General features: G+C 43.3%; 5 protein-coding genes across 12 annotated transcripts; 3 read left to right on the top strand and 2 right to left on the bottom strand.

Moving 5' to 3' along the window:
• Positions 1 to 20769: 20769 nt before the first annotated feature.
• On the bottom strand, positions 20770 to 42185 carry acp7 (acid phosphatase 7, tartrate resistant (putative)). 3 transcript variants are annotated; one of them, XM_048974248.1, is made up of 14 exons: positions 42055 to 42185; positions 37364 to 37497; positions 36518 to 36718; positions 35292 to 35474; positions 34967 to 34992; positions 32737 to 32834; positions 26271 to 26333; positions 24464 to 24578; positions 24047 to 24160; positions 22919 to 22955; positions 22415 to 22482; positions 22151 to 22222; positions 21851 to 21988; positions 20770 to 21578 (listed from the first exon to the last, which is right to left on the bottom strand). In XM_048974248.1, exons 2-14 carry the CDS (start codon positions 37467 to 37469, stop codon positions 21513 to 21515), a joined length of 1287 nt encoding a protein of 428 aa, XP_048830205.1. In that variant the 5' UTR covers positions 37470 to 37497; positions 42055 to 42185; the 3' UTR covers positions 20770 to 21512. The 3 variants fall into 3 exon arrangements, with proteins under 3 accessions (XP_048830205.1, XP_048830204.1, XP_048830206.1); XM_048974247.1 differs by lacking the exon at positions 42055 to 42185 and adding an exon at positions 41353 to 41507; XM_048974249.1 differs by lacking the exon at positions 42055 to 42185 and adding an exon at positions 38829 to 38984.
• katnbl1 (katanin p80 subunit B-like 1) lies at positions 40797 to 44967 on the top strand. Of its 3 annotated transcripts, none has more exons than XM_048974251.1 (10): positions 40797 to 41037; positions 42277 to 42403; positions 42730 to 42767; positions 42978 to 43245; positions 43469 to 43584; positions 43666 to 43716; positions 43797 to 43886; positions 43968 to 44072; positions 44187 to 44280; positions 44396 to 44967. In XM_048974251.1, exons 2-10 carry the CDS (start codon positions 42290 to 42292, stop codon positions 44426 to 44428), a joined length of 909 nt encoding a protein of 302 aa, XP_048830208.1. In that variant the 5' UTR covers positions 40797 to 41037; positions 42277 to 42289; the 3' UTR covers positions 44429 to 44967. The 3 variants fall into 3 exon arrangements, with proteins under 3 accessions (XP_048830208.1, XP_048830209.1, XP_048830207.1); XM_048974252.1 differs by lacking the exon at positions 40797 to 41037 and adding an exon at positions 41572 to 41645; XM_048974250.1 differs by lacking the exon at positions 40797 to 41037 and adding an exon at positions 41655 to 41819.
• A 289-nt stretch (positions 44968 to 45256) lies between these two features.
• On the top strand, positions 45257 to 47561 carry LOC125707258 (ER membrane protein complex subunit 7-like). Its single transcript, XM_048974257.1, has 5 exons — positions 45257 to 45629; positions 45833 to 45952; positions 46203 to 46341; positions 46517 to 46597; positions 46781 to 47561. The coding sequence occupies exons 1-5, from the start codon at positions 45406 to 45408 to the stop codon at positions 46925 to 46927; spliced, it is 711 nt and encodes a 236-aa protein (XP_048830214.1). The 5' UTR covers positions 45257 to 45405; the 3' UTR covers positions 46928 to 47561.
• A 137-nt stretch (positions 47562 to 47698) lies between these two features.
• zgc:194887 (uncharacterized protein LOC571819 homolog) lies at positions 47699 to 51414 on the top strand. Of its 4 annotated transcripts, none has more exons than XM_048974254.1 (3): positions 47699 to 48488; positions 48842 to 49002; positions 49994 to 51414. In XM_048974254.1, the coding sequence occupies exons 2-3, from the start codon at positions 48846 to 48848 to the stop codon at positions 50686 to 50688; spliced, it is 852 nt and encodes a 283-aa protein (XP_048830211.1). In that variant the 5' UTR covers positions 47699 to 48488; positions 48842 to 48845; the 3' UTR covers positions 50689 to 51414. The 4 variants fall into 4 exon arrangements, with proteins under 4 accessions (XP_048830211.1, XP_048830212.1, XP_048830213.1 ...); XM_048974255.1 differs by having other exon boundaries at positions 48770 to 49002; XM_048974256.1 differs by having other exon boundaries at positions 48482 to 48509.
• A 601-nt stretch (positions 51415 to 52015) lies between these two features.
• LOC125707253 (muscarinic acetylcholine receptor M5-like) lies at positions 52016 to 65529 on the bottom strand. The gene is made up of 3 exons (XM_048974246.1): positions 65320 to 65529; positions 52855 to 54479; positions 52016 to 52282 (listed from the first exon to the last, which is right to left on the bottom strand). Coding segments are annotated over exons 2-3 (1542 nt in total). The 5' UTR covers positions 54396 to 54479; positions 65320 to 65529; the 3' UTR covers positions 52016 to 52281.
• Between the last annotated feature and the right edge of the window lie 4763 nt (positions 65530 to 70292).

Genomic DNA, 70292 nt, shown 5'->3' with positions numbered 1-70292 from the left:
AACCATGTGTGATGTCAGCCTTATGTGAAGCCCAACTTAATCCCCATTGCTGGACATTTCAGCTCCAGAAGCTATAAATCCAGACCAAGATTTTGTTCCTACCATACAGTTGAGTATAAAGAGTCACAGAGTACTCAGCTGGCGGGTAGAAACAAAATCTTGGTCTGGATTTATAGCTTCTGGACCTGAAATGCCCAGCACTGTTTAACCGTTTGTCTGTCTTGAGTAACCCGTTTTCTAAATTCAATCATGATGGTATTCACATTGTTTCACTTCTGAACCAAACTTAATAAATGATCACTGCTGACAGCGTTGTGTCTCCGCAGCCAGTTACTCAGTCTGCGCTCCAAGCTCTTCCAGAAAAAGAGCACTGACATCAGCGCGTTAAACTCACTGGGCTGTGTTTTACACGAGAAGCCTTCCAGAACGATCTACTCAAATGCAGAACTTATTTTCTTGAATATTAGTGAACTTGTGAATATGAACGTTTAGATTTATTTTCTGATCTTCTGAACTCCAGATTTAATTCCTCATAAATTTTTCAGTGCACATATTAAAACCTTTGTACACTTTTAAAAAATGAATATTTTGAGGGTTAAGCAAGCAGTTGTACTCTTTGTATGTGTGACCTTATCTTCGCAGACAAAAAACATTTGTAATGCTGTAGGTCTTTTACAATTTATGAATAAGAAACAACAATGAATCTGAAGCCAAGCAGTTTTTCACATAAACTAGAAAATGTGCTTTAAAAACAATTCCTCTGTTACGTTTATCTGAGGATGATAAGGTGAACAGGAAGGAGGACCAGTATTCGACACTGAAACTATTTAATCTGCCCTTTTATTGGATGGGATGCTTTAACCGTCTACTGCCTGAAAAAATGGCTGCAGACTGGGAAGTCTTTAATCAGTACCAGAAGTTGGGCTTCATTTTGCCAAGTCATGTTTTTCTTTTCTCTTTCTCTTTGTGTTTACATAACTCAGCTGCACAGCCAACACAGGCTCTGTTGTCGTTGGCAAAGGATATTTTATTTATTCCTTGCAGAATTAGTATTGGGGGGGAGGGGGGATTTGTGGATTGTTGTTGGCCATTGTGTTCGCAGCTGTATGCATGCTGAACCTGTCCACTGGCATTTCTCCTTTAATTTTCAGGATAAAAGGATGAAAGTTGATATGTTCTTGATGCACATTCCTAACAGTACAGGGACAACACCGGAGGTCAAGGGTCACTGGGTAAACCAGTTCAGGTCATAAGGTGGCAGCCTGTCAGAATTGACACCACTCAGTCTATCTGATACGTGTAGATGTCTGTGTGCCTCTAGTGGGGTCAAAGCCAATACTTCCAATTTGCTTGTAAAGAAAAAAAACATTTATCAGATAAGATTAAAGTTTTAAAAACTTCAAAAAAGATGAAAGGTTAAACTTATGTATTATCCACAATGTTCATGGGAAAAAATATTTCATGATGATGTGTTCTGGAATTTGACAGTTTTGAAATTCTTTTAATCAAGTACAGATTCCAGACTCTGTTAATATGGACATTTGATGAAGAGGTATTCTTGCATTTTCAGAGAGATGCCAATGGTATCATTCGGCGTTTGTTGTTGCTGTGAGCAGTTTGGGCCCCTCTTCCGCTCGTGATCTTTTTATTAGTAAACGGCACGTTTAAAACAAAAGATTTCAAAACCATATTAATTCAGGAGAATTTCGTGTGAGCTGAAGTGCACTTAAATCCATCGTGGATGACCTCATATGTTGTGGGTTTCTTAAACTGGTTTATAAAATTGCATATGTGATACTACAGGGACAATTTGGTTACAGAAGCAAAAGGTGATTGTTCAGCCATTAAGGCCTACAATTTAGACAAGCAGGATCTTCTTCCAGATTGGTGAAACACCTCCCAGTGCTGCATTTTAAACAGGACTGATTAGAAATAATGAATTGGAGGTTTTTGGAGTCTCACCTGTTGCCTGCTATCCAACCGATATTAATTCAGTTCACTGAGGCTCCTTGCCTGATGTCTGGAAGTCTCTGTTCATTCCTGTTTTAGTTCTACAACGTTTTTTGCGGGGGAAGAAAATCTGAAAACACAGAGTTACTCAAACTCCCATGCAGTGAAATAAATGTACAACAGTCTCTGCCACCAATCTGTCCAGCCAACACTTTCTGATTTGTTTTGGCACCTGAGACTAAGAAACAAATCTCTTCAGGACCACACAGTATTACTGTATACACTGACATGTCCATTAAAAAAGATTCATGAAACGCGGCTAATTAAATATTACCAAAGCCATGAAAATATTTTATTACTTTATTACATTATTAACGATCATTTTATTCCCTTTTTAGTTAATAAATTCATAATAGGTACCATTTTACTGTTCTTAATGTATGAGTAGTGATTTGCTAGTGCTTGTGCTGAAACCACTCTGAAGATAGCAGATTACAGATCTTGCTCCTGAGAACAAATATACAGTGTAATTGTGACCTTTCTCTCAGGTTTTTTCCTCAAATACAATCAGCCATTTGACATCAAAGTGAGAACATAAATTTCTGAGATATCAATCAGCGGTTCTTTTTTTCTTCCTTGTTCTGCAAACGGTTCCTTTTCCCAATTTCCTTCTTTTTGCATTAATCCATGCACTAAATGACTTAGGTGGCGCTTATCTGCCCCATATGGAGTTCCTAGGCTCCTGGGAATATCTAAAGGATCTCGGACTCTTTCTGGAATTACTGTACAGAATGCCTTTGATAGCTCACCATCCAGTAGCATGCGAAGCGACTTTATCCAGGATCATGACTTGTACTCGTGAGTTTCAAATAAGAAGCACAGGAACGCATAGTTTCAGATATGGAATGCCGCAATGTTTACTCGGCTTCTGTTCTTGTTAAACTCCGTTTAAACTCTTTCTGGCTTGGCTTTCTCATCTGCGTTTCAACACCAGCAAAGGTGAAAAACTGGGAATACATTAATAGCCGATTTTGCTGATTGCCATGCAATTTCTTCTGTATCCTAAGGAAAGTGAGTTGCATCGAATTGCTCGAAAAACGCTTTCTGACAAAAAAACATCTCTAACTTATCCCTAAGAAAAATGTATTTTCTGTTCTCTATCCTTTTACCTGCTATGCTGGAAATTTAATGTCTGTCATAGTCTAAAAATATGTCCTTATCCACACAGTAAATAGAATTTAAGAAGAATTTTCAAAACACTCATTTTGTTTCTTGAAACAAAATGTATCATTTATAACACCACATCTAATGCAAGGAACAAAATGAAACAATCACATTTTGGTGTACTTGGACATGAACATAACCTTGAAGAAGGTCACAGTATCTCATGTGGCAGCCTTCTGTCTTGTTTTAAAATAACAACATTTATAATTATTCTTACTGTGCAGACTTCCTATTTAAAGAATAGATATAGAGTCAGAGGCTCCCAAGGTTGTAGATTCAACAATCACATACATTAACATTCCCTGTCAGTTATGTGTTAGCAACAAAGATAATAACACAACATCCCAAAACACTGTTTTAACAGTATCTGTTGCTTGGGCCATTAATCACCGATACCACATGTTGCTAACAGTGTAGCGTCATTATAACCAAGGCCAACCTGTTGGAATGTCTTAGTTGCCCATAGTTTGGCTCCCTGCCATTTGATTAAGCCTAAGGGAGATGCTTGCTCTTTGGGCGATGACACAATCCAGTCATATGCTCAGTGTCACTTTCTGATAGTTCTGCCAAAGGAAGTCGAGCTCCAAGCCAGACTGTGCACAGCACTAATCACACATGGCTTTGGAGAGGATGCCGTTTACGAGCGTAACTTGTCATAAATGTCCCCATGGGGACTGAGAGTTCGGGTTTACTTCTGCAATGAATTTCTAATATTAAAAGTAACCATGAATTGCAGCAGAACACTTTAGAATTTTTGAATGGATGGATGGATATAAAATTTGTGTCAGTGTCATGGTGTAATCGATAAGGTATTAAAACTATGTAACATTTTCTTGAAAAAAATAATAACAATGAAATATGAGGAATGTAAAACCAAGCGAAATGTACAAGGAATTACTGGGTATCATATGGTGACCTACGCTGCCTTCCCAGCTTAGCCAGTTTATTGGACTGGCAACACAGGAGCCAGGTTTGTCTCCATCAGATACGGTTCCTCCTGGGCAGAGAACATTCCAGAGGGGCTGCATCGTCTCTGATCCTGACGCTGGCTCTTTCTAGAAGGAAGGGTGGAAAAAGTCTGTGGAATGTCAGAACTGCCGATAAGATTTACCAAGAGAGCTGCTATTCTGACATTCAGGCCTTCCACTGGGAGTCAAAGTCTCATCTGGCCAGTCTAAGGGTTATCTGTCCATCCGGAGCATAGTTTTGGGATACTGTAACCAGTGAGCATGTCAGGCTACAATTTGAGGCTCGGATAGCCCGTGTTTTGCCAGACACTCGATTAATTCCTGGACTAATACTTTTAACGTGAATGAAAATACTTCAGAGAAATAAGCAGAAGTACAGGGGTTTTTGGGTTTATTGAGTTTTCGCCAATGAGCAGCTCCAAATACATCAGACAGATATTAAGCCATCTGTCTTCACAGTTATAGAAACCAGCAATGCGAAGTTTATTTAAAAATCACTGCTTAACAAATTAGTGCAATTTTATAAATGCAACAAGTTGTCAAATGGTTATATGTGCGCTTAAAGACAGAGAATACCAGAGCTCTACTGGGTCAAAGATGGAATTATGATTGTTGACGTGGGGTGGTGTCGTACTGGCTGATGGCAGCGGGTACGAAGGATCCACTGCTGCTTCTTAGCACATCACAGTGGAGATCGCTGGTGGGTGATGGTGCTGGAAAGTAGCAGGCCGTGGATCAGATAGGCAGAATCGTTCCTGATGCCATGTAGTTTCTATGGCAACATTGATGATGGTGATGGTGACAGTAGTGGTGATATGGAGGGGGTGGAGCCGCGGCTCGCATGGCTGCCTTATATCTCTGAAGACCAGGGTTTGAGTCTCTACCCCCCCAATGCTCTCACCCTTATTGTCATGGAGCTTTTTTCGGTTTCTCCCCCCAGTCAATAGTGAGTTGGTGTTCTGATACTGCCTGTGTGTGTCCTGTGGCGAGTTGGTACCCCATCCTGGGCTGTTCCCTGTCTTGTTACCCTAGGGGTAGTTTCCGGACCCCCGTGACCCTGGTGAGAATATAAAATATATGAATAATGAAATAAAAAGCACTGCTTCTCTATGGCGACAGGGGATATTGCGTGTTTGCTTTAATCCTGTCGTTGATTTAATCTCCTGGAAGCATTTTCATTTCACAAGCACAGGGCATTTCATGGGTGTTTTATATGCTCCTTCTCCACCATTCTCCTCTCATTAGGCTCCAGCCAGTACCATGATTTACATGTTATAATATATGTTGTAAAGACTTAGAGAGCTTAATGTTTCCATTAACTCTCGTAGATCCGTAATACAGCAGCATCTAAAAACTGGCAACGAGCAACATAGGGGGCAAATTACTGCAGTCCAGTGAATATGGTTGACAGACATTACTATGGTAATATTAATGACCTAGGCCTGACTTTTCTTGACCACTGCAGTAGTACAGCTGATAAAGGTTATACTGTGTAAATGCTAACAGCCAGTGGTTTTAGTACGGATTGCTATAGGCAGTGATCCTGCTACTGTGCATTTGAATCTCCTTTGAAAATAGTCTGATTGCTTATAAAGTTTTTGCTGTGTGAGCCACAAAGTATATTGCTTTCACTTACGCTTAGATATAATTAAGCACTTTATCAGTCTTATGTCAGTTTGCACTTCGTCATACCAAACGTTGCATTAGTATGGAAAGCTTCTTTATTGCATCGTTGTATCCTGACCACAGAAGATATGACATAATGTCTGAAATTTGTACCTTTACAGCCCCCATCAAGAGCCTAAAACGTGGGACGTGCTGTTCTTCATTATTCAACTCGATTCGATTTGTTTTTATATAGCATCATTCCCATTGTGTTTGACAAAGGAGGAAAAGAATCATGGTAAAACAAAATATAGAGTGAACGACGTGTCAGACACATTATAACGATCTCAATATGGAAACAGCCAAAAGACAATGAAGGACAGGAAACCTCTGAGATGCATATAAGGCAACAAAACCTCTGGGAGTATGTGGCCTTCTACTGTTTAACTACCCTGGAATGCCAACTTTATAGAAGTCGGAAAGAAGTGTGTGAGCATTTTGTGAACAAAATTAACGAGTAGGGTGGTTATGTTTATGTCAGAGCTGCTCCCTATAGATTAAACTCAGATTCCCAGGGCTATGGTATGTGGTGGCAGCAACGTTATGGGAAATTTTAATGGACTACTTTAAAACCCAAACACAAAAAAGAATGGAAGTTTCTGTGACAATAAGGCACACCAGTGTAGGTAAACAGCTAACACATCTAACACTCGGTACACTTCCAGTGGTCATTCCTCCTCCGTCTGCATTCTGGTACATCGCAGACCCTTAACGTAATGAAATTTTGCATGTGTTTTTTTAGCCTACAAATTAACCTTATTGGATTTCATATCCTGTGCCAAATAGTTTTGTTCGATCCTTGAACGGCTGTCTCTGTGGAGCGAGTGCTGGCGGGCCCACTCTGACGGACGTCAGCAGCCTGCTTTTCTCATCCGTGCTGCCTCGGCCGGCTCCCGCATAAAGGGATCTTTGTGATATGGGTCTGCGAAAGGCATGGAGCGGGCTGCTGGCACGAGCAGGGCCCGTCCTCTGCTGGCCTGTTTCTGAAGCCCCAGTTGTGTAAACAGTCCTATCAATATCCCCATAGCAGGAAGGGAGGTGCAGAACCGGCAGCTCTCAGAACAGCCTGAAAGGACAAGTTGTCTTTGCCCAAAATGGCCTGGTTGCATCTGTGTGTGTGTGTGTGTGTGTGTGTGTGGATTACATTTACATTACATTGTAGGGACCAAGGTCGTCATGTCGAGATTAGAGTTTTCCCTATAGAAATGAATGGAGAGTGCCAACAAAGATAAACCTGTGTGTGTGTGTGTGGGTGTGTGTGTGTGTGCGAGCTGGTATCCCTTACCTTATGGGGACACAATGTCCCCACAATGTCATGAATACCCGTTTTTCACTACAAATGCTTGAATTTTTTAAAAACTCTTGTATTTTGCTTGGTTACTTATGGTTATTGTTAGGGTTGGGTAGGGGTTAGCGTTGTCATAGTTAGCATTATCATTTTTCCCATAGAAATGAATGGGCGGTCCCCATAAAGATATGTTTTCCCGATATGTGTGCGTGCATGTGTGTGTGTGCACGAAAAAGACACACAGATAGTCAAAAGTACAGGGCAAGGGCTTGAGTTTTGTTTCCACTCTGGTTTATATTAAACCCTAATATAATTTTGAAGTTAAAGCCATTTAACTGGCCACTGTGATCGCCTCCCACTGGATGGAAATATTTACCTACATTAGAGCCCTGTACTGCCCTAAATGGGCCCACTGACATCTTTTAAATAATCGCTGGCAGCATTCGCAGCCGGTCAAAGATTTTTCTTTAATCTCCCTGCAGTGCGCAGGGCTGCTGTGCATATCGCCCTTCTGAAGTGTGTCGTGTATGTTAGGGGGTTGCAGAGTGGCCCAGGAGGTGTACGGAATGTCATTAGCCCGTGAGGATCTAGCAAGGCTTCCTTCCCGAACCCAGGTCTGACGCACAGCAGAACCTTTGTTCTTTTCCCTCTCCATAATAACCTTTGCCCCTCAATCCTCCGCCACACACAGAAGCAGATGGCCACGGACGCTCCCGTCTGAGACGTTATAGCCCGAAGTCATGCATCTGTCGCATTGCCTGCACCTTCTCACATTCCAGCGCATGCAGTATGCTGCCATGTCCAGGAGAACACAGCATTGTCATGAGACAAGAGATTCCACATACAGCACAATGGACCTGACATGCAATAACTCTTTTAATGCTCGGCAGCCACTCTAATAACCAATTTTATATCTCCCCTCTGCTCCCTTGCACGCCCCGGTGGCTATGGAAATATCACTCGTTAATGGTTCCTTTAACAGCATAATTGTAGGGGGTTAAATAGTGTGTTTCTGTTGTAAAATAAACATTTGGTTGTGGAAAATGAGGAAGAAGTTAGCTTATATTTTTCCACAGGTGACTCACAGTGTACACAATGTTCATCTTCCGAAAGAATAACAGTTCCTATGTAATATCTCATTCACAAAGGCTTCCATTAACATTTTTCAGGCTTTTCACCTTCTGTCATATACAAAGTGCCTATGTGCTGGTGTCAGGCTGAGTCTTCATCACCGGCTCATTGAGCACGCATGGAAAATCAGCCGTGACACATGCAGTCTTCAGAGGATTTAAGGTGACAGTCTAATGTGCTGGATTAATTATCTCGCGGAGGCACAGGGGCCTGATTCTCAGTACTTTTATGCTTAATATGCTCTGAAAGACATGGATCTGCATGAGTTCAGTTGTGCTGAGAATCTTCCTGAGCCAGTTGCCGAGGATTAGATGGCATGTTTCGAAGGCACGCACCATCTCGTCGAGGCTTGCTCTTCTGCGTATGACATCCAGCCAATTCCAACGTGGTACAAATTGTCTGGCCTCTTTAGCCCCTTACTACCTAATGTCCTGGGGTTGTTTTTGTGAAGGTGACAGGTCAGGATTCCCTCACAGGATTCCTCGAAAACGCTCATCGTTATTCCTCACGAAGTGTTTTCCAAGACAGGAGCCTCCACTGGCCTCCCCATTTCGACACAGAAGCTCCTTTGCGCCACTGTAATGCCCCAATAACTGGGATGATAAGGGGGAACTTTCCCCTACAATAGAAGTGAAGAAACTTCTGTCACTGCGCAGTGCGGGCATGTCTTTGTGATTGGTCATCTGAAAAGGGCATCTGGCTTTACCTATTAACAGCGGCACTGTCTAGGCAGTGATGTCTGAGTCTTCTTTGGCTTCACTTCCAGTTTCAGGAGCATCTAATGGGAATGTAACAGCGATAGACTGTGGTGAGCAGGGGAGACGGGCTGGCTCAGGGAACTGGGGGTTTGAAGGCGCCCGAAACAAGCCAGTCATTGTCCACGATCGCTATATCCCACATTCTGTGTAGGCAGAAGCCAGCTGTGGAGATGCAGGGAGCTGCCAGCTATATTGTTAGTCCCACCAATTACCGTGTTTGTGACTGCCAGGTGCTGAATTCTTACCCAATATTGAATGACATGTTCTTGAGTTGGTACTAGGATTTATGGCTGTTGTAGCATTATTTTTCAGTTATATATTTACGTATTATTTTTCAGTGGAGGTCATCCAGGTGACTTACTGAATGCTGTTTGTGTCAGAGAACACGTAAAGTTATATGGGCTCAATAGCAATAAATGAAACTAAATGCTGGGATTTCCCATGATGCACCAGCGAGCCCTTACTGTTTTGTGACACGCGTTCCAAAGGTATGCCGAGCGTCGGGATCTTTTTTCAGCACTACTGCGCTGTTTGTTTTCAGACCTGTCTTCCTTCTTCCTTGAGTGATCTTTCAATGGCAGTCAGTCTGGCCGGCTTGGCTACAGCTGAGTTTCAGCTCAGCCATCCTTACCATTCCTGAGACAAAAGCAGAAATAAGACTCGGAAAGTTAAACACCACGGTGTGAGGAATTAAAACGCTTCTTTGAAGCGAGCTTAAAATAGCTCTCGACATGGAAACGCCTGAAACGGGTCGCGGTTATTAAAAATACGGGTCAGTATATTTGGGCTAGCTTAATTGCACTCTTTTATTATGCAGCTCTTCTTCTCATCATATTACTTTCAAGTGGCCCACAAAATAAAAATTCCAGGGCATAATTTTCACATAATCATCTCAATAAAGAGTTGTGTGCAAATAGTAAGAAATTTATACACAAGGCTGATTCTTAATGACACATGTGCGCATTAGGGGAATAATTCTGACCCTGTTATATATTAATGGTGCATCTCCTTGGCGGCCTACTGGGTTTATAAGATGTTTATTTGCTATTTCAAAATCTCACTGCTGTCATGATGAAGGTATGCATCTCCTACGGCGTCGCATGCCGGTTTCTCAGGACATTTGACTTACGGAAGCATTGCCAAGCTACCCTTTCATTGCCGTTGCAGTCAACCCTTTTCTTTAAGGCTGCATTCAGAGCCGTTCCTGCATTTAGGTTTGATAAAGAGCCACCAGCTTCGGGCATTAGGATCTCCCAGGATGTGCCGACCGCACATGGTGGCACAAGGCGTCTCCTCTTAGTGGTAAACGGCCCAAAAGGTGCCAGCCTTCTGCTTCCGCTCCTTGGGCCTGCCTGCTGCTGGGTTGCTGGGCTTTATCCGGAATCCCAGCGGCACAGGCCTCACGTATCCTCAGCTTCCTGCGAGACATTCCTGAAAAAGTGGCTCTGCCACGTTTCACCTTTTTTTCCTCCTTCGTCTTTCTGCAAGTTCCATGGACCTCTCTGACAGCAAGCTTGCTACTGCTCTTCTGGCAGGTGTTCCCTCTATGGGCTTGTGGTGTCGGGGGCTGGGGGGCACGGGGGCAACGGCCCACAGGCAGCCTTTTTTTAATTGCCCACACTGCCTGAGGTCGCATGCCAAAAGCAGCCGACTGAGAGAAGCTCTTGTTGCAGCGGCCCTGTCTAATATGTGGTCCCGCGCCCTCGCAGCCTGGCATGGAGCTGCACTTCCTGCAGATAACTGCGGTCCTGTCTCCAAAGCCATGCCTTACATTGGGTCTCTGTTCATGTTACCTGGGGTGTGGGCAGGTCTAGGTCTTCGACAGCTGGCTGTAATGCCAGAAAACTCACCCGAAGGAGTCTCACTATTAGAGACTGGTATTGGTGGCAAATGTAGGAGGGGCAGACAAGGGAAAAATGGCAAATTCAGCTTAGGAACTTGAATTGCCTAAAAGGATGTGTAACTACCCATGTTAGCGGTGATTCTTTGTCTGACTTCTGCCTGACAGAGGGCAGTACTGCACAATTAGAATTCTTATTTTAGTGCAATTAGTCTGACTTTAGTTCTTTTTTTACATAATCTTGATGCTTTGCCTGCAAGTCACTTAGGAGTAACTCTCTGCCTAAAAAATAAAAGATGGTAATAAAAGAAAAATTTTCACTTAGGAGTTGGGTTCCAGAATGAGTCTGTAAAAATCACGGCTGCCCAGTGGCCCCCTCCCTCCATACCTGCCACGAGCCCAGTTTAATGCCTGCCATACCAGACCCATTCTACCTGTCCCACTGCCTGCCTCTGTCTGGCATTGTTAACAGCTCTCGATTGGCCAAGTTGGGTGTGATGTGCCACAGCCCTATCTCCTTCCCATCTGCAGACCCTCTTCATGCACTCATCTCCCCATCCTTGGTCTCGGAGTTTTGAGGGCAAGCCAGCGACTGTGGTTGAGGGCACTATTGCCTGGGAATGCGTTAAATAGACTTGCAATGCTCCAGACAGCAGACCATAATGATGTGTTTCACCATGGGCTAGGAGGCGCCTCCGATGCCAGCCCACTTTAATAGCCACCGATGAATGTCAAGTGGCTGGCTGAACTGGCAACTTCCCTGTGCCAAGCACATGGTTTGGTGCAGCAGAAATAAGCGGCACTTTCAGTGTGATCGGCGCCAACCGCGTACTCCTTTTTCCACCAAAACGTGTTTATCGACTCTTAGAAAAACCGACTGACTCGTTGATCATAGCAAATTCAGATGTGAAACCACTGTGAGCTTTCCTCAGGAACAGATATAACTTTGCCTCTCCCTCATCAGCATGCCTACGGAACGGTGAACGTAAACGTCAAGGAAAAGACCCCAAAAATAACATCCAGGTACAGCTGAAATATCAGATGCTGTGTGAAGTCGTTTACAGATCAGCGGATGGGGCGGGGTGTTGATGAGAGGGTCGAGGGTTTCATGTTCACCCCTAAATCCCTCTGATGTAGGTCTGGTATGTTTTTTTTTCTGAGCCATGAGACACAACATGTACATGGGTTGAGGTCTTCTACACCTACGTTTTCTTGAAGAAAAAGAAACATACATTCATACAGGACTTGGCGCCAGAGTTGGTCGCTAAAGAATGCAGTATGAGGTTGTTGTCTGCAGAGCAGTGAACACAGAGGGGCATTGTGGGGAGGCCACGGCCCACCCTCAAATACAGATGTTTGCCGGTGCTGGGCTGGTTCTCACTTGGTGCCTTTTGAGAACCAGCCTGCATTTCCACTAGTTTCAACAAGGAACGGAAGAGGAATGTTACGTAGGCAGACGTGAAAGTAAAGGTTAATCTGTATTTCATTTTTTGGATTTATTTTGCTGAACCAAAAAAAAAATTGTTTTCAGAGTATGACTCGTTGCAACCTGTCTCTATTGCCTGTATCCACTTTTGTCTCCTTAAAGACTTCCCATCTGTGTGTGTAAATGAATTTATTCTTTATTCTCATTCACAGTTTTTCCACTATCCTTTGAAGTATCACTCAATAAAATAGTCTAAAAACTAAACTTTGCAGTCCACCTCATGTCTTCGTCACTCACACGCCACAATATTTAATTTATTCAACCTCAGGGGACGGAGCAGGAACAAGTGGAGCAGGAACCTCAGGGGACAGAACAGGAGTCACAGGAGTAGGAGTGGGCCCCGCTGGGGGCGGAGCCGGTGGGTCAGGAACCGTGGGGACCAAAGCAGGTACTGCCAACATAGGAACCATGAGGGGTGGAGTATCAACCACCTGTGCAGGAACCGCAGGGGGTGGAGCTTCGACCGCCAGTGCAGGAACCGTGGGGATGGAGCATCGACTGTCGGTGCAGGAACCGCGGGGGGCGGAGCCGGTGGGTCAGGAACCGTGGGGACCAAAGCAGGTACTGCCAACACAGGAACCGCAGGGGGTGGAGCTTTGACCTCCGGTGCAGGAACTGTGGGGATGGAGCATCGACCATCGGTGCAGGAACCGCGGGGGGCGGAGCCGGTATTTGCGCCTTAATAGGGGTCACCGTCTTCTTTGGGAACCCGGGGATCCTCAGGATTGTGTCCTCCATCTCTCTGGCCCCAAATAAGGTCAGACGTGGTCCCAGAAAGCCGCATACTGCCAGTGCTGGCAACGCAGCCACGGACAAGCCCTCCAGGGTAACGGCGGAAACACAAGTGAGAACCACCTACAAATACCACGTTCAACATCAATCAAACACTCACAATACTGGCACCTACAATGACCAACAGACAAATAGGACAGGGCAGGCACATATATAATAAGCGCTGGGAGCAGGAATAGGTGCAGGCCATTGACAATTAACTAAGCACTAGGAATACACTGGCTGTGTTTGAATTCAAGGACGGCATCCTTCAAAGGCTGCATTCGAAAACTGAATACGTCACAGTGGTGCAGCAAGGCTGTTCCATTTCAAAGACTCCTTCAAATGCGGTTTAGAGATGCGTCCTTCTTTTGCTGTGTCGAGAAGGATCCACCAGATGCATCCTTTGCAGCCCAACATATCCCAAGATTCATTGCGCAGAAGTAAAGTAGGTGTATCCCAGCTAGGTGATAAGAGCGCCACTTAAGGGTGACTCAAGGGTTAGGGCGGTTGATTGGAGGACACAATTACACAGATGGCATCAGTGAGAGTTTCACTTCAAAGATAAGGACAGAAGGCCCAGACCTGGTATGCATGGAGAATTATGGACTATTTAAGCTCTGTCTATAAAGCGGAATCCGTCTTTCCGCCGTCCCTGGTCCTTCATGGCCCCCGCTGCACAGAAAATAGAATCCCACCTTGTGTTTTATAGCTTGACACATAGTATCCGTTTCACTTTTCCTGAAACGTAAAGTAAACAGACATATATGGCTGATTGAAACCAAAAGGGCAGATTCACTTTGGGATTACCTCCTTACCACATAATGCGAGAGGATGTTAGGCTTACAGTGGGGTGCAGACACGCTATCCCTGCAGCCTCCTTTATTGCTCAACCAGTGGAATTATTTTTCTCAGTTGAATGACTATAGTTGTTTCTGGCTCCCTTCTGGAGCCAGATCCACTGCGTCTCGGACCAAAACCCAGACACGGTACACGCGTTGTTATTTTAAATCCTCAGTCAGGGCTGCACATCTTCTGGCAAAACTATGTGAGACACAAAATATGTACTTTGAACTTTTATTTTGTTTTGACCCCGACAGCAAGTGCTGAGCAATAGTGCGTTGTATTCATTAAAAGTCCTAAGCTACGTTTGTTTACGTTTTTTTTTTCCAGCTGGATACCAATGTGTTTCACATTTCCCCCACACATGTTGTGAAAATCGCACAGCACACAGGCTACTGTGGCCCTGTTACAGATGAGCACGCAGTCGCGCTCCTTCCACATTTACAACAGCACTTTCCTCCAGGGGGCGTGCATGCTGCTGCCTCTTCCTCCATGCAGCATTCTTGGTCCATTTAAGCTGGTGGGATCGTTCAACCTACCGCGGGACTCGCCGTGGAGCACAGCGCATAGTTGCAAAAGCTCTTTGTAGCAGAATGAAGAAAATGTCTCTGGAGATCAGTGCCATTGTGATTGAGACTTGCGGGGGGGGGGCCCAGAGGGGTGGAGGTACTGACTTTTGAATTAATGACATTTCTACACAGAACATCTGATAGTCCTTGTACAATAACAAGATGCCTGCATGGACTTTGCCACATAGAGATTTTATTAAATGGTTCACGTTTTCCTGTGAAGATTCAAGATCCCCCCCCCCCCCTAGATAATCCATTCCCTTGATCTGGTCTGGGGACAGTTACAAAACAGTGCACACTTATCATGGAGGCTTTGTTGGCCTGGGAGATTACTCAGGATTCCTTAAGCTTTGGCTTCACAGTTTGGATTAACTGTGCAGACTCAGAAGTAGACAGCTTCACATAGTGATTGCTCAAAGGCCCTGACATTGCCATCTTGGCCAGGCCCTTTTCTCACGCCAGTTCACCATACGATGGTCGCGCTGAACCTCCCTTAGGCATAGTCTCCCACTCCGACATCCACGGTGTCTGTACAGTGGGACTCGGCACAGCCGACTGCATCTCCTGTCTGCTTCCAGTCGCTATGCTCAACAATGAGAACCACATTGACTTAGTCATTACATGGCAAGGCATAAGAAGTATATTTAAATCTTCCTGACAGAGATGAATTACGCCAAATGTTGCTTGGTAACACGTGCTGTTGCCCTGCTGACGGCACAGTGTTCAAATTAGTTTAAATATTTCAGTGTTTTCTGTGTTTTGAGGACTGAGGGGGACAGGGTAGAGGAGGAAAGCAATAAAGGCCGCTAGCCTTGTACAAAGATATAGATAGATATAGATAGATAGATACAGAAACATGTCTTCAGCTGCAAAGCCAGGTCATGTGACACCCATCATAAGCTTGAGACATACTGAGGTATTGATTTTGCATAATGCAATAATTTCCCACAACTGATAGCCCATGCAGTAGAAAGCGAAGATCTACTTTGTGCATAGAGGCAACTGATGAAGTCGCCTAATTAAATAAGCCAGCAGGCCCATTGTGGAGCTGGGGTTAAAAAGCCACTTTATACTTGGTACCAAGCTACCTCTTCAACAGCAGCACATTTAGATAGATACATACATCGTTGCCTACTTCACTCTTCATATAAGGGATAATGTGCCACTACAGGAGCAATATTTTAGATGCATTTAAGTTTTTCGTGGGGGCATGAGTTTTGTTTTGATTCAAAACTACCTTCTCGAAGGGAACCCAACTGAAAGCTACGCTTGGTGCAGGCAGGCACGATAACTCACAACTCACCTGATAGTGCCATACTCCTCTGCGCCTCCTCATGCCTGGGGGGGGGAGGGGGGGCATTTTTATGGCTTCCAAAGCATCCATGGGACAAGAAAATTCCAGGGAAATACTTTCCCGGACATCTGAGCAGGACATCTGAGAAGGCAGGAATGGGAATTCTGGGCCCTCCATGTGAGGCCAGGCAAGCAGAGCAAAAACAGTCCGTCTTCCTAAATAACATTCTTCCTTGAACTAGCCGAAGCCATTTCACAGCTTTGTAGTGACTAAATAAACATGCATGTGACCCAGCATATTTAAGAGAGTAATGGGCATGAGAGGGTAGGGCTGCGAAAGGGAAGCGGTTTCTGAAAAGCTCACTTCTTTGCCCCAGGAGCCTGGCGTTTTAAAGAAAACTTTGTTGAGATTCAAAATTCGCTTTGACTTCACAGACCCCTGAACAGCGTGGCCTGGAGGAACCCGAGAGGGATCCGGGCCACGGGAAGCCACATGCTCAATTTGCTCAGGTGTAATCACGCATGTTTGTTCAGGTGAAGAGACAAGCCGATGGTTGTACAACATGAATACTCACCTCTTTAATTCCTCATTCTAGCAGACCTGGTTACTTCTGTCTATTGCTATATTACTAAATATTTCACTGGGCACATTGGTTTATGTAGCATTTCAAAGCAGTCAGTTTTTAGTGTTTTTTTTAACAGCAATTAATATTAATGTGCTTAACAAGTCTGCACATGATTGTCCAGTAGCTTTATAGATTAAATATTTTTCAAATCATTTGGAACAGAACAAACCTTATTTGCACATTCACTGTCTGTGAATGGATGGGCTTCAATTACAGCAAAAATCTATTACTGACATTTACTTATGTCGCTATATAGTATAACAGGTATAATTGTAATCATCACTGAATTTCATTCCCCTCAGCAGGTCTCTACCCACAGAAGCTCCGCCTACTTTGCTGTACACCAGGGGTAGGGAACCTGATCCATGGAGAGCCGGTGTGGGCCAAAAACCCACAACCACACCGGCTCTCCATGGATCAAGTTCCCTACCCCTGCTGTACACCAATGGCCTTTTTTCCATTGTCCATTGTGGTCAATAACTGTTTTCATATTGGACTCACATTAAGTCAACAAATGGGGACCGCGAAAAGCCGATATTTGTCTTGGAGGAGACACTGAAGAGATGCCATTTGCCCAAGATGACAGCCCATCCACAGGCTCAGGCCATCGATATGGCCACATTCCGTCGGTGGGCACATGTTGTTCATAATTGTACCAGGCAACCATAGTTCACGTTCTTCACTGTGAATTTGAGGTTGTCTCGGACCTTCTCATCATCCAAGGAAACTCCTTAAGAAAAAAAAAATTCATGACGCAAAAAAACATCATTCGTATGCAAGAAAATGTCACCCGAACACAGAGCAGCAGTATTCGCTAGATGTAAAGTGGACCTGCTTTTCAAACTTGGAGGAATACGTGCAATAAACTGAACTAATCCCACACTGGTATAGCTGAAAAGAGCATTTGTTTAACAGGGTTTGTCAGATATTATTTTTAATAAAAACCCTTCCTCTCTGACAGACTCTGGGAATGTTTAATATTTAAATCAGGAAAAATGTTCAAAAACTGGAATTAATGAGCCAAGCATTCTGGGAAGCATTCGGCAAAACCAGTGTTGTTATACCGCAGGCAGACACGTAGTCACGAAGTAAAATAACAGGTCCTAAGCCCCCTTGAAATTTGCTTCTGCTCCCCTGTTCACCAAAATCTACCAGGACGGGCCACTTGGCAGTGTTGCTGGATTCCTCCTAACAAATTTATTTCTGGCTATGGGCCTGACGCTCGGGATCTCTGATCTGCAGTGATCAGGTCAAAAGGTATGTGAGGAGATTAGCCTGAGAGACAGCAAATGCTCTGTTTATCACAGCTGGCAAGTGAGATCCTTAAAGAGTCACCCTGTTTGTTTTACAGCTGTTTGTGTCAGGTCTGCATGCATTTTCTCCCTCTGAACAAGCACCCTTGAATAATGATCATCTGAGTCACGGTGAGAGGCAAGCCGGAGGTTGAGAACAAACAGGAGAGGATTTGTGATTTCAGCACAACTGCAGCAGTGATGGATACTGTTGCACAACTGCAGAGGTTATAACAAGCATAGTACTGTAGCAGATTTTCAGGCAGGCACCCACTCCTAATGAATGTTCATGTCATTCTCCCCTTGGTGGCGCTGTTGCAATTTAATGATGCAGGTGCTATGGGGGAGGCTGTATTATTTAAAGCAAATGCTTTAACTTTTAGGCTACAAGACGTATAGAAGCACAAGCCACGATAGAAACTTTTAAAAGACATTTTAGAAGATATAAAACAAACCAGTTGTTTGGGGGTACTATGGGGGTGCAGTGGTCATTGTGGGAGGAGTTAGAGCACCCCCCCCCCCGCCCCCGCTCCTCACTGGTGCCACCACTGCCATTCTCTTCATTAGCTGTTATCATCACTTTTTCCCACCTCTATCTTACGTTAAGACATCTGCAATTCTTTATCACTCCGGTTCACCTTGAAATAAACATTACACAGTATCCTTGGATCTTGTTCAGGGTCCAGCTTTGTATACTATGCTGCCTAGGACAGGCTCCACCCCCTCTCCACAATCATGACCAGAAGAAGTGGTTGGAAGGTGGATGGATGGATGGATGGATGGATGGATGGATGGATATTATCCTTCAGTGGAATAATTTCATTGTATATTTGTGCTAAACATATAATCACAGTTAACAAAATAACTCTTAGCCCCCCCCCCACACACAACCAGTACCCCATAAATCAGCAATACGAGGCAACTGTCCCACTGAACTCCTCACCATTAAAATGTGGCGTGAATGTTAGGGTCAGAGAGCAACTATTTACTGGTTACTGAGACATTGTGGCTTGATATACTCTTACTATCACAACAAGAGCATTGGGTCAGAAGTCAACGAGAAGCAGACGCACTACAGGAGGGTCGTCAGCACACCTCAGGTTTGAGACACGTGTATCAGAGCGGTCTGCCCAGGAACCTTAAGCTCTCAGAGCCCCGCCTCTTTAGTGACCTCATCATGCTGCTGCGTCTAGGACGCTCATGAGCAAGCCATTCCGAGCATGGGGGGTCTGGGGAATCTTTATTGCTTTCCCATTTCTGAATTCCCATCTGGCAATGACTTTTCCATTCCCAGCACCATTCATTTTGGCCCACTTTGGAATGTCGCAGAGAATATTAAAACAGCAGGTCAGTGATTGACAGATCATTCAATTTGGTAGAAAGTATCACTTTTGCTTTTCTAGCAACACTTGGTGCATCAAAATCCACATGCACTGCAGACCTGTCATTCCCCAGCGACCCGGCATTGTCTTTGAGCTATGAAGAAGTGCCGAGTTCCATTCATGTTTCTGACAGGATTCATCAATGGACGATGCAGAAGTAGCCCTAAAATCCCAACAATAAGCCACCTTATGGAATAATGCTCAGTCTCTATGCTCCGTCATTTGTCACTACCAGCAGAAGAAGTTATAAATAAGGCCTAGCATGTGGCAGCCCAGCTGGCTTAATTGATGCATCGCTGATGGCCACCGGTCCATAGAAATGTGTACCAGAGACATATGGTTAATGAGTCTTTTCAAAATGAGTCAAAGCATTTTTCTGCGTGCATGCTGCAACCACAGATATCCCTTTATAAACTATTCTTTGTATGCATATATTTGTGCTTTTACATGAAAACCAAACGGCTGTTTTTGGATATCTCTGCGAATCACCCTGTTTGAATTGGACACATCACAACAACTGGATCTGACACCCTTCTGGACTGCGCAGAAGAAGCTGGGTTTTCGACCCAAGGGACTGTAACTTGGCCTGGTATTGGACAGTATCTCACGCAATGCGGAGATGGAAAGACCACAGGGAACCATTGCTCGTCCAGGAAGTTTATTGTAGTTGACGACAGTAATGGCTGTTTTCCATCGAAAGCCGTCTTTGTTTGTCAGCCCAAGTCCAAACAATACCTTTTATATTGAGTCTCATGGTTCAGTCCCATGTAAGGATATCTGGAAGGAGGATCCTGTCCTAAAAAGATAGAATGCAGGGGACCTCAATATATTATAACCCCGTCCTGGAGGACCTCCACTGAACTTTGGAAACATTTCTTTGGGACTGAGACAAGGTCAAGGATTCAGACATACAGAAGAAAATGAGCTGTTCTTATCTGTTCTTAATAAACCCTGGAAACTTGTCTCAGGGTTAAGCCTCAAATGGGGCCTTTTTAACTAATTGCTGGGGAGACAAGAGATGGCACACTGACAGCCATCAGTCACTGTCAAGCAAACCTTCGCTACTTGTCTCATGGTCCATTTAACCCCATGGAAACACATGGAGATTTTTTTCCCATTTGTGTTCAGATATAGCGACAGGGTGTTTCCCAAAGAAATGACTGAGCAGGGAGTAGCAGAGCAGCATAGGCTGTTGGAGCATTCGTCAGTCTGTATGTACTGAAAGGGAGCCCTCGATGGAGTCAGCCGTGTATAAATCGCTGTCTGCCTTGCTGAATTCATACTGGCACAGAGGCTTGACCCTTTCGGCATGTCCCTCAAATACGGTCATAAGTCTCCACTAGATATTGGAGTTAACTGTTACTGGACCACCTGTGAATTGTTAGGTCGGCATACAAATATATAGCTTTATTATAAGCTAAATGCAAGATAAATGTTTCCTTTGTAGTACAAGCCTGTCCCTGAAGCATTTTGTGTTACAGTCAAATTCACAAGGTGCAGTGACTGACTGAGGTGGTACCGGGAACTGAGTGAAGGACCTATTTAAACAGAGCCAGAGCGGTAACTATATTTCTATGCTATGCTTCCAAGTGGAACAATTATCCAGGATCACATTTGCCGTTCCAAAACCAAAACTCAGTATGCAAACCATGCGTACATTTCATCCAGAAACGAGCAGACGGGAACCTGGAATGATCATCTTTATTTAGAAAAATCCGCAAGATCCAGAAGACAGCGATTACAATAAGACGATTATCAAAAGCAAATTTACAAAAGCAAATTTACACAGCTGTACGTGACTTTCCTACTGCCACTTTACAGATAAAATCACACTGAATAAAACGGCATCCACTGCAGAAAAATATTGCGGATATCAGTAAAAAATGAGCCCAAACCTAAAATGACTGATTAAATACATCTTCTGCCAGCTTTAGTCTTTTTAAAACCTGATAGATGATTAGCGGCATTTAAACCTTGTTTGTGAAATATTTAAGAACTTCCTGGTTTAGGTGAAAATCCCTTGTGCTTTTGATAAATGTTTCTTAGCATTTATCCATAATGCATAAATCACCTTATGTGGGCTTATGCAATCCCTGTGGTTTTAGACAGATTCATTCCAACTCCAGAACAACAGATTAAATAAAAGATTCAGCCATATAAATCTGATTTGACAACACTTGAAAGCCAGTATCACCCTTTTGTTCAGTTCAAAACACATGTATTTTATAATTGGCTTTCATCCATTATAAAAAAATTCACAGCCGTTTTATAACTGTCATATCCCTGTAATCATATAACTGCCTATCATGTCCGTAAAAGGTTTAGAATGTACTTGGAAGTTAATTGAACCTTGAAATACTTTACTCCAGAAAAGAATTTGATTGGTTGAATGCTGTTGGTCCCCGCCCACGTGTTGACTGGTGTTGTCAGACCCAGGCTGCCGTCGCATGCCGATCCTTCACCAGCCACATGGTGTCAATCACCTTACCATTCTGCGGGGTAAACAACCAGGAGTATCTCTGAGTCTGCTTGACCTCAGCATAACCGCAACACTGACATCACCCACTGTCTGCATCTTCTTCACAATCTCACTTGATGGGTGAAGTTGCAGCCAAAGGATGAATCAATTTCTGGAGCTCCGCAGTGACAAGAAAACAGATGTGCTGGCTGCGTTCGGTGTTCTATTCGCTCACTTTTTTTTCCCGTCACAGTCTCGTCTGGAAAAACCCTAAGCTCTGGAGCAAGGGGCAGCATCTCCACCTACCTGGTCATCGGAGACCTGCTCCAGGTATAGATGGGTGGAGTTCAACACCTGCATGCGGGTGTAGCCATAGTCGGTGCTCCGTAAAGCGCTCCAGTCCCTGGGCTTGGGGATGAAGCCGTCATGTTTCTCTCTGCATCCCTGGAAGATCAAAGGGGTCTGACTGCTTCTGTCAAACCTCTATCGTTTGTCAGAGCCTTTCATTAGCTTCACTTTTTTAAAAAAAAAAGGGTCTTTCATTTCTTTTGTGATGTTTGGTTGTGGGTCAGAAGTGCTGATTCTTTTCAGCACTGCGTTACTTACAGCTGAGCCAGTGATGATGTGAACCGGGGCTTGGGGGTTCACATATGGCTTCTCTACACTCCCATTGTAGACCTGGGGAAAGTATTTTGTTTATAATTTTATTTTGTTCTAGATTAGATTAAAAGCAATTTTTATAAATGAATTATGTATTTATCGACTTTACTGTCAAATTCAACCTCAAACATAACTATGACCATAACAAGCATGACTGTACTGCACATCTTCCCGTCAGTTTATTGCATTTCCCTTTGTGAATTCCCTTACCTTGTACTTATAGACTGGCCAAAGCCTTTCGTAGGTGTGCTCATGTGCCCAAAGTTCCAGGTCCACTCCTGTAAAAGCACCAGCGCCAAACCATTTAAGTATTAACCTGCCATAGTATGGAATAACCTTCACTTCAAATTCACCATCTGCTGGCTTCCATCTCTCTGTGCTGCCCTGATTTCCTCTTCCCATTAATCTGTGGGAACTCGCTAGACTCATGAAGCTAGATGGCAAGTGACTGATCCTGGCTGCCCATGACCTTTGACCTTTTGTAGTCCAAGAGTCAAGAGTTTTCATGGCATATCTCTCGAAACAATCAGCCAAGCCAGGAAAGTCACACAAAGGCAAAAGCAGCCATCAAAAAAAATATTCCGTACCACTGCAAATTGAGGTCTGGACTTTCTCAACCCTTCTTTCTAATAGGCCAGAGGATGTCAGTTAAAAACTTTTTGAAACACTGACAAATAGCTTTTGTGATGCCATGTTGCCACAAGAGCATCTTACCGTAGAGGTAGAATAGATCTTCAAGGCTCTGTCTGACCTGGAACAGAACAGAGTGTGCAGTGGATAACTATCATCAGAAAACACATCTGGAACCGCCCTCTTTGGGCCAGTCTAAGCCGTCAGTCCAGGCATGTACCGAGAACTGCGTGTTAAAGCACCAAATGGAAACTATTTTGTGCAATCTGCACTGATCTGCTTGTTGCAAAAAAGCACACACTTCAGGCCATGTAGAAGAGCAAACTCAGTTCACAGTCAGAAGACACAATTCTAGTAGAATACGTAAGAGAGCTAGTTAGCAAAGAAAGTTCACAAGAAGAGCAACAAGATGCTGTATTCAGTTCAGAGAAAGACCAAACAGGAGGTTAAGGGCATAGGATCAGGGTCAATGTGCCGATTCCTTTCCAGACCGTAAAACTGCTTATAGTGGTTCAGAGAACTGAGGCTTCAGATGAGCATAAGGTCCGCATGGAGGTCAGCATAGAGGATTTACACACCTGGGGGTCAGGGAGACAGGCATGCAACAGGCCCCACACAGAACCCTGGGCACCAAGCTGCCAAATGCCCCAATGCTGAACTCAGCGCCCCCACGGTGAGCCCCCGAGCTTCTTATGGAAAATAAAAATCACCGGAAAAGGTGCATTTCTCACCCGATTATTCAACGGACTTTCACAGACCACCCCGTACCTGTGACTTCGCAACAATGTGATTTTCATGAAATATCTAAATGACGATGGCCTTTCTGTCAATCCCCCAAAAAGCTAAACTATTACAAACCCATTGAATGATGTATTCGTTGCTAGAGTTTTAAAAGAGAGATTGTAAAAGAATGTAAATAAAGCTATAAAGCTTCCAGGTCATGTTTCGCGCCTCGGTCTTCATTCTTTGCACCTCTGTTCTATTTGTTTAGGCTGCTGCGACTGCCCCCCCCCCACCCACCCCCCACTTTACAAGTCTGGAGCTACATAATATATGTACTAGAAATTTATGCCCTGTAACATGAGCAGAACACAGAGTAATAGCCAGGGTTTGTCTTCACAGTCTCTGACAATATAGCAGATATTAATTTATTAATCAACGACTGCATTTGGTCCCACAGTAGCTATTTACAAAGGCGTAGGGATAACATACAACGCTCTCAAACATGGTGCAGTCATCCTTGTCCGCATTGGAGCAGTACATAGGCCTGTGTCCCATGGTGATAATCCAAGGCCGCGTCTGCCTCTTTGACGGGTTACTGGCCTCCTGGGGGGGTTGTGAAAAATAATGCATTTCATGTACACGGCACAGTACGGGGGACTGACCATCAGTGCACAAGCTGCCAGGGCTTTGGAGAAAATATTTTCCAATATGGCCACTATAATCAACAACAACTAAATCTCATTACTGGCAGAATGATAGAAAAGTATGCAGAAGGTCTGGATAAATGTTTATGTGTCACATTTCCCAAAGAAATAACTGTATACAAGCACCATAAGGCGAAAGCTATTTTGCTGAGAAATGAGGCTTAGATCCAGTAAAAAATCTAAATATAAATGAAATATGTACCTCCAAGTCTTTTTTAAGCCATTCATACTGCTTGGAAATTAAATCCTTGCCAAACTCCGGGAAGAAGTAGACTTCCGTCGAAAATGAGATTATATGAGCAGGCCCGATGTTCCAACTGCATGAAATGTAAACAATACAACTATATATAAGTATCAGCCAATTATGCATCATCAGAAGACTTATAGACACGCCCATAATAGTTACACATAACTGCATGTGTACGCTGTGTCTATAACAGGGATGTGCATCTCCATCACTGAGGCCAATGCGACACACATCTCCATGCACTGACAACGATCTGAGACATAAACGACACATATGAAACCACTACACATGCGATACGGTATGATTCACTCCTACTGCGATGTATCTCCAGATACTGACAGGCCTCTAATTTACACTAGACGGGCAGAGAGACTTGCAGATAATTGGCCACTGACAGCAGTGGAGGCCCGGCGATGAGAGTGTGTGCTTGAGAGGGAGGCGGGACTCAATCGAAATATAACATTTTTGGTCAAAAATTATTGGTCAACTTTCTAAATAATAAAGGCATAGGGCCTCTACTAATAATTATGTATTAAATCGAATTTTACAGACGCAAAGATGCATCCCGAGTAAATCTATAATGATCCATTCTTATAGCAAAGCGCATTGTAGGACACCACTCAAGGCATGAAAGTCATCTGCAAAGAGCATATGCAATGTGTCTTGGGGAGATAGCAAGACAGCACACCTCAACTGGCCTGGGAGCTGACATGATACAGAGAGCCGAGACGGTATCGCGGGCCGTAAATTCAGGCTTCAATAAAGAAGATGGTTTATGGCCAGAATCCGGAACTTCACTTCCATTGTGAACATATCCGACGAGGGGTACAGATAAGCCCACGGGGAGCTGTAAAAATAGCCCCACAGCTGGCGGGCAAACCGGTCACTGACGTGGGGTGGCATTAATACACGTTTCTACAAATTATTCCATTAGAGAACTTGCCAGGTGAAGCAGTGAGAGAGTGATGGTGGCAAGGGAGTGCTGGCGATAAGCTTGCTTTGGGTCGCAGAGGACAGAATGTATTAGATAGACGTTATTTGTTTAGAGAATAGGCACTCGGCGTGCCCCAAAAGTCACCAAAGTGAGAGCAGAATGGCATCCCGTGCCAGAGTCCACAGCACGCCACCCTCTTTGCCCAAGCCAGGTCTGACAGATGTATGTCCAGCACTTAGAGTGCCTGTGATGGATGAGACCCGGGTCTCAGGGGATCCGGGGCCTGCGAGAGCCGCTTCTGTGCTTGTGGTCAGCCTTGCATAGCTGGACTCTCTTCTGGGGTATCGCCTTTCGGCTCTGAAGAATGGCCCAAGTATTCCATGCCCTCGGGCTCTGGGATCGCTGCTGCCTGTGCCGCTGGTTCCCGCAGAACCAACCATATGTCCTAAGAAATGCTGGCAGTGGAATAGCGGTTGACTGTTCTCTCTCTGTGCTTTCATTTCCTATTTTTTACCCCTTTGCTCCTTATTTTAACTGTGATATGACAGGTTTGCTTGCAGGGGTGTGCCGTACAGTGAACTAAAGTCTAGAAAGCTTTTACAGTTTTTCCATTATTGTAGTGAGTGCATTTTAGCTGCATGTAACCATGGAGACTGAAATTCAGTTCTGTTTTGAAAGCCCTTATAGGGCAAAACTGCAAAGACATCTAGGGAATATTTTTATTTCCTTTTAAAATCTTTTTATGTCACTGTAGAGAGTGTGTGTCCTTCTAGTCACCTTGCAACTCATGCTGTGAATTCTCTGAGTGTCTTTAACGGTTAGACATACCTGTACCAGAGACCCTCCGTGTCCCCTGGCATGCTAAAACGGTTCTTGTAGTTGGAGAAGTTGCTGGAAATAAAGAAAACAGGGCAAGAGTTGTCAGGTAGATGTATAGGTTGTTGATCTCACATTCCTCAAATTTCTTAGGTGATTAGCTGCAGAAACCATTGACTTCTGCCTTTTTGTTGCTGTTCCCCGGTGCAGCCAGTAAGTATCTTGTTGCATAATCCCTTGATCGAAAAGAAACGCAGTGGGGTCAGGTTTCCCCGGCATGCCAAACACAGCTGAGTCCAGTTAACAATCTTGACAGGGTTCAGTCAAAGGCATCTCTGCCCTGTGCTCGTCTCCCAGCTGTGGATTGAGCTCTACCTGGCCTTCAGACCAGCTGAATGTATGTCCCTCCATGCAGAGGATTTTACCCACATGGTCACGCCTGTCAAATCAAATTTTATAGCAGTGATGCGTCTGTGCATCTCAGCAGTGACATGACACACGCAAACATGGTCATGTTGCTGGACGCAGTGTAGACAGGGAGATGCAGCATAGAGGCCCAGCAAATGTCTGCAGACTACAACTGCTCCTTGTAAGAACAGATGAACTCTGAACACATTCATTGACATTGGCCCAGACAGGCCGTGAGGTTTCTTGATCACAGCAGGTGTTGCTTTTCCATTAGTTTTCATTGAGTTTCTCACTGTCCTGGTCCAAGAATCACAGAATGTGAAAATGCCCGCTACCTGGTGGCTCTTGATGCAAGGGGCCTTTTCTTCTTAACCTTTCACAGTGTGGCAATATTTTCACTGGCAGAATCTGTGCCACTATATCAAATGTGCAAAGGGAAAATCTTCCTGGGGGAAGCAGTTGGTAACAGAGAGGACTTTCCTTAATGGCTGGCAAGGCCGTAATTTCACCATAAAAAGCTGGGCCAAAATTCCAGTGAAGAAGACGGTGCTGTGGGGAGCTGCTGGGTGTTCTTATGTAAGAGCGACAGCTCACTATGGGAGGCCAGACTGAATTCGGGGAGTAGGGGCAGAGTGACGCGGTTAATGTCAAGTTAGGGGAACCGGAGGAGGTTAGGGTCAGGGATTAAATGGACAGGGAAGGATCAGGATGAATGTTTTAGTATTGTGGATGCTTAGGGAAGGATCAGATTTAGGGGTACTGTCATTGTAAGGCTAAGACTGTTCTGCCTACAGTCTTCCTTGCCAACTCCAGGCACAAACAAAAAACTTCATACAAAGTAACTGAAGTCACATAATTCTGCTTAAACCCAGAAGGTGTTTTTGCAGTTTGCACCACATAAATACCGAATAATGTCACATGACGAGCAATAACTGAACAAGAAATACATGCAGCAGCAAATACATCCTAATCATATGGGTGAAAAGGACTGTAGACTCTTCAGGCTTCTTTAGTGGCACAGTAAAGCCACAGGTTAACATTGCCACCTAGTGACATAGTGTAGGCTTTACTTAGAGGCTTTAGTTAGAAAACAGTGATCCTGGCACACGACGTACAAACTCTGGACATTAGGAAATGTCTGTTTTCTGTGAACATCTTAGATTCCCATAAAATAATCATAAAATGGCCATTGGCCCTATCACGGCACTGCATTCTATTACTCTATTACATATGCATATTTAAAATTAGGATTTAAAATAACTTCAAGCTACAATTAAAAATAATGATTGTTTGAAATTTGCAACATCACTAATATAATGAATCTGGCTTGCAAACTGATACTGTTTGTGTATGAGAATACTAAACGTGACCTTTCTCCTCAGAATGCAGAGAACGTTCCCTTTAGGGCCGTGTTTCTCAGCCGAGTCCTCGGGGACCCAAGACAGGCTGTGTTTCTGCTCCCTCCCAGCTCCCTGTCCGGGGATCCCTGAGGACCAGTTAGAGAAACGCTGCTGTAAAGGCCCCTTACAGGAGATCTGCCGCTGTCCTGCATAACCTTAAAATGCAGTGGGAAAATATGATGCGTCTTTCTGTTTAGTGGTTATTATTTCTGGTTTTCTTCAAACGGCAATCTGGGAGTCACTTTCCACACAGAGTTCTTGGACACGCCTGACCTTCCATGGAAATTCAAGGAGATAAAAGGGTGTAAGAAAAGTATTTCTAAAAAGTGATTGCAGGCAGGCTCATTATCCTTTCAGTGGAACCTGCTTTATAAAATGAAATTCCAAGAGTAAATCATAGTTTTAAAAAAAAAACAGCTAGCCGTTTGTTGATGTCTTAGAGGACTTAGCCCATGCACACGTTTGCTTAAACAGACAGAAGTATTCTTTTCTGGTCGAACCACCTCCTCCTTAACTTGACAGCTTGATTCACATGACATACTGAGTACACAAAGACCACCGGCAGGGTGACACTAGTTTTAGAAACTACTGTAAAACTGAAAGGCTCCTTGGCTAATTAGTTCAATTATTCCGGTGCGTTTACTGGTTTGTTTCCTTGATTGAAAAACTCATCCAGCTGTTTCACATTAACTGCATGATTATAGGAGACTGACCAATCCGTACATAGCAAGAACTCAGTGCTTCTTAATTGAAAACGTTGTTTACAAACCCTGTCCTAGCTCAATATGTGTGTGTGTGTGTGTGTGTGTGTGTGTGTGTGTGTGTGTGTGTGTGTGTGTGCGCGAGCGGGTATGCCTATCCTTATGGGGACACAATGACCCCATAACGTGATAAATATCCATTTTTTTAACACGATTTTATAAAAATCAGTGACTGTTATGAAAAAACTATAAAAAAAAAAAAAAAATTTTCTCTTCTATTTTGCTTGGTTACTTATGGTTATGGTTAGGGCAGGGTGGGGGTTAAGGTTGTCATACTTAGCGTTAGCATTTTTCCCATAGAAGTGAATGAGAGGTCCCCATAAGGATAGGTATACCCTACATGTGCGTGCGTGTGTGTGTGTGCATGTGTGTGTCCTGACATGGATTAGGTGGTCACTCTAGCCACCAGTGGAATCTGAGTTCTTCTGTATCAGTATCACAAATGAGTAGCCGATCTTCTGCCACCATCAAATGCAGTGGTTTTGTGGGCATGGCAGCCATTAAAATAAATAACAATACATTAAAAGCACTTTCTTGCAGAAAGAGTTATGCAACGTACACACAATCACCGATACTAAAGCCTTCAGTTGGAGGGACAAGCCAAGAGCAACAAACTACTGTTTGCCATCCCTATATAAACAGATAATAGTGAGAGAACAGTGAATTTGAGAGGAGGGATAGGGGCTGGAATTGGCTGATCAGGGTATGTAGACATAACACTGAATGACTATTACTGTCCCTGTTTTTGATATATGACCCCCTCATTTCCCCAGAGAAGCCTGGGCATTAAAATTAGTCTGCAGCTGATCCCAGGGACACCGAATACCACCAATAACATCCAGCTTCTTTAGACATATTGTTTTCATTTGCTTGATGGCTTTTTAAGGGGATCCTTACTGCTGTTTTCTGTATTTCTAAATGTTCTAGAGGGTGTGGAGCACTGAGTTCTTCTACGTTAGGGGAAAATATCCTGGCACGCATTGCCCAGTGGCTGGGTCACCATCTGAGAAATGAGTATGTAGCAAAGCCAGGTGCGCGTAAGCTGGTATGAAAGGAGCGCGATGATCATAAAAAAAATATAAAAACAGGACATTTTTCTGGGGAACCCAGGAGCAAAAGGCTTTGACAGGCCCTTACCGTGAAAGAATAAACAAAGGGATGGACAGACAGAAGGCACGAAAAAGACAATGCCACAAAATGATTGGATGGACCTGCCGTCAATGTACACCTGCTTCTGCTCCCCTCGGCCAAGACGTGTTGCATTATGGTATCAGGGATATTTTACATTACAGTATTACATGCATGACCATACGAATGTAACTCCGAAAGGGACTGTCAGTCAAAGCATTCTGAACACTTCTGCTAGCACGTCATTCTCAAACGAGTCCTAAAATTGACCCTTGACACACAGCGCATATGCATCCGCTGCAGATTCAGCTCTGTTTACATTATTACACGCAGCGCGGGCAGCAGGACACTGACAAATTCCAGTGTATACGTTCCTGTTACAGTACGGCAGTTGTCTTCATCCAGTGTGACTCTGCATTAAGAGTTAATGGCAGACTGCATCCATTCTTCAAGGCAATTCTTTTAACGCTTCGGAACAAACACGGGGAACCTTTGTGGGTTTTGTCTTGCTGGGTGCCTGGTAGCACTCACGATCTCTCTGCAGTCTGCTTTTAATACGAGGAACATACCTTCGGCGTTCGCAAACACAAACCGAGATCATCTGGGACACATGGCACTTTCCGTAGACACACAGACCCACCACACCAAACCAGTAGCTGGAAGGGCAGCTCGCTAATGTAAACACCGCGGTAAAAACATACTTTTAAGTGGCAGATGGGCCATTTTTCACTGCTGTATATATCTATGTCCAGTGGGAGCAAAATGCTCCCAGCTTTTACAAGGAGACACTGTCGAACCTAAAGTCAGAAGTTGGCCTCATTCACCCCCGGTTTGCTCCTCGACATACCTGATGTCCTGTTTTAACAGCACACAACAGTCCCCTGGAATCTTTAATTCCCAGGAAGAGCGGCCGCCTCGCATCACATTTCCCAACAGTATCGAACCCCCCCCCCCCCCCCCCACTCATGATGTTTCACTGATGCATAAAATACACCCTCCACTGGCAAAAATGTTTACAAATATAGAGTACACTACCTGTACAAAACGCTGGAATGAAGCATGTTTACAAAGGGAGGCGGTAAAACCCCACTTTACGGGCAGCAAAGCTGTTGCCATGTGCACCTACTGTTTATGCATCATATAAACCATCATCCAGGGTTTGCCTTAGTGCGTCCTGTTGACTTTGGGAGCCTGGAAACCGTGTGACTGAAAGCAGTCTGAACCGGCAGAGGGACTCTTGGCCGCAGTTCAGAGAACAGCGGGGTTGAAATCCCAGACTGAGCAACGCTCGTGGGCCTTCCAGAGTCATCTCTTTTTTTTGCTTTCCCCTGAGGTAAAGGCAGCAGTGTGAATAGAGTCTGGCCTGTAAATTCAGTGCATAAACAGGAAACTTCTTTTGTGTGGAAGAGAACAGTGAGGGGGGGGGGGGAAGTGCTGAGTCATCAGCAGCAATAACGCCGGCTCTCATGCGAGACCGAGCACTTCCAAAAGCACCTGGGAAGGCCTCTCTGGTCTCATTCCCTGGCCAGGCTGCCCACGCAGCACAGCTACCAGGGCCTCTGTTGTTGAATCGGAGCTGACCTCCGTACATCACCATCACTGCAGCCTCGGCCGGCTGTCCCGCCTGGGTTCGGGCCCGACAGATCGCAGCAGGGCCGAGTTTTACGCATAACCTTGCCGGAAGGCAGGGGAAGTGTCACAGCAGGCGTTCCTTATTCACCATTTGCCTGGAGGGAAGGCGGATAAGGGCACGTTTCTGGGCAAAGCCAACAGTAGCTCCACAAACCGCTGCTGCCCGTGCTGTGCCAGAGGCCAAGACGTGAACCACGTACGCAGAAAGGACTGAGCAGAGGACTACAGCAGATCAGATGCAGCGTGCGGTCAAATGTGGGAGAAAAATAAAGTTCATACATGTTCAGAAAGATAATGGAGAAGGTGGGTCATTGCTTACTGAGATGCTCACGTTCGTTCCATGTTCGCGATCGTTCTGTTGGCTCACATGTTCACGATTATTCCAAACAAACCTGTGATCAGTAAATCTCTGAGGCACAGGATAAGATACAGTATAAGGGTGTTAAACAAGCTATTCATTCTGTGGTGAGATGAATAGCCAGCTTCCAAACCCAACATCTGTCATTTTGGCCAGCGGGGGAAAAATAAATATGAGGAGGGAAAAGAAAACTGAAACTATGGAACACAAACTGTGCCCATTTCCCTCTGGCAGTATCGATTAAAAAGCAGTCAGGAGGCGATGTTAGGCAAGCGCTATCAGCGCTGGACTATTGAGAGGCAATTAACTATGTTTTCATTCCGTGCTTCTCCGTACATGTTGGTTACATTCCATGAAATATAACCATTTGATGAATATGCATCATTATACCACACATCTTAAGGACAGGCGTGATACTGAGTGCTTTCCCAGAAGCCGGGAGACGAGGGAAAAAAAACAAATGAAGTGCGTTATTCTATCTCAGTTACATAACCGGCCAGAAGGGACCGCGAGCATTTTTTAATCTTTGTGTTTTGGCTACAAATCATCACTGTGCCCTTGTCGAGTTTTCACAGCGGGGCCTTTGTGCCTGGCCATTTTTCATCGAAAATGGGCGTCTCGCTGTACTGAAGCTCATTACATTTGCCCCATGCATGTACACAAGGGTGTGACAAGTCAGGTATGAAGCTACTGTTTAAGGAGACATTACCTAGTATATAAATACACCACACTGCAGTTGTAGTGGCTTTTTCATGCACAGGCAGGAGAGAGCGGTACGTGGAGATACTCACTATTTGTATTCGTGGTTCCCAGGGCAGGTCATGTATGGCAGATAAGCAGCAATGGATTCCACCTGCCTCATGAACTCGTCCCCAATCCTGGCGTTGTCCTTAAAGAGGCAGACAACATTAGACAAAACTTCGCATCAACTTCACAGACCATCCTTTCTGGTTACGCCACGGCAGGGCGAAACGCTTAATCAGTTAACACTGGTGTTTTAGGCAAAATGGACATTTCTTTATTTTTTTTACCAAATAATGCAAATTTTCACCTTTTGGGGAATTATCAAACTTATTAAATTGTCTTCAGTGAATCTACAGTTAATTACTGCATCCATACGCCGTGTTCAGTTCGGGTGGTGAAGTTCACATTTTATATGGTGCAAGAAAAACGTTCCTGGGATTTTCCTTCTGGAGCAAAATACATTTAATGTCTAGGGCTAGAATATAAAAATCCACAAAAGTATGGAGAAAATCACTCTGGTTCTTCAGCAACTTTAGTAACTATCCACTAGGAATTCAAATAAACGGCATCTGGGAAAAATCCGTGGTGTTAAAAAAAATCAACCACTTTGCCACTCATTCAGGACAAAAAATAAATAAATATATAACGATTAAAAATATATAATAAAACCTAATTGCTGGAAATATGATGGAAATGCAGAGAAAGAGAGATTCATATGAATACTCAGCTGTGCTTAATACCCACCTTTTACAGGCCTAAGAAACTATAAGCAATAAATGTAATTTGTCTAATTAGGGTTATTAATCAATTCAAGCTTATTGTTTCTGTTCAGCTGCAATTATTACATTATTAGCATTATACAGTGCTAAAAGAAAGTCGCTTGCTTAATTCAGTAAAAATGCTGCAAATTTATTGGGGTTTTATCGCAAAAACCAAATATTTGTGCTCAGTAACGCTTTGGGAGCTAATGGCTACAATCGCAATTAATGACAAAATGGCAAGAGCGGAACTGAATCAGTCAGTTGAAAAAAGATGACACTTAAAATGTCATGGAATCTTAAACATTGCTTGTCATTGGACTTTTGTTATGAAACCAATAAATTTGCAACATGCATTGTAGGGCCCAGCAGTTGTCTTTTCTGCATTAAAAATGCTAATCAGTTTCATGAAGGAGAGATGGTCTGCGACTAAGACTGGATTGGTTTTTAAGGTCAGCTGTCTGGAAACATAAGAGCACTAAGCAATAACACACACTATAAGGTTGGGCTCCTAACTTGATACACATTTCCAAAAACACTGTTAAAAAAAAGAAGCTGATTTTGTAAATTCTTCTGGGTTCTGGACTGACAAAATAACACTAATTGAAGCCTAGCATTACTCCGTCGATGTTTTCATAACACAAGAATACCCAGAGACATGGAAACAAACAGTGGAATTCTTTTTGGGATTCTTTTTTTGTTTGTTTTAAAACCATTGCGTAATCGGAGTACATACATTTTCCAGACAGCCCGAAATATGAATCTACATCACAGCTAATGGTAATGGAATCGGAGCTGTTTATTTGCCTGTCATTTTAATGCTGGTCACTGAGATCGGCTGGTTCATCCCACCCCCATCCTTTTAAATATAGTACAAAGGGGTTCTGTTGGTTTCTATTTATAAGACCCAGGAAGTCAAGCGATGGAATCAGTCGTTGAAAAGTCCTGGCGTAACTGGGTGTGATGAAGAGAGTCTGATCGTTGAGTCCTGCATATTTTAGTTTCCTTTTGGTCCGTGGAGAACAGAATACAGGGACAAAAATGTTCAGACATTTAATTTGCCCAAATTGTGTCAAATTGAAGGGCAGAAGAACAGAGCGTGACCCCATTTGTGCAGTGTTTAAACACCCCACTGCACTCACACACCTCACTGGGGAATCACCTGGGATTTTATTCAGTCCCGCACTGAAAAATCTTTCATTGTCTGTCACCCTTTCAAGTAATGTACTTGGTTTCATGTTGCTAGGGACACCGATTATGCTTTTTCCAGGAACAACGGTGAACTTTGTCCTGTTTTTAAAGCATTGAGTTTTTTAATTGCATGAGGATGGAATCCTTGGAACGCCACAGGCTGGCTGAAAGCTGCTCTTAACAGGTCGTCCAATGAGCTTCACAGCCAAAGTCAGCCAGTTTCCTGCACGGAGTGACAGCTTTCACCGGGAGCCGCTTATAATACTTCAGGTCATTTCACTGGAGTTGTACTATAGTACTTATGTAACTTATGATATAGGTACATTACCTCATCCATGTCATATGCAAAGTCCCCTAAAAGGCAAAAAAAGCCCAACATTATTTTTCCATATCTTTGTGTATTATCATGTATATCTTGTTTAGTCAGCATTACAGTTAATAGAAAGAGAAGCCAGTAAATAACATTATTTACGCAGTTTGTTCTTGGTTTATGTAACTAATACCCATAAGTCCACAGCTTTTTAAACATTAGTTCAGAGAAGAAATAGAAACTAAATGTGTATGACAGAAACACTGGACACCTAATTTCCTGGCAGTCTGGGCGTGTTCCGCTCACTCATGCTTCACACTCATTGGCCACAGTGATCCCTCACCGATGTGCAGGATGACATCGTACATCCCGACCTGGGTCTCCTTCTGCAGCCTGGCCAGAGACTGCGGGTTCTCGTTGCCCATGTCACCAAAGAGGGCGAACTTGGGGCTCCAGTCCAGGCTTTCATTCAGGGCGGTGAAGTAAAACATGTCACTCCAGCCAGCCTCGCTGCCACAGTGGTAGACTACGGGGGAGGGGTGGGGAGAGGGAGAGAGAACAGCAAGCATCATGCAAAGCAGCTGGGGGCCGAAGCGGCCTGAGACTCGTCCTGAACATCTGACAGTGGCAGAAAGTCCAAAAGCACTGACGCACGATATGAGCCAGCAGAAAATTCTTACAGTTGAGATGCTAACACGGGGGCGGCATGGTGGTGCAGTGGTTAGCACTGTTGCCTCACACCTCTGGGACCCGGGTTCGAGTCTCCGCCTGGGTCACATGTGTGAGGAGTTTGCATGTTCTCCCCATGTCGTCGTGGGGTTTCCTCCGGGTACTCCGGTTTCCCCCCACAGTCCAAAAACATGCTGAGGCTAATTGGAGTTGATAAATTGCCCGTAGGTGTGCATGTGTGAGTGGATGGTGTGTGAGTGTGCCCTGCGATGGGCTGGCCCCCCATTCTGGGTTGTTCCCTGCCTCATGCCCATTGCTTCCGGGATAGGCTCCGGACCCCCCCAACCCAGTAGGATAAGCGGTTTGGAAAATGGATGGATGAATGGAGATGCTAACACATTAACTAATCGACTAAACTGTGAGCACCAGGGGGCGCCAGTGCAACCCAGGTCCGCGAGGGGAAATCCGACATCCCTGTCTTCTCATTGGCTTCTGGCTGCTGTATTCTGTCCCCACACATACGCATCCCTCTGTGCCGTCAAAGGACCAATCCGTGGCGGCGATGATCAGACTGAGGCAGACAGCCAGGATGCATCTGCCTCCATTCTTTCCTTCCAAAGGCCCTCAACCGATTCAAAGAAAAGCAAACCAGAGCCACGCCATAAATCACAGGGTGGAAGGTAGCTGAGCGCCAACAGGCTGGGATGAACCACACAGCCAAGGGGTCCGAAATGGACAGGATGTGTCCGTGCCCCGTTCATGTTATTGAGCATTTATTGGCCTTGGACACCTCAGCTGGTTCACCTCATCATATAAATACATGCATTCCCAATGAAGGTACCTGCTCCACTCCATCTGTGGCAGTAAGAGCTCCCATTGCCTGTGTCTGCATGCACTCACCATAAGCAGAGCCAGGCTTCAGGCCCAGTAGAGTGACCCTGTGAATGAACAGCCTCCTCTTCTCCGAGCCCCCGTCCACAAAAGTAGTGGAGTTGCCCTTGGTCACCAGCGTGAAGAGTTTGTCTCCCCACTCGTTGTATTCAACCACGCTCCCTGTCTCATTGAAGGTGGTCCAGGTGATCACCATGGAACCATGGACTCCTGGGAGGAGACACCCGGCTGTCAAACACTAACAGGCAAGACGAATTGTATGTCTGCTCTATATTCCAGTTATATAACCTCCTAATTGTTCACAGAAAAGTTCTGCTTTTTGGTTTCTCACTACTTGGTCCTTAGGATATTCGCGCTGTTCAAATGTGGCTTTAAAACTGCTGTTACTAAAAAGGCATATTTATCTCCTGGTAATGATACATCCTCCAACATAAATATCATCTTACAGTATATAACATAGATCAAGGACAGCACTGGGTGTTTTTCAATATGCTTACTTCACCATACTTGTGTTCTCGTGTACCTGTTTTACGTCATCTTCCATTGCCAAAATCCAGTTTCCATTAAGTACAAAGGACGGTATGTTGTTCTTGCCCTTGCCCCACCCAAATATCAACAATGCATCGGTTGCATCCTCGCCAAAAGAGAAAAATCACGTGGTTCATTCTGCCCCATTTCAGTCTTGGAAGCCAGGTTAGCAAGATCGCTCTTACCAAGACCACAAGTATGATCTTTGCATTCTAGGTACTGAGAAACACCCACGGTTAGTTACTAAGACAGTGGTGGGCACTAAGACAACAAAAAATGTCAAAAAATATTAAAGCAATTCTGATTCTGAATATAGCAAAACTGTACCTGGATAGGAGACGTGCACCTGCTCTGGCTGACTCCAGATGGGGGGGACGCCATGCAGTGGGGCGATCAGACAGCCGACAACTAAGAGTGCACTGACAGGCAGCATCCCTGCTTCCTCCTCCGCCAGCGGCCTCCTGTGTGTGACACCCACGCCAGTTCAGCCTTGTGCCTTATTCTCTGTGGTCTCATGACTGTCACACATTTCTTCTCCGGACACAAACGCACGCGAGTGATTGGACTATGACCCACCTGTTGTGCCAGATATTCACAGGACAGCAACCATTCAACATGCAAAACCAGTCATGCAAGAGGAGAAGCGAGAAAGGGCACAGGATGGCAGGGAAGGTGAAGCACTGCATCAGTGGTTGGGGAAAAGCACCCATTTTTAATACCAGCTGCTGTCTGACGCTGACTGTGATACACACACTGCATGCACAAAATACAAACCTATGATGCAAAAGCAATGTCAAATATCCATATAAATATAAAACAGTTGCATTTCTTCTGCAAAGTTCTCCACATCGCCTTGCCTGACAGTCCTGCACAGCTGGCTTTAATGCTTTTCTCCAATTTCACCCGTCATTGTGTCTATATTGCAGGTAATTACTGGCTGCAATTTAGTTTCAATCACATGCAGACAGGAGAAAAAAAGGATCGTCAGCAGGTTATGAAAAACCAGCAATTCACTTCCTCATATTTATGTAAACAACATGTGCAGTCATGTGCCACTTTATAATTCCGGCTGAAACAGCTTTAATGTTTGGAAAGAATTAGTTATGTACTCAATGGTGCACTCCCCAACATTACATTTACATTTTATTTATTAAGCAAATGCTTTTATGCAAAGCAACACACTTTTTTTTTTCAGGGTCAGACAATCCCAGGAGCATCTGGCAGTTATGGGCTTTACTCAAGGACCCAATGGTGACGTCTCTCTTCTGATCCTGGGATTTGAACACACAACCTTCTGGTTACAGACACAGCATTCTAACCCACTGAGCCACAAACCACCCCCACCAGTAAGTCTAGTTATCAAACCTTGAATCTTTGACTATTTATCTGCCTTGGAAACAGCAGAGCCACCAGAGATTTTGGGCCCCAAAAAAGCACATCAGACCATTCCAGACCAATTCAGTTATGTATTATTATTATTATTATTATTATTATTATGTCACTCAGGGGCTCATCCTATACTCACTTGGGATCATCCTGACTACCCCCCCCCCCCTTTAATGGCACCCCTTCTTAGGAATCTGAATCTTTTATTCTAAAAGTGAATACTCCACTATAACTACAGCAGCACATTTCTGCAACTGAAAACTTGTCCCTTGATCTTCCCGACTATGAATCGGTCAAAGATCACAGGATCCGACCGATTGGTTCTCTCCCTACAGACCAGGCAGAGTGCACTCAGAATCATCTCTGATGTCTCTCTTTCAACCTACCACCTTTTCCATACTCTCACCTGCTGTCGTGTCTTCAGATCTCTGATCTCCAGGAGCATATGCTTCAGTTTTTACCTGCTGCAGTCAGACTTCTTCACTCACCAAACGACACACACCTGTGCATGCAGTGCATGCCCTTCCTATGTTTGCATGGATTTCCTCCGACAGTTCTAAGACATGTAGTTCAGTGAACTGGCATGTTTAAATTGAGCACAGGGTGTGGTTCTATGGCTTAGGATACTGTACTAATGATTAGAAGGCTGCCAGTTCAAATCCCATTGTCAGCAGAATGACATTTGACAGTTAGGCCCTTGAGCCACACCTTCAATCCCAAATACTCCAGGGATTGGCTGACCTTGTTTTCTTAATTGCCTATTTCTCTACATGAAAGCATCAGATAAGGATGGGCCGATCCACATTTTTTTCAGTTCCCATCTGAATACCTTTCCGATACAGATTCCAATTCCGAACTGCCGATAGTGATACAGACTCCGATATAAGAACTGTTTTACTCTTTTTACTTGTAAATTTATTATATTAAAATATTAATCGAGTCTCCGCCTGGGTCACATGGGTGTGGAGTTTGCATGTTCTCCCCATGTCGTCGTGGGGTTTCATCCGGGTACTGCGGTTTCCCCCCAGCAAAGACATGCTGAGGCTAATTGTAAAGGCTTAACAAATGGGTTATTACTAAAGGCATGCAACACTCTGAAACTCCATTCCAATATATTACATATTGAGCCCAGTAACGCTACAGAAACTGTAAACAATGCTACAGTATAAGCTAACCTCCATTATTTTTGTATGCAGGTGCAATGTACTGTAGGCCATCCTACATTTCAGCTTGTGGTCAAAGAACATCAGTAAGCCTATACATATCCTCTACTTTGGCACTTGGGAAACCTGTAGAAAATTTGTGAAATTAACTTAACTACCTCTTATCTGTTATTTTCTAGGCAGGTGAAACATGGAGCATCCTAAAGCTTCAAAGCCAAAGAATTTCAGTTTGTAATCAAAGGACATAAGTAAACCTACACAGGTCATGTACTTTGGAACTAAGTATCGGACATGGATCGATGATGTAGCGCCGATACTCGATTCGTCAACAGGCATGGATCAGCGCCGATATCGATTCGATCATCTGTATTGGTACATCTCTAGCATCAGGTAAATAAATAATGTAGTTCGGGTGACCAGATAATCCATGTCATCCCTGACACCTTGAGCTACTTCAGGTTTTACATGCTACCTTAAAACCGAAAGACTCCTGTGATTGGCTAAATTGTTCACTTCTTCTTGCGCTCTGACTGGTTCGTTTCCTTGACTGAAAGACTCATCCAGCTGTTTCATATTAGCATTAGTGACACGTGCATGATTATAGGAGACTGACCAATCAGCACACAGCAAGACCTCAGTGCTAAGTGAAATCCAGGTCCTTTTAATTGAAATAGTAGGTTACAAATCCTGTCCTAGCTCAAGGTGTTCCGGGATGACATGGATTATCTGGTCACCCTACATCATGTAGTACATATGGGGCCTGTGACAGACAGGCATCCCTGCTTTGTGCCGTATGCTGCCTGAAATAGGCTTCATTACTGGCATTCTGTATTTACTACATTTACACTCGCAGCTGTAGGTTTAATGTGAATTATTTATAAGTAACAAAGGCGCAGTCCTCAAATTTTGAAAACGTTTCAATGCAGGCTATATTATATATTATTATTATATTATTTTTTCACTCAAGACCTTGTAAAGTATTAAATGTTAAATAATACAATAATTGTTAAAGAACTCTTTCGTTCTTTAATATGTTTCACGCCAAGGGCAATAATTTATATTTTTCTACGGTTTTCGAAACGTATTCCTATCCCAGAAATGATACATGCAATTCCTTCATATGAACACAGGAGGGCGCATTCCAAAGCAACGACGGTCGTACAGGTGATCAAGGCCGTAGAATCCATATATTTCCTCGACCAACGACAGGGGGCGACCGAGTCCAACTGACAGTTTCAGGCTAAGATCCCTCCCAACATGCAGCGCTTTTCTGTTTGAATGGCGCAAGTTCCACTCTGATTCTGAATGTATTTTTCGGTTGATGACGTTTAAATATTTTTAATAATTATTTTAAAGTTCATCTACTTTTTTTGTTACCGTTCGGCTAAAGTCGAATTCAGTTCCAGGCTTGACACGTTTATAATGTGATGCACGAGAAGCCAACATGTAACGGTAGGTAAACTCCTCCAGGCTTTAGACGTGCCTCTCTCCCAGTGAGTGTCTCATTAAAATGCAGTCGCATGTAGCCCATAGGAAACCAAAATATTCGTGCAGTTAAACGATCGTCTAACCAATTTTGTCAACGTGGGCAGAAGGCTATAGAATCTGCATCGTGGTGTGTGCGATTGCTCGGCAGGCCTCGGCACCACCTCTGCTGGCAGCTAGCATAGCTAGCCGGATTAAACGTGTGCACTTAAAATGCGGACAAAAACATACATGTAGTTTATACCGTATGGGTTCCGTGAGCGAAAATAGCGGAGATCTTACCCTTTGGAGTTATAGTCTGATTATGGTCGTGAACTTGAGCAAACAAAGCAGACGGCCGGTGCTGCAGCCGCCGTCGCTGGGGCGCAGCTTGTGACAGGGCCCCGGTCGGCTGGGCTTCCCTACCGGGCGTCCCGCTGCTGTCCGGGGAGCTGCCTGCCTCTGCTACGGGGGCAGCTCCATCCCCAGTGTTCAGTTTGGCCGCATTTCCCCCCTGTTTTTGGCAGGGATCCACATGGGTTGCGCCATACTGCTGCCGGAATAACAGCTGTAATGTGCAACCTTTAGGACCGCCGGTAAGCGAGCAGATTAGTCTATAATGCTGCCTTTATCGAGAGGCTGTTTGTTGAGATGGAACAGACGGGGAAAAGAAACAAGCTTTCAAAATATAACGTATATAAATATAAAATAAGTTTATCGCTGGAAAGAGACCGTCCTTTGACAGTTGGGATGTTCGCAGCAGACGGCAGGTGTATCCAACGACCGTGGGCGTTTAGTCTTTTAGTTGGAAATGGCGCACCGAGTATTATAGCTACGAAGTGATGTAAAGTTTGTAAAACCTTAGTAACGCATATTCTGGTTGTTTTAGTTCGTGTAGCTGCTACTCTTACTGTTTCGCTAAACCTATGGCACGTTGAGTTAATGAAAGATGATCTCGTCAGACAGTCGGTCCACACAGTTCAGGATGGTTCTACTTAATGTTACCTTGTTGGCTGATGGTGCACTCCAGTAAAGTTAGTCGTTGACTGCTTACGTTCATGTAGTTTGTGGAGGAAATGCCCCTAAGTTGAAAGGAAGAACTAGTATTTCCGGGTTTGTTTGTTTTTTTTTTTTTTTTTTTTTTTTTTTTTTTGGCATGTGACATTGTTACAAAACTGTTTGCTGAAAAACAGCCGATTTCCCTCCTGTGTGTTACACTTTCTCAAGGTCCTTCCCTATTATGGCCTCTGGAGACCATGGTGTCGACAAGTTTGAGCACCGGTTTCATGAAGATGCCCAACCCTGCGAGCTCAAAAAAGGGATACGGTCTGCAAGTGGCAAGACCATGAAGGAGGCGAGTAGGGCTGCAGCTCGCTGGTTGACCATGGGAACCGTGACTTGCTTCCTGGCAGTTTGTTCAGGGCAAGAGATGCCTGTGTTCTCTTTGCTTTACTGGCACAAATACAACAATTAATGATTTACTTGTTTTGCAAAATAATTAACTTCCCCTTGTCTATGCAAGTGTCCGACTTTCTGTAATGTTCATTTTGTTCGTTCCGCTATACCATCATGGTATGCTTTACAGTGATTTTTGCAGTCGCAATGGCTGTCCCAGCTCCTTGTATGTGCTCCAGTAATGTATGGTGGAAGAGGAATTTAGTGGTATTCTTTTCCTTTTAGGTGGATTATTTTAAAAAGGAGGAAATAAATAAGAAGAGGTGAGTGTTCACTAACTATCAGCAATCTGACGCTCACCTCGTGTGATTCCCACGTGTGGCAAACATGAATTGACCTGTCACCAGTGTATCGACTCATTCACAAAATTCAAAAACTGAAACGCCTTGCAGAGGGGGTCCAAAAAGCCTCAGTTTTGTACAAGGGTGATTGGGTTATCTGGGCGAACCCTGAGCCTTATCTCCGCTCCGCAGATCTCCAGTGGGCCGTACCGCGCAAAACTCTGGCAAAGTAAAGAAAGTGGTGTCCTCCAAAAGGAAGGGACGTCAGGTGACTGTGTGCCCTGGGGGCAGACGGAAGCCATCCCCAGCTGTTGGGAGCTGTGACATGGCAAACAAGGAAAATGAGCTGGCATGTGATGAAGACCTCCATCAAGGGCTCTTCTGCAGGCAGCCCCTGAACCAGCCAGAGGTCACCAAAATGGATGGACCTGGGTCCAAGTACAGTGACCACTTCACCGAGGTTGGTCTGTAACAGATGCTTTTGGTCACATGAAATGCTTGATTATTGGTTTTTGATAAGTAAAATTGGGAATAGGAGTAATTATTACTGTTGGCCTCTTCCTCCAGAGAAGAATTGGTTTTATTACTAAAGTTAGATGATTTGCCAAATTTTCTGTCAGTCAAACCGTTACAGAGATCTTTTGTTGTTTTTGCTTGAGTGTGTGACTTAATTTTTTATACAGCTTTCAAAGGATCATGATGCAATGACCCAAGTGCTTTTTGGAAGAAATCTCAGGCTTAACGTTGCTTTGACTCTGTGGCGAAGGAACGCAGGCGAACTAGTTGCATACCTTCTCAGGTAAAAACCCAATACTCATGATCTACAGACCAATTTCTCAGAATTTTATTTAGATTTTAATTTTCCTTTTGTCATCTGTAGAATCCAGGACACTGGTGTGCTTGTTGACTGTTTACCTGTAATCACAAAAAGGTAAGTACTTGTTTATTTGAAATGAATTGTCTGACTGCATTCTTTGTTTCTTATAACTTGTGCTTTTATTCTTTGAACAGTCTTCAAGAGGAAAAGCCAGCAATATCCATTGGCTGTTGTGTAGACCTTCTACCTTTAGTGAAAACGCTTCTTACAAGTCAATATGAAGAGTGAGTTCTGTTTTTTATAACAACCTGGTTTAGTCCTATTGATGTACATGGCAAAACTTGTACTTTAAATTTTCTTTTCAGGTACCTGGTAGTCGGTTTACATTGGGTTCAGTCCGTTTTGAGGAGGTGGTGGCCAGAACTGTCTGTGAACGGGAGGACGGCTCGCGACAGCCATTCAGACGATAAGTATGTTTGTTCGTGTCGCTCATTTACAGCTGATTGGCCATAATTATCCATGTTTGTTGTGTGCTGTGTGTTCACGTGCTTCTTAATTAATTTCCTACTAAATTGTTATTGTAGGAACATTCATGTGATGAAGCAGCAGTTACAAGAATTATGGGAACATGGCTCAAAATTAATTTTTCTTCCTGGAACTACGGGTGAAGTGGCGAAGGTATGGTGATTCACTTTTTTGTTTTTTGTTTTTTTTTTCCCAGAATGCTCTAGGAGCTGTGACACACATGTGTTCACATGTGTCCTTGTTCTCATTCTGTCCTCCTTTTTTGAAGGCAGTAGAGTCATACTTGTCGCAGCTGCGCTGAGGCAGAAATGTAGCACAATGGGGCTCGGACCACTCCAAGCACTTGACAGCGGTTTCCAAAGCTGCTTTTCAACTCCTACACTAATTCTGAGGCCGGAGCGACTGGACCTCGGAAGCACGACACAGCAGTGGACTTGAAGGACTGAGCATCACTTTGACGATGCATAATCTGTGTTTTTTTTTTTTAGAACTGATATGGGGTGGGGGGGGTACCTGCAAACTACGACGACCTACTTCACATTGAAGTGGGCTGTTTGCTTAGGGGCATGCACTGGACTCTGAGGTGCCAGAGGCTCGAGCTCAATTAAAGTGCCAAGCTCTCGCTCCACCACAGCACTGTTCTTCTGTCGTGTTTTTGTAGAGATGAATGTAATTAATGTTCCTAGTCTTTTTCTGCTCCCCCCCTTCCTTGAAATCAAGAACTTGAACAGCAACAGTCTTAAATTATTAGACTTTTCATGTGCTTGTTCATAATTAAAATCTTGGACTGTAATGTATATAAGATTTTATTTTAATCGAATATTAAATAAATTTGCAATGTCCTGTTTCAGACTTGATTTTTATTACATGGCAGAGATTGACATTTAACATATCTATGCATACGATGAAATCTTTATTCCATTTAAATATACGTTGAAATGAAAATTGATGTTTGTCTTACCATTCCATGTCAGATTATAACAACTGACCTCTAGGAAACTACGAAAATCTATATGTAAATTATCCTCCGTTGGAAGGTGTTTTGCTTATCCTATCGCTTCCGTGCGGTTTTCGAGCTGAGAATGTGTCCGCGGTCGCGTTTGTCGATAAAGTTTTAGTCGTAAAGCCAGCGTCATGACGTCATTACCCCGGCCGAGGCGACGATTCGTGTTAATGGTGGAGAACTGAAGATATTGCTACTTCTCATAGCTTGTGATTGAATTTTCGTGGTTAAGGCGTCATTCAGACTGTTTTCAGGTTGGCGAGGTCCGCGTAAGAATGCAGCGAACAGCGTGGCCGTCGTGGCTATTTTTCTTAGCGCAGCTGGCGCTGTCGTTGGGTTTCAGTGACTTGGAGCCTGGGCCCGGCGGTGTCGCGGCGCAGAGCAGCGGGGATCGCTTCAAGATTGAGGGCCGAGCGATCGTGCATGGGGTGAAGCTCCAGGACTGGATTTCCACCGCTCGGGTTCTCGTCGAGGGGGAGGAACACGTAGGGTTTCTGAGGTAGGATAAAGAAATTGAACGTGCATCCGTCCCAGCTAACTACATCGTTTTTATACATATTATAAATATATATATACATACATAACGGTAGTTTAGGACCTGTCAGTTAAGTCACGCTAACGAAAAATGTCTGTACTGAGGGAGTGGCGGCGAATGGCAGAATGATGTTTCCTCACGGTTGCTAATGTTTTTTTTCTCTACAGGACCGACGGGAGTTTTGCTGTGAATGATATTCCCTCGGGCTCATATGTAGTGGAAATAGCGTCGCCAACATACAGATTTGAGCCTGTACGGGTGGACATTACATCAAAAGGGAAAATGAGGTATTCACTTACTCATGTTATATGCAGTTTTCTTGTCTCTTCTACTGTGGGTCTTTGCGTCGTGCCTCGTTGCTTTTGTTAAATGAAACGCAATTCAAGCTTAAGTAACAAAACTTCCCTTTCAGTGACAGCAGCTGTAATGCACCAGTCAGTGAACATGCTGAACCCCAACCATGAGCTGCCAGACGTCTCTGAGTTCATGACCAAGCTGTTTTTGCATTGAATGTGTTTCGTTTGTTTTGTCACACAGGGCTCGTTTGGTGAATTACATAAAGACTTCAGAGGTAGTGAGGCAGCCATACCCACTCCAGATGAAGTCCACCGGGCCCCACTCCTTCTTCGTGAAGCGAGAAACCTGGGGCTGGACTGATTTTCTTATGAATCCAATGGTAAGAGAGACAGCAGTAGTGCTCCTCAGCACATTTGTGTGTTTGAAGATGCCTTGTGACAAGCTGGTAACCTTGAAGATTTATCGTGAAAGTTCCTTTCTTTGGTGTTGCTGTATTTTGTTTTTTGTAAACTATACACTGAGTTTATTCCTTAACTGATATTTTTTTCACACAGGTTATGATGATGGTCCTTCCCCTGCTCATCATAGTGCTGCTGCCTAAGGTTGTCAATACCAATGACCCTGAGATGAGAAGGGTAAGTAATCTTACCTTAGCATTTTGCATCCAAATCAGGCAAGCCGGATCCAGTGAAATCCGGCTTTTCTTTTTGTCACTTATTGTAGGGACGGGTTACCTCAACAGGAGTAGAGTCTTTGGTGTGCTTTGCTGGAAGGGAAGGGTTTGTAAAGCATTTGCCCCCTTGTCTTTGCCCTTCTAGGAGATGGAGCAGTCAATGAACATGCTGAACCCCAACCATGAGCTGCCAGACGTCTCTGAGTTCATGACCAAGCTGTTCTCCAAGGGCTCTGGCAAGTCTGGGAGTGGCAGTAAAGGAGGCAAAAGCGGTGCGGTGAAAAGGAGGTAGTGCCACGTTTCTGCCCAGGAACAGTAATGCACTGTGGCACTGTTACCATGGAAACAGGGGGGGTTTCAATGGAAATAGCGATTTCTGCTCCGTTTGTCTTTTTTTGTATTAGAATATCAGGATTTCAGGACCTGCAGATTTTTTTGGGGGGAGAGAATCGTGAGGCGTGAAAAATGGCAGATGTTTCTGAACAAGTTTTGAGGAGATATGCTCTAAGCTTCAGTGCATTCTATGTCATGAAAGAACCTGATCTTCGTTTTTTTAGTTTTAATTTATGTATGCCTTGCGATACCATCACATTTGTCTTTTGGCTAGGTTACCGGTCAGATATCCCTTTGCGATGCATGCCCATCACTTCTGGTTTAACCACTTAAAACCTGTTGCACTGCTGAATGTAAGTTAATGTTGTTGCTTTGTGTATTTCAGTAGGCATCCATTGCCACACTGTGTTTGTATATTTTGTGTTAGTTCTGACCATGATCCAATTTCTGCCACATTTACTTAAACGAGACATTATATATTAGAGATGTTCACTATTAGGGTGTCGGTTGCTTGAAATGGGACTGATATCCTTAAACTAAATGAATGCTTATGAAATTTTAACTTCAATAAAGTTCTTTAAATGCTAACAATATGAACTGTGTTGCTCTTATACAGTCTTACTTTTGTGTAATTCAGCTTCAGTCAGATGGCTTGTGTGTTTTCCGGCTCTCTGTGCCCTGCTTTTCTGACACCTTGCACTAGGTCTTGGATTTGGGTGGGATGGGCCTCTCTGCTTGAAGCAGTGCATGCCGGGGGATATTTAGTCTTTGGCCGTATGGAGCCGGCTCTTTGACATGAGTACTGAGAGAATGGGTGGGGGGGGGTGGGTGTGCGCATTCAGGTTTGCTGTGGATTGTGTAGTTGATTCTGTGTGATGTATTGTGCATTGAAAGCGTCTTCCCTAAGAATAAAATACGTCATCGTGTTTGGTAGCTTGTTCTTTGGAAATATATCTGGACGTTGGTCTTCTGCCTTCTGGTCAGTGGGCCATGTCCTTGCAGTCTGTAAAATTATGCGATTGCACATGAACCAATGTTTAAAAACAGCCTTGGAGAAAGAAGAATGTGAGCCGGCTGGAACTATGGACCTGGGAAACACATGATCCTGCTCAATCATATAAATGCCTTCAGGGAGGCTCGATTCCTCTCAGTGCAAAGAAAAAGACAGCGTACTACCAGAAACCTTCCGCAATCCTTTTATTTAAACAAAACAGACAACTGCAGCATGAACAAAGGTTGTGGCCTTTGCTGGCGTTCACCCAATCAGATCACTGCAAAGCGGCCTTCCGATCTCCGCACAGGTTCAGATAAGCACACTCTTTAAACCTTAGCGGCTCTAAGGAGCAAAGTGGGGGGCTGAAGTCCGACGGAGATGAGGAGCCGGGTGTGAACGACGACGCGTCCGTTTGGACTCTGAGTCTCCGGCTGCCAGCTTGCATGGCTTGTGTTTGTTCTGTCCCTCAAGGTGCAGTCAAAGTACAGCGTGAGTAAGAGTGTTGCCACAGCTGTCATCAGAGAGAGTAAGTGACACTCAAAGCTCGGTACAGTTGCTAACTTTATTTTTCACTTTAGTGGGGATAATTTACCCTATAGCGTGGATTGCTGTGTGTAACATCGGAAGCACATTATGCATTACTCTTCTGTATGGTATGAATATGTTATTAGCTATGGGCTTATGTAATGTCTAACTTAATTGCTCAGAAATGTCCTTTTAACATTTTAGACCAAAATTCTCTGGATTTCGGCAAATTATTAAGGAATAATTTTATGCTTCTGCTAACATTAGCCTTCTGCACTGCAGAACTGTTACTGTGTCGGTCCAGCAGTCTCAGTACTGGGGAATCAGGTTTCAAGCCTCAGCGTTGACTTGCAGGGAAATGTGGGGGAAGCTGATGGTTACTGGGGGTTGGCTGAGAGCTCTCCTGCTCCCTGCACTGTGCTTGATGGGGGCTCACTGTGAGTTTCCCCCAGCCAAGAACATCCACCTGCTCTACCAAGAAGAGCTCAAACTGGTCCTCAACCCAGGTCTCCAAGGTGAGTTCCTGGCTTGCCTGAGCGAGATTCGCTGTACAGTTGGTGTCAGTATGATTTCTTTGCAACTTTGTAGAATAGTGTGTCCCAACCCGATCCTCAGGGACCCACAGACAGCCCACATTTCTGCTCCCCCTCCAGCTCCCGTTAGGGTTAGGGCTCGTTCCGACTCTGCGCGTTCCATTTTTCAACAACTCCTGCATTCTGCAATTCGCTGGAACATTATATTTTTCATAGAAAGGAAATGTTCCAACTGTTGTGCTGTGTTCCAGTGCATTTTGAAAACACACTGCTGCACACATTTCTCTGCACTGCGTTGATGATAATGAAAAATTGATACAAACGCATTCCAAAGTCTTTGCAGTTTTTATTCCCTCTTTTTCCCCACAAACACTAAGGACAATCATGTACAATCATAGAAATGGCTGACACAACGCAGCTTTAAACGCATGAAGACGCACAAGAACGTGGACAAACACGAGACGAAAACATGAGAAAACAGTACAATGTTTTGTGCTTTTTGGCTTCCCTAGTGTGAACATACCGTTACTGGGAGCTGGGAGGGAGCAAAAATGTGGACCATCTGTGGGTCCCCAAGGACCAGGTTGGGACAGACTGTTTTAGAGGATAATTTCTATGGATGAGCATTGTCTAATGCTGCGAAAATGGCCGGAAAGTTTTGAAATACTGATAACTGATATATTGGCAGAGCAAACCTGTCTTTATAAGTTACTCAGTTATGATGCTTATAAAAGTTGTTTATCATTGATATCAGTGGGAGTCAGTGATTATGTTCTAGATACTGGCTTGTCAAGTAATTTGTTCAAACTGCAGAATCTGGAACAAAAAATGCCTCGAATTGGTGAGTTTTACTTATAGCTTCTTACTAGCCTCATAACGAAAAATGACTAAAAGCTATTTGCTAACGATTTCATTAGCGTAAATGTTTAGCGACCAGATGTCCACACGTACAAGGTGAGTGTCTGTCTTGCAGAGTTCCCAGGGGACTGCTATGAGATCTGGCGTGATTCTGGGGGCCAGGCGCAGGATGGGGTGTATCTCATCCAGCCAGCAGACTCCCTCATCGTGGCACACTGCGCCATGCAGGACGGGGGCTGGACTGTAGTGCAGCATATCACTGTCAATAGCACCGTTGACTTTGACCGCACCTGGGATGAGTACAAGATGGGCTTCGGGGTTCTCACTGGAGATCATTGGCTGGGCAATGAATATCTGCACCAGCTCACCCGTCGGCCTGGCCGCTTCAAGTTGGGAGTGAAGCTGGTGGACAAAGATGCAGTCACCAAGACGGGTGAGTACGACCCGGTGCTGGTGGAAGGTGAGGACACCCAATACAGGATACGCTTGGGGCTGTTTCAGGGCACTGCCGTGGACGCCCTCACTCAGGACACCGAGAACTATCTGCACGACAACCAGAGGTTTACCACCAAGGACCGCGACAACGACAATTATTTCCAGAACTGTGCCAAGCTGGAATTCCAAGGAGTGCCCGGAGGTGGCTGGTGGTACGATGCCTGTGCCGGTGCCAATCTCAACCGGCGGAATGTCATCTACTGGCAGAAGGACTGCAATAAGGAGCATCTCTGCAAGTATGCCTGGATGATGGTGAAGCCTTCGGCTGTCGGCAAAGGCATCAAAGCTGGCAGCTGTCAGAAGGATGAGCTGTGATGAAATCCGGCGTGATGAAAATCTGGGAAAAGTCTGCTGTAGGGAGCATGAACTGAAATTAGGAGAGAGGGGATAGGGACAGCGCATGGACTCAATCAATATTATCGCTTAATCCTTCCTGTCATCAAGCCCAGGGTTTTAAACGAATTACTCCAGTTCTTGCAAATTCACATTTTATGTACATGTATATTCCTTATACACATGCATCCTTAAGAAATAACCAACATTAGAAATCATTTATTTCTTTTATGTGGGGGGGGGGGCGTCAGATTATGTAAAGGCAAATGTTAATTCCTGAGGCGCCCTAAAGGTGAGACACAAGGCAACATTTTGGGCAATGTTGCCAGGCAACTGCCAACCAGGTGAGAGAGAGCAACTCACCTGCATCTGTATAATCTACCTTTTCAGGTAGAAAAATATTGCCCAGTATCAATGGGAAAGTGTCCAAGCAACTTTGCTGAAAAGGTTTCCCTGTGTATCATTACCCCAACACTGTGATTACATTATTTTCTGATATGTACAATTGAAGGGGGCTGACATATATCTTGGCTTTTGAATGTTTTAGCATGACAACAAAGTAGCCATTTTATGTCAGTCACTGTCTGAATGTTTCTGAGTAGGAATATTTAGAGTCACGTTCCTGTTTCACATCATATTTTGTACAGTCCAAAGTCGGCATGTATATAAAATCAAGTTTGTTATTAAAAGTAATTATAATATGTGAAACTGAGACATGAGTTACTGGGAGGATGTGTGTGTAATACTCTAATGATGTGAAGCCAGTAGGTACGTCTAGAATATTCTGACATTTTGAAGGTCTGTATAGGAGAAAAACATCAGGCACACAGGTCTTAAGCCAAACTTTAGAACAAAGAAACCCAGCATCGTGTGGTAATTAATACAGTTCTTTCTATTTTTAAGTATCGCTGAGGACAAAATGCGACAACACCAGAGTCATCGTTAGATTGACCCAGCTTACCTTTCTATAAGAATCTGGGCTGTTATTGATTCCACAGTCCTCATGATACCGTCAGAAGCAATCGAACTGCAGGTGACACCAGTGCACCATCCGTTGGTCTCATTAGGTGTCCACATACCTGAACCAAGTCTCCATTGCACATACATTCCATCGTACAGCTACTTCTAACCCGAACCACTCAATTTCCACATTAATTGGTTTATTAAAAAAAAAAAATCTGAAAAATGCAACATTTTACTGGAAAATTCTGCTGCAATTTTTACTATTACATTTTCTGTCCTGAATATATTACATGTTATTTACTTTACACAGTGTGCTACTGTTAGAAGAAAATGTTGTATACAGGAGCCAATTCATGTGACAGACATTTTACAACTGCACCTGTTAAAGGCTTTCATGACAGGCAGGCTCTTGATATGCCGAGTAGACAGGGTCAGACTGTACATGTGCCTATAGCAGAGTCATACATGCGAGTACAAAATGTGGAGAATAGCAGTAGCAGAATTTGGCGAATGTAACACAACCAACTGAAGCTTTGTCCATCCGGGCCTCATGAAGACCTAATACAGATGTTGGGAACATCTAGGGAAATATCCACCTGTTGATCTTTTTTGTCTTCTCCATGGAAAGAAACAAAATATGAATGAGAATCATTAAGATTGTAAGTAATATTATAATGTTCCATCATCAAATTGCTTGTTATCTATTGATAATTTTTTGACTCCTATGTTTTTATTACTGGGTTAACTCATGGATAACTCATATTGCAAGATATTAAGATGCAGCCTAGTTGCACTAAAAAAAATGGGTAATGATCTGTACCTTTGCTTGTCACTGGGGCTGTACCCTTGTAATTATATGTTTTCGGGTGCAGAAATGGACTCTGAGGAACATCCCAAAGGTACAAACAGCATTAATATACCATCAATGGTACAGAAATGTTCCTGAGTTCATTTCTGTATCTTAAAAGGTACAATTACCTACAGCTAAGGGTACAACTGGCAGCCCCAGTGACATGCAAAGGTACAAATTTTTACCCTTTCTTAAAAGAGTGTGCAAAAATTAGTGAATTACGTGTGTTTATCTGAAACCAAATATTGAAAGATTAAATGCCAAAATATATTGGCCAAATGAGTGCATGAAAGCCCTGTACCAGGTTTTTCCTAACGACCGGGTTATGGCTGTACCAGTATAGCTTCTCTTCTGTCCTCCTCCTCTTCCACTGGCACAAAAGCAGCATGCGGAAGGTCTTCTGGAAGGTTTTGTTGCAGAGGGCGTAGCACATGGGGTTGACTGTGCTGTTGACATAGCACAGCCAGTAGCCCAGATGCCAGAGAGACAGAGGGATGCACTCCGAGCAGAAGGTTGAGATCAGAACCATGATGTTGTAGGGGGTCCAGGTGAGAATGAAAGCTAGCAGGATGGCACTGAGAGTCTGTGCTGCCTTCTTCTCTTTAATGAGGACCATTCTTTTCCTCTTGGTGATCTGGTTCTTCAAGGTGGTGTCCATGGGTTTGGAGGAGGAGGCAGTGGAAGGGGCAGCCATGGACTCTGCAGAAGAACATGATGATTGAGTTATTTTAGTGTCCCCGTTTTTGCATTCCTGGGGACTTCCATCTTTAGGAACGGGCTTAAATTTGTATGAAACGCATTTTTTGCCTTTTTGGGAGCTGCTCTTGGGTGGAGAAGGGAAGTAGCTTCCCTCTTCATAGCTGCTGAGTTGCTCATTCTCACTTGTGACAGAACTTTCTTTTGCCTCACTGGCCTGGTTTTTATAAGGCGCCTGGAAGATCCCTGGAGATCCAGGGTGCTCCTCATCTTCTGAGGATGCGTAGCTGTTAAAAGTGGTCACTTGATCAGCCCTAGACCACTCGTCATTAGGAGCCATGGTAGACCTGGCGACATTGCTACGATTCGAAGAAGACCAGGATGCCTGGTTCCTATCCCGGGAGGAACTTGGTGGTTGTCTGCAGTTGAAACAGGATCTGATTATCGTCTTCTGGGGGTTGGCACTGCTGGAGTCAACTGAAGAGTTGAGACCTTGGAGTTCTGCTAAGTCCTTTGTGCGCTTCTCAGTTTCCTTGTAGATCCTCCAGTACAGAATGGTCATGATGGACACCGGGATGTAGAAAGCAGCAATCGCAGTTCCAAATGTGATCACTGGCTCTGAGAAGAACTGGATCTGGCATTGCTTGTCAGGTACTGTCCGTTTGCCAACAAAATACTGCCAACACAATATGGGGGGTGCCCACAAGATAAATGACACCAGCCAAGCCATGCCAATCATGATTCCAGCCCGTTTGGGTGTCCTCTTAGCTCTATATGTTAGTGGTCTTGTAATCGAAAAATATCTGTCAAAGCTAATAACTAGCAAGTTCATTACAGAGGCATTGCTAGCCACATAATCCAAAGCTAACCAAAGATCACATGCTAAGCTCCCCAAAGACCAGTATCCCATGAGTATGTATGAGGTATATAAATTCATAGAAAATACTCCAATTATGAGGTCTGCAAAAGCCAAACTCAGCAAGTAGTAGTTGTTCACAGTTTTCAGTTGGCTGTTAACCTTAAAGGAAATCATCACAAGAACGTTCCCAATTATCGTGATCAGACTTACAATCGCTGATACAGTTGCTATGGTTATAACTTCCCATAGACTGTGTGTGATTGATTGGATATCAGATGCATTGGCATTGACTGTTAAATTTTGCTCTTCCTCCACCTCCATGTTCTTCGTATTGATGTGTGCTTACAGGAAATTCGTTTGGTAACAGAAGTCTGCCGGAATTCGCTTATGAAGTAGCGTGCAGACCTGAGGGAGGAAAAGACATTCAATACGTCATCAATTTATGTTAATCAAAAGGGTATATAAATTAATGCGGCTAGGGGACACTTTCATAAATGTAATCTCTGTAGGTAGTCACCATCTGTAACGGGACGACTGGGGATAAAGCCTATGGATGGTGGAGCGAGGAAGCGGGAAAATGGACTGTGGGGGGCTGTGTATGCTAGCAGATTATCCCTATAGTTACTATACAGACTCTTGCCCTCTGATAGCTAGGCTTTCACAGCTCGCATGTAGTAGTTCTTGTCTTACTAAAATAATATAAATATTTGGTAATAATTTACATTAACTACACCTTCATAATGCTTTTACAGCATATTGCATTTATAAAACGTTCAGTACACATTCATAATGTATTCATTAAATATTCATAAAACATTCATAAACATCACATATGTATACCTTAACATCCCTTAACAGCTGTCATATACATTAATAACAAACTTTATATAATAATAACAAACATTATAATTGCATAATCATGTAATGTTTGTTATTAATGTATATTAAAGCTGTTAATGGGTATTAGGATGTTAAGGTTTACTTGCATGCTCCTTATGAATGTTCTATGAATGCATAATGAATGCATTATGAAAGTGCACTTAATGTAAAGCGTTACCAAATATTTAAAATTACTTTGTAAAATTAATTGATATTTTAACGTTAGAATCGATTCTGAAAATAAATTAAACGTTCAAATAGGAAGAATCCGGATTTCAGTACCGATTCACACATCTTTTGTCAGCAGGAGACAAAGTGAGTGCGGCAGGTTAAGTGTTACCGCTGTTCACGCTTTAGCGACTCAGCTGATGGACTAAACAGGAATAACTCATATATATATATATATATATATATATATATATATATATATATATATATATATATATATATATATATATATATAAACGTACAATACAATCCAAAAATAAGAAACCGATAGAAACCGCTGGTTAAAGAGATCTCACCATAAAAATGACTAAAATTCAGCCTATCACGTGAGTTCTAAAAAGTCATGCCTTTAAATTTTAATTTTTTAAAACATAATTTTAATATAAATCAGTAAAAGGTAGACATACTTGAAAAAAACGCCTGTATTTCATTGGGATAAAAAACAGTCACCGTTTGGTTCTAAATGAATGAATGACTTTCATTAGCTTTCACCTGTAAATTTAAAACATAATTCTTCTGGGGTTTTACAAATATCTCATATTGGGATATAAAACACATTTCCACTCCATTGTAGTATGTGACGGAATAAATTTTTGTAAAAGTAATTCGTGTTTTGGATTTCATCGTTTTTTATCGAGGTTGCTGTGCTCCTGTTCGACTGACGCGCAGGCTGTAATTTATATGCATTTCTTTAATTCTAGTAAAATCAAAAATATTTATGGTTTTTTTTATTTAGGATACAAGCTATTGAAATGCACTTCTGGCTCTGTATGGGCTACGCAGATACAGCGCTTCCACCCGCCCTGCTTATCCATTCAGTGCAGGCTTGCAGTGAGAAGAGGGGGCATGGGGGTGTGACTTCATCACAGAGCACATATGCTCATGCAAGCAATCACACGCTATGCATAATTTAAAGATGCCAGTACACTTGTGTGTCTTTGGATTTCAGGAAGAAACCTGAGCAACACCTGGAAAACCCCCATCCCTGGAGGTGTGAAGCAACACAATCACCCTCTGAGCCACTATGCCACCAGTAGGTGAAACTCACCCCCTTAATGGGCTTGGGCCTGTGGTTATTTTTGGGTTTAGAGTCACTGTACCAGGCCACTGACAGCATCCAGAAGGAAATGAAGTTTTGAAAACAGGTACATCAAGAAGCAAATAACTCAGTGGGCAAGGGGGATTTTAGCCAATAGGCCTCCAAATGCGAGGTATTAAGGTCAAAAGGGGAGGCAGGCTTGGCCTAGGCTGATTTGATTGAGAGATTTTTTAATTTTATGATAATTTAGATTTTTATACTGTAGAACAAAAAATATGAGTTGAAAATTTACTCTAGCTACAGCCAATAGAACTCATAACAATAGTTCTTTTATATAAGTTTTTGGTGTTGCAAGTTGTGCCAACACAAAGCAATGTATTTGTTTTTACAATTACCAGATACTCCTGAAAATGAACAATCATTAAAATTGCAAAGCTTCTGAAGTTTTGTGTCCTGTGATAGAGCAAAATGTATCTTATTGATTCTTATTGATCGTCTGAAACCAACTATCACATTCCTTGCAATGTGACGATTGCATGTGTGTAACATGTTACGTCGATATTAATATTGCACTAGGGCTGCCACTAACGACTGTTTTTCTATTGATTTATCTGCTGACTATTGTATCGATTGGTCGATTAATCTAAACGATTAATTTTCCTCCAGAAAGTCAAATTGACCGTTTAATTTAAGTTAATTTTATTTTGACGACAACGAACTGTATACCATTACATGGCTCTATATAATGTACGCGGACTTTTCGGCACTACAGTATATGAACATTATTTTCAGCCACAATTCAATAAGCAGATTAGTAGTATGCCTAGAAATATTAATGGGAGGCGTAGTGTGATGCCCAAAAGCCTGTAGTCTGTGTGAATTTGGCGTATCCTGATGCTTAATAAATTCGGTTAGCGAAGCGCGCCACGTGCCGCACAAGAGACTGAAGTTGCGACGAAGGAAGGGACAGATCAGCAGCCACAACAAAAGAGGAGATACTGTGGTTAAACAAGGTAAAACTATGTTGAAGGTGTGGCGGCATGGTAATTATTTCCTTTTATTTAGTGCCTGTTTTCCTTTCAGTTTTAGTTTACGATGACGACACTGGTCCCAACAAGTGCACCGCGCACGAACGCAAACACTGGAACCGTAAAACAACGTAGAATAAGCCCAGATTTTAGCCTAAACATTTTCACAAACACTTATTCAATGGAGATTCTAATGTGGCAGGCAGACAACTTTATGGTATTAATAATTTGTGTTTTTTTTTTGCAGCTACAAGGACAAAAGATATTAAAAAGCTCTCCGTACTAATTGGTAATTTAATAAACATGAACAGAAAACACGGTGGTTTGCAGGTATAGAGTATCGCCTGTGTGTTTTCAGGTGCTCATGCATAGCGATAGTGTCGCCGTGGTATGCCGTCGCCCTTTGCAGTGTAAAACCACATTTTTTTCTGATAATTTTTTAAACACTCCCATAAAGATATTAAAGGACAACTTTTGTTTTCATGAGTTGAAACGTTTTCGAAACCATAACGGTTATTTTGTTAAAATAAAAAACGATAAAACATTGATGCATCGACGTCATCGACTACGTCGACTAATCGCGGCAGCCCTACATTGTATATTGTGCAGGCCTAGTAGCACTGTTTAAAATATAGAGATTTCTATTTAGGATTTCACCTGGCTAATTGGAGTTGCTAAATTGCCCATAGGTGTGCATGTGTGAGTGAATGGTGTGTGAGTGTGCCCTGCGATGGGCTGGCCCCCCATCCTGGATTGTTCCCTGCCTCGTGCCCATTGCTTCCGAGATAGGCTCCGAACCCCCCGCGACCCAGTAGGATAAGCGGTTAGGAAAATGGATGGATGGATGGATGGATTTCACCTGGATAAGTCAGAACTTTCTGTAATGGTTTTGTGGTGGTTATCAAACTGCACTTAGTAGGACAAACTAGTGTGTTTTTATTCGTTAATTTTATTAGACATCCTACAACATACAGTCAAGTATTTAGGTGTTTCAGGACTAGTATCATATAGATGCTTTTCTTATTGGAGATGATGGTTTTGTTAGAGCTCCATCTGCAGGTCCAAAAAGAACCTGAACGTACATTTATCATTATACAGAAATTGCCGATATCAGTTGACTGCTAAACATACAAACATACGGCACATGTGCTGAGAATTTATTTAAAACTTGCTTCCAAGCAATAGAGTTTTTGTTAATGTGAATTTGTAGGAAAATGTTGAATATTATATGAAATTTGGTCTGTCGATATGCTTATTTCCAGGTTAGTCTACAACTTGTATAATTGTGTGTTCTTTATATGTGTGTTAATGGAGTGTATATGTAGTGAATTGGGGGAGCAGGCCTTGTTTCTCTGGATTTTTGTTACCGAGGAAACGGTCACGTAATGAAGTTTCATACCAGCTCTGAAAATCTGAATGCACCAGGCTGTTCAGTTAAAAAAAAAAAACACTCTAAATCAATCAGCCATTTTCGCTCTGTCCTTTCTACTGACTGCCGAAGCCTGTTTGGATTGTCTTGCTGTTGTGTGTTGACTTTGCACTAGGGTGAGTTTGCTCTCTAAAGAACATAGAATGTCTTTTCTGTTGAACGTTTTTTTGGTTCTTGGGTTGCTGTATATCCTTTGTGCCTTGCCTGTGGCAATTAAAATTAGGTATTTGCATACTCTTGATTTTGTCATTAGAGATAATTTAATATACGGCTTATCAGTTTTGTATCCGCTACTTAAATAACAGTCCGCCGCAGTCCACATTGCTGCATCTTGCAATATACGATTCTATTACAAGCAAATAATTTGATTTAACCTGTGCTACTTTCATCGGACTGCTCTTTACTGCATGTGTTCCTCATTACCTTAATCATGCTATTACTGCTATTATTCATGACTGTGTTGGTGATTTAGGGCTCTTCACAGGATAACAGGTTGGGGGTGTGTGGAGGCGGTAAGCAGCTGGCAGGAAGTACAGCTCAGTGAAACACAATACTCTGGATCTGGGGCTGAATTGGAGGATTCAGTGCCATAGAGCGACAGTGAACACTGGAAGTATGGCGCCACCTAGTGGGCATTGAATGGTGCTTGGGTCCTGTTTTGTTTGTCAGGCAAATGGGGAGTGTTGAAGTATTGCACAGGGAATTAGGATGCTGGCAGAACGTGCCCACTGCTATGCAGAGGTTGTGTAAGATCAACAGGCAATTTGTTTTGCAGAATGGCATTTCGTCATACACCATATTCAGTCTCTTGCGCAGTTGAAACTGGCTGCCTACCGGTTTGAGTGTTTATAGGTGACTGTAAACAGAAAATTACTGACTAGGACATGATGGTCAGTAGAGTAATTACACCCACATAGGGCCCAGACACTGCATTTATGTGATTGCTCTCATCGGTCCCCCCCCGGTTTGTTCTGTGCTCTTATTTTGTTTGATTTTTTTTTCTGTTTGCATGTTTTACCAATCTGCTCGCTTTTTTTTTGTTGCCCACGTTCATTGATTCATCCCAGAAAGCGACAGCCTGTAATTTTTAAGTGTTTTTAATTAAATGTAGGCGTGATGTGGTCAAGCCTGTTGTTGCAGACAATTAGCAGAACCAGGCAAGAATCTGAGTTAGGCGGCTTTTGCTGTCTGGAATAGGAAATACTTTGATTAATGGAAGCAGCACAGAAGCTGGGGACCAGGTTTTGTCAACGGCATTAATGTTGTTGCATCTGAAACCAAAAATTCGTCATATTTGAGAATTTGTCATTTGGTAGGAATCTGTGCTATGTAGTATTGATTTTTAAGTACTACTTCAATATAGTATGTATAGTCTAACCTTGAATATCAAATTGTGAATTTATTAGAGATTTGTCGGGTTGGAGACAGCGCGTCTTTGGATGGAATCTGCAGTTGAGAGTGATAAAAAAAAACTTAAGGTCACTGAAGGTTAGTGGCCTTGTAGATCTTGTGTATGCTCAGTGAGTCTTTTTTTGTTGTTGGGTGTAGCGTAAGGTGTCTGCCGCCATCAGGGGACCTGGCAAGGTGATCTTCCTTCTGGTACTGCATCAGACAGAATAGGTTCAGATATGTGCCCTGTCCCCAGTAAGCCTGTCTGGGCTCAAAACAACATGAATTAATTATGGCTGCTATGCACAGCCGGTGACGTAGAGAGGCATTCTCTCTTTAAATGAATAGCATGAAACACAGAAATGTACAAACTCACACATTATATTCTTTGTCCTGCCTCTTTTGTGCACCTGCACACTTATGCTTGGCGTTTGCTTCTCTGCTCATTATCTCTGGCACATATTACTATACACACACACACACACACACACACACACACAAACCTACTTGATGCAAAGTGACATTGCCTTGATCCATACCCATACCAACACTCACTGTGTGTGTATGTAAATATATGGTCATGACCAAATATACAGTACTCACCATGCGATAAAAACCTGCTTTTTTTAACTTGTGGGGACGTTTTTTTTTTTTTTTGGCTTACGTTTTATAAAAAATTGTATCTTCAATCAAAAAACTAAAAATGCCTAACGTCTTATATTTTGTATGGTTACTTAAGGTTAGGGCTAGGTATGGGTTAAGATTCTCATAATCTGGATTAGGATTATGTCCATAGAAATGAATGGAGAGTCCCCACAATGGTATGAATACAAACATGCGTGTGTGTGTGTACAGATGTTCTCTTGTATTCAGCTACTTGCAGTTAGGATAATTCGTGTCTCTAAATTTCTGATGGAGTATGATTGTGAGAATGTGCCTGTTTTGGACTGGCATCCCGGTCAGAGTATCCCGCAGCCGTTTGCTCTGTGCTGTCTGCAATAGGCTCCAGGTCTCTCTGTGACTCTCTGTGATAGCGGTTGGAAGATGAGTGGGGAATGGGACAAAACTACAAATGTCATTCACTCTGAAGGTTAAAACCTGTCTACTTCAGAATGTATTGATTTCTTAAGAATTCCTAATATGCTGTGTGAATGATTTGATGTTCTGTGGCCCAGTGGGCTAGGTCTCGGCAGAACAGTCACATGTCCGTAGGCCCTGAACCCCCAGCTCCAGGGGTGCTGCATATTGGCGACCCTGCACCGTGACCCCCCCCCCAACCTATGGAGAGCAAGATGGGGTGGGTGAAGAGAAGGATTCCAATGTACTTCTGCAAACGGATGAAGGATAAATCGAACTGTTATCCCAGAAAAGGCACAAGTCAGTTTGCATTCTGATTAAGAAATATCAGTAAATAGCATATAGGAAGTTTGTTTTTCGGTGGCGATGACATATGCAGCAGTGATGCAGTCAGAGACAATGCCTGGTCACACTGCTGCATGTGGAATAAAGGGCTTTTAATGGATTGCTTTCTTATGATTAAGACAAGAGTCAGGATAAATCGCCATGAGTGCTTGAATGTGCTGCCGCGTTAGAGATCAGTTGTATCTGAGAGTGAGTATCTGTTTGTACAGTATTATAAACCTCTGTGGTGGAATGATCGGAGCTCTGGATTTTCGGTAGATCTTGAGAAATAATACTGTAAGCAGATTTTGCTCAGGTGAAATTGTGCGTATGCTCATGTGCCTGGCAATGGAATGGAATCCAGGGTGTTCTGATCTTCTTGCTGTTCTATGTGGGATAAGCTCCAAGGTCTGTGTAACCTCATACTGAATATGCAGTTCATTTTGATGCATTTAAAACGAATGAGCCGACTTCATTATAGTTATAGAACTGCACGGCAGTGATCCATTCAGTGGAAAAAGTGGACAGGACTGAAATGTACTTTACAGACACAGATCTGTCTGTAATATGACTGACATGATGAATGACCAGGCCGAATGGCGTTTGCTGACTGAGTGGATTGCTGCATCCAGAAAGGACACGCGCCTTGGTGTTAGTGCTCAGAATTTGTCAGGCAGTAGCTTGGGTCACACCAAAGTGACTTTTTTTATACTGATTTTACAGTATTTCTGTGTTACTCGTGCTGGAATTTGCAGTTAAATTTTATTCAGCATCACCATTTCGAGGTTCTACCATACAAATTTGTATATTTTGGACAAATTACTTTGGTTGCATCATTTCTGTGCTGGACATAGTCATAAACAATTTTTGCTCCTTAAATATATTTATTCTTTGTATATAGAGACGCACCGATCGGATATTCAGATCAGTTCCGCCGATGATCCAGCCCTATTTCAACGATCGGCCATCGGCCATACATGCCAGATCTACATCTGATTCCTACTTATTTAGTTTTTGGTAGCCTCTAAAAGGATAGCTTGTATTTCGTGATAAATCTATTAGTACAATCAATCGCACGGCAGCTCTTATTCATTTTGGATTAGTTTTTTTGCGGCATTCAAGCTGAGCGCTAACGCTCATATAATTACATATTTTAATGATATTACATACAATATCATATTGTAGAGATATACAATTACATTTTTACTAGTAAAACCTCAATTATGGATGTGTGGGCCTGGAATTCTTACCAGTCAAAATGTATTTCCAGATCTACAATAGGAATTTTTACTAGTATGAATTGAATTATAGAGCTGTACAATAAGACTTGTTACTGATGAAAATTGAATTTAGGATATGTGAGGCAAAAATACAACGGAAGTCAATGGAAATTGATATGACTAATACAAATTGGGCTTTACAATATTAATTTTTACTTGTAAAAATACAGTTCTTACTAGTAAAAATGATAATTCTTACTTAAGAATTGCACTGTACATGTCTTGAATTACTAGTAAGAATGTTATTTTTACTAATAAGAATTAAGTTATGACAAGTACACCTTATACTTATATAAGACTATTTGCATTGCCATAGCCACCGTGACATCATGCGCATACCCTTTGCTGTACAGGGAGCCTGAGAAAATCAGACAAGAGGGTGACGTTCTGCAAGTATTTTACCGTTTCAACAGCAACTAATAGCACAGCGATTTGCAATCTTTGTAGAAACAGTTTGTAAAAGAGTTCTGACAAGTAGGAGTAGCATTACATGGAAAATCGCACTAAACAAAGCACACGCGATTCTGCGAGACAATGTGAGTAATATGAAACAAGCAACTGATGATCTGGGAGTCGCTAGCTTGGGCTGTACTGCGTACTCGCTACAGCTCGTGATACAGGGGTGGCCGCTGTTGTAACGAAGTGTGAAGTGACGCTGTTGCCCGTGAGAGAAAAATTGTGGGGCATTTAATCATTCCCACTTGTGTATTCTCGCTTGGATGATATTTCCATTCCAAAGCCTCAAAAATGCTTAAAACAAAATGTACAAACGAGGTGGAACAGTGCGTTACGAATGTTTCTAGTTGTCTAATTAAAGTTGTTTTGGCGTACATTTCTCGTCTGTATTTATCATCTTAAAATATGAATAGTAAAGTATGAATATATTAGATATTAAAGGAAAACAAGCTATTGTATTGGAATCGGTATCCGCAATTGTGTGTCGGAATCGGATCAGAACTGGAACAATGTGGATCCCTTTTTGTATAGATAATCCATCATCTTCGGCAACTCTAACTTTAATCTTTCACATTTGGCAAGTTAACTCTTCCCAGGTGAGTTTTATAGATACCAGCTCTCAAATAGTAAATTCATCATTGTCAAATTGCACATTCTAGGCTGTTTGTCGTGATTTCTGGAGTTAATTGGGTTTGCTGAAAATTCACTGTGGTTTCTCAGTAAAATAATTCTCCAAAAAAAAAAAAACCCAAATGGCACCTGCTTCCCTTCCCTCTCCCTTCACCTGGCTTGTTTGAAATGTGCTAATCTGTGATAGGTATAGTGCTTGAACAGAACCAGCGTATGTCACAGTACTTCTGTGTTTCTGTTATCTCAACTGTGCTTGTATCTGTAGTCGTAAAAACAGATTTGGGTTTTAATGAAATATGCTCTGCATAGGCCTCCCGATTCATCCCAGCATTTGCATTATGAAGATTAGTGGGACTGCACATCTGGGTAAACTCACGATAACATTAATCTGCTTTAATGTCAGCGCCTCCCACCCTGTTACCTTTCGGCATAAACCTGCAGCTTTGTCTTGCTCTGCTCATTTCCTTTTGGTGGCTTTGTCTGAAAGCTTTTCATGTCTAAAATGCTTCGCTGAGTATGTGGGCTCTGTGTGGGCCATTAAAATTGCTCTTGAATGAATAATGCCTTCATTTATTTTTGACTATGTTGCAAGTAATCTGCCTGTGGTTGCCTAAGACACTTGTATGTTAATATGAAGGTTTGTTTTCCCTATAAGTCATGCTTGTCATTAGTGGTGACGTGTTCATGCTTGAATGACTCTTTGTCATTGTTTTATATGCAATTTCCACAATCCATGGTGTTACCATTTCAGTAGTATCTAATCAGGCTAGCTGGTGCCCTGACCACAGCTCATTATGTCTGTGAAGGCTAACAGCCACAAAGGTTAGGGCTGCCATCTATTACGGCTGTTTTGTAATGGTTTAATGAGAAGTCGTGTGTGTTATGTTGCCTTATCCGAGATGCGTCCTGTGAAATTACGCTTGTACTAACAGCAGTTGCCCATCAGCACATAAGATTGCTCTCATTGTGAACCCGGTGAATAGAGTTGAGCAATGCTATTTCTTACGGTGTCTGCGGAGAGCCAGGGAACTGTAGGGTGTTTATTAGTGTAATGTGGGTTGCAAGCAGGGCTCCTACATCAGCTGCAGGTGGTAGCTGTTTTTCCACTCATTGTACATATACTTTAGTGCCTGAGCTCAAGGGACAGTAAGGAGAAGCAGAAAGAGCCCCAGATTTTTTCGGGAGTGCCAGTGAAATGTAGATGTTGCTTCAGGCTTCTGCCTAGAAACTTCATGGATGATATTGAAGTGTTGCTGCTTAATACATAGACCACTGGCCTTCAAGTTTTGTTTATTGACTTAGAAAGGCATTCTGAATAATATACGTGTAAAGTACTCCTTTTCTTTAAATTAAAAGACTATTACAAAGCCTTAGATGTGTGTCTGTGTGTTCTGGCAGCAGGTTGTGTGTCAGCCTGTGCTTTGAAATGAGCCAAAACATTTCTAATCCCTGGTATAATAAAGCAGTCAGAAAGAGACATACTCACAGGTGACATTTTTGTATGCCTGCCTTCCCAATAGGAGACAGATCTCATCCGTGCAGAGGAGTAGGTGGTCAGTGATCTGTTAATTCCTCTGGCTCTAGATTCAGGTCCACATTCGAGTTAGTAAGTCCAAAGAAGGGCTGAAAATTGCAGAAATGTCAGGTATTCCAACTAATTCACAGCATGCCAAACCCAGCAGGTGGAGACAGACGGCTGGCCAGAAGGTCAAAAGCAGGCTAGCATTGTGCCGGGAGGGAAACGAGGCGGGCAGCCCCGGTAAAGGAGAAGAAAAAGATTCCCAGGTAGCCGGGAGGGATGCCACTGTTTCCCTGTGCAGATAGGGGCACGTGAGAGGCTTCCTGGGACTGGCTGCGTTTCTCCTGGACAAGTTGCATCAGAGAGGGGTGACGGTCCTTGAGCTGCAGCTGCCGTTGACTCGCTGGCAGGCACAGATGTGGTCGCTGCCTGCTGGGAGTGTGCATTCCCATGGGTCAGGATGGCTGGCTCAGCCTGTCTCAGGACCTCAAGCGTGCAGGCGTGGAGCCTGAGTGGACGTGCGGGAGGGAGGACTGCATGGTAATCGAGTGGGAGGGGCTAAGCTAGCGAGAGCAGGCAGCACTCTGACGGGTAACGAGTGTGTTAATCACCTGCCCGGTATGCCGTCTCCATCATGAGGATGCAAAGAGCAAGGTGCTGCAGGGCTGTGTGTGTTTGTGCAGCCTCTATCAGTGAGACCACAGCTCAGTGTGATGGTCGGCAGCTCACGGGCCATATGACCTGGCCTCCCAAGATAAGCCTGTGCTTCTTATCCCAAGCCCTCATCAAAGACTTTTGTTGGGGTTTGCCGGTATTATTTATGACTAAGGACTAAAAAAAAAGATTGTACTCACACGTTAATAATAAATTTAAACCTTTTCGGAGCTTTTACTCAAATTGTATTTTCTTTCTCATGTGTAAGCCCTATGTGGTCTAAATTTGGTTCATAATTAAATATTTATTAAAGTGGCAGACGTTGCTTTGCTCTTATTGATACTTTGCTTGTTAATCTAATCATGAAAAATTCTGGAGGCCCAGGAAGCAGCAGCTGAAGGACCCATTGTGGTGGGACAGCCTCTGTGCTGAGCCACGCGTCCCTCTCATGCTCTCTATTCACAGTATTCATGCTTTGAATGGGGGATCCCCCAGATGTTCTGGCTGCATGCTCCGTATTCCACGTGTACCTCTGGTCCACAGCCATCTTTTTTGTGTGAGCCAGAGGCCCAGAAGTTATTCTGTATGCTCTGTGATAACACAAATTGAATGTTGTGGGTAGCTTTTTTCCGCCTTCTCCCCCAGCCTTTCCTGCTCCAGGAAGCTGGACTTGATGAAATCGACCTGCTGCCGCTTCTTGTGTTTGCATTAAATGCAATATTAACTTTGCCAGTAAGAGGATGTTCAACGGATTGTTGTCAGTGAGTTTTCTCCCAGGGCTAAACCGAGGAACTGGCCATGCAGTAAAGCTACTGATGAAGGTGAAAAGAAAATAAAGGTGCTTTTTTTTACCAGTATATTATTATTAAGAACCATTTTGGTGCAATGTATGAATCACTGGAGATGAGTGGTTTTGTTTCTGAGTGATGCATCGCTTTTCATCTTCCTGGACTGCCGACATTTATCAAGCCATTTTGAATGTGAGCTGCCCATGTGTCCATATGCTTCTCTTTATCTCTGACCTAGTTGTGCACAGCTGCATCTCCACTGTTCTCTGCTGCAGAGGGTTAAAACACGCTCTCCTCCCTCCACCTCCTCTTGCGCCGCTGCGGGTACACGGGACGCAGCATAAGCACGCGTGTTGCGACCAACCTGGGATGGCTGTTTTGCTGGAGCGATGTTGCCGCTTTATCCCCGCTGCATGCTTTCCGCGGCTTTCCCAAATGTGTTTTTATATGCGAAGGGGAGAAAAGAATTGAGGTGTGACCCATAAAGATGATGGGCCGTTATCTGAATGAGACAAGCAATTGCAGTGCAGGTCAGGTAGATGTTAACTTTTTCCTTGGGCGGTTTACTTGTTAATTACACTGATCCTCTGGCTCACCTGTTCCTCTCCTAGCCATCTGGACAAATACAACACCGCTCTCTGCCTATGGAAATTAATTATTTAGCTAAAGCAGGTTGGGTTTTCTGGGCTTTTTTTGGGATAGTTTCATTTTCAGTCTCTTTTTTTGGCAGTTCTCTGCCCCTCCCGTTGATTGATCCCGCACTACTATAGCAGATTACTGTTTTGGATTATCCTTTATTTTTTTACAGTTCGGCACATCCCAGGATTTGTGTTGCATACAGGATAATCAATTTCCCTGTGGTTAAAGCAGACGTTTTCTCCGTTCTTTGCATTTTATGAAAACTGTCTGGTTTGTGTCTAAAGAAATAATTTGTGTACACATTTTGATATACATATACACATATTTTCTTAACCTTTAACATTACAAAAAAAAAAAAGCGATGGAAAACACACAGGAAAAGAAAACTGGTGTCAGGTTATGGAAAAGGCTGTAGCGGGTTGGGGCTGGCAATCGGGGTCCATTTGCGTTTTCCTGGGTTCAAAGTAGATTGCTTCCCACGACAGGGTTGTGGGATAGTAAGAATAGTAATTTTATTAAAATTATATTTAGAATAAAAAATGTTTACCAAATACCATGTATGCAAGTCCTGCCATTTCAAGGTTTCACATCACATATATCATGGGTGAATTTAGAGGACAAATCTTCCAAATTAGAAATCTGATTTTGCCCCTGACTGGCGGGAGAAATCATTCATCAGCTGGCGAAATCTCTAACCTGCTTGGGTGAAAAAACCATGGGTGAGTACAGGATCTGCAAAGAATCAATAATGATGGTTGACTTGGTCTCTCGGTGTCCTGCCAAGACATTAACATTCAGGTCTGTGTGTGTCTTCTCCGCCCACCACACAGTGCTATCTGTCCCTCAGCAGATGATGGCAGACTGTGTGGCTGTTGCCTACAGTTGATGTCATGGTAGTGCCAAGCTAGAAAAACCAGCTGAATGTTGTCAGCTCTAGAAAGTCAAACTGTTTTCACATATACTTTGCATTAATGCATTAAGACTCAGTTCTGAGTGAGGATCCATCCTTGTCTGAAATGCACCTCATGACAGCAGGATTCCGAAAAAAAATCATTTTTATGACAGTCGGATTAAAGTTAGCTTACGCATCCTAGATTTTACGGTATCATTTTCCCCTCTCAGGAACTCTTCTGTGCCATTTCACATAAACCTGAAGTGAAGATGTTACAAGACAGACTTCTCAAAAAAAACTTTAACCATGTCCTTCAGATTGCTACAAGTCTAACTTGTACACCGAGCTGAATAAGCCTCGCAACTGACATGCCATACAGAGATCTACATGTTCAGGTTATGAGAAGTCAGTGGGAAATCAGTGAAGGAGGCTAGTGGCAGAGTGTACCAGAGTAAAATCATTCCTCATTTCAAATGTAGCTCATCCTAATAATGAATTCTCATTATCGTTTCCTTCATCCCTTGAATTCAGATGGTCTGAAAGTGAATGGGAAAATGATTGCTTTGATAACCACTAGTTTCATTTTGAAGTTTGGTAATTGGATTTTTTTTCAGTGTTATTCTAAAGACTCCTGCATGTTCCCTACTGTTGTGAAGGTAAGGTTAGTTTACAGTTATAGATTACAACTTCATACTTCAAAGTGCTTTACATAAAATACATAGAAGTAAAACTGGAATAATGGATAACGTGGAAGATAAAAATATTATAAAAGGAAATTAAACAGCAAATATGAAATAATTTAAAACAGCAGGAAATAAAAACATTTAAAATGGCTGAGAGGTGTACCTCAACAAGGTCCTCAGGTAGGCTATTCTTACTGTTAGCTGCATAATGAATAAAATATGTTTCAGCATTTTGTGATTGTAATTGGGAACCAGTAACTGCAAACAACAACAACAACAAATTTATTTTTATATAGCGCATTATCCCAACATTACATTGTCTCAAAGCGCTTTACAGTATCCTCACCCAAACCAGTGCAGTGATTCTGTAATATAGCAGTGATCTTGTTTCCTGGTTAAATTTTAGCAGGAAAAGAGTCGGAGCTGCCAATTGGCCTTTCAAGTGATGCATTGAGGTCATATATTTTCATTATACTGAGCAGCTTTCATATCAAGAGTCTTTGTTCTTTTTTCATTCTTATATAAATGTAATGCCTACGTGTGGAAGGAGAGGCCATTCCTGGGTCTTTTGTGTAAACATTCATTAGTGATACTTCATCTGCATAGTTATGCAGATGCAGCTCGAGGTGAAATGCAAATCTGGTTACTCCTTAGACTGTGAGACAAATAACAGTTAAAAACAAATAAAAAATAAATGGTTAAAAGGGGTGGGCGGCATGGTTGTGCATTGGTTAGCACTGTTTTCTTACACCTCTGGGACCTGGGTTCGAGTCTCCGCCTGGGTCACATGTGTGTGGAGTTTGCATGTTCTCCCCATGTCGTCGTGGGGTTTCCTCCGGGTACTCCGGTTTCCTCCCACAGTCCAAAAACACGCTGAGGCTAATTGGAGTTACTACCCGTACTGTAGGTGCGCGCGTGTGAGTGACTGGTGTGTGAGTGTGCCCTGCGATGGGCTGGCCTCCCATCCTGGGTTGTTCCTTGCCTCGTGCCCATTGCTTCCAAGATAGGCTCCGGACCCCCCCTCCCTCCGCAACCCAGTAGGATAAGCAGCTTGGAAAATGGATGGATGGATGGTTAAAAGTGTGATGATGGAAAGTGTATGATAAACATTAAATAAGACCATATGCAATATATATATATACCATATACCACATTAAATAAGACCATATACACATAAATGACAGTTTATAATGTGCATAAATGGCAGAGTGTGTGTAAGCATGTCCTCTGATGAATTAGCATCATGTTCTGAGTGTCCCCTGCCTTGTGCCCTGTGCCACTTGG

Source organism: Brienomyrus brachyistius, chromosome 14 (assembly GCF_023856365.1).
Source record: "Brienomyrus brachyistius isolate T26 chromosome 14, BBRACH_0.4, whole genome shotgun sequence".
Classification (NCBI taxonomy): Eukaryota; Metazoa; Chordata; class Actinopteri; order Osteoglossiformes; family Mormyridae; genus Brienomyrus; species Brienomyrus brachyistius.
Note: the sequence above shows the minus strand (reverse complement) of the source record. Positions and strands in the feature narration are given on the sequence as shown.

Excerpts from the sequence above, each read along its gene's own strand:
- acp7 (XM_048974248.1), bottom strand. The coding sequence starts at position 37,469 with ATGCTGCCTGTCAGTGCACTCTTAGTTGTCGGCTGTCTGATCGCCCCA. Across the intron at positions 22,956-24,046 it reads GCACCATGTTTGAGAGCGTT|GTCAGACAGAGCCTTGAAGA; the intron begins GTATGTTATCCC and ends GTTCTGTTCCAG. Across the intron at positions 21,579-21,850 it reads AGCAGGTCTCCGATGACCAG|AATGGTAAGGTGATTGACAC; the intron begins GTAGGTGGAGAT and ends TTTACCCCGCAG.
- LOC125707258 (XM_048974257.1), top strand. The coding sequence starts at position 45,406 with ATGCAGCGAACAGCGTGGCCGTCGTGGCTATTTTTCTTAGCGCAGCTG. Across the intron at positions 45,953-46,202 it reads ACATCAAAAGGGAAAATGAG|GGCTCGTTTGGTGAATTACA; the intron begins GTATTCACTTAC and ends TTTGTCACACAG. Across the intron at positions 46,598-46,780 it reads ATGACCCTGAGATGAGAAGG|GAGATGGAGCAGTCAATGAA; the intron begins GTAAGTAATCTT and ends TTGCCCTTCTAG.
- LOC125707253 (XM_048974246.1), bottom strand. The coding sequence starts at position 54,395 with ATGGAGGTGGAGGAAGAGCAAAATTTAACAGTCAATGCCAATGCATCT.
- zgc:194887 (XM_048974253.1), top strand. The coding sequence starts at position 48,596 with ATGCATTACTCTTCTGTATG. Across the intron at positions 48,616-48,841 it reads ATGCATTACTCTTCTGTATG|GGAAATGTGGGGGAAGCTGA; the intron begins GTATGAATATGT and ends GTTGACTTGCAG. Across the intron at positions 49,003-49,993 it reads CCTCAACCCAGGTCTCCAAG|AGTTCCCAGGGGACTGCTAT; the intron begins GTGAGTTCCTGG and ends TCTGTCTTGCAG.
- katnbl1 (XM_048974250.1), top strand. The coding sequence starts at position 41,701 with ATGGAACAGACGGGGAAAAGAAACAAGCTTTCAAAATATAACGTATAT. Across the intron at positions 43,717-43,796 it reads TTACCTGTAATCACAAAAAG|TCTTCAAGAGGAAAAGCCAG; the intron begins GTAAGTACTTGT and ends TTCTTTGAACAG. Across the intron at positions 44,281-44,395 it reads CTACGGGTGAAGTGGCGAAG|GCAGTAGAGTCATACTTGTC; the intron begins GTATGGTGATTC and ends CCTTTTTTGAAG.